The sequence below is a fragment of the Amblyomma americanum genome, chromosome 4 (genome assembly GCF_052857255.1).
Source record: "Amblyomma americanum isolate KBUSLIRL-KWMA chromosome 4, ASM5285725v1, whole genome shotgun sequence".
Lineage (NCBI taxonomy): Eukaryota > Metazoa > Arthropoda > Arachnida > Ixodida > Ixodidae > Amblyomma > Amblyomma americanum.
This window is the reverse complement of record NC_135500.1, coordinates 114,746,764-114,818,852: the sequence shown is the minus strand read 5'-3', so window position 1 is coordinate 114,818,852 and position 72,089 is coordinate 114,746,764. Positions and strand designations below refer to the sequence as shown.

Below are 72,089 nucleotides of genomic sequence, written 5' to 3'. Positions count from 1 at the left end.
GAGCACTGGTAAGGTTCAGCTGCTGTATACTTTTCGCTCGAGGAATATTGGTAAACTGTCAATCATAATATCAGAGAACCTGCCAAAATGCGTTGCAACCCATTTTTATGCTTCTAGTTATTTCGCTCTTATGATCCGGATCAATGGTCACCACCTGCCCCAGTACACGTACTCCCTTACCACTTCAAGCGCCTCGCTACGAATTATGAAGTTCTCTTCCCTTCCGACACCGTTGAACGTTACTTTGGTGTTCTGTTTGTTAATTTTTAAACCGAACGTTCTGCTCTGCTTGTCTAACTCGATTATGCTTTGCAGACAACCTCATGGGTGACAGAGCCCGGCAATGTCATACACGAATCGCAGATTACTAAGGTATTAGGTATTAACTCTTATCCCCAACTGTTCCCATTTCATGCCTCGCGAAACCTCCTTTAAAGAGGCGGTGAATGGCAATGGCGAGATCGTCTCTCCGTGCGCGACACCCTTCCGTATTATGATTTTATTGCTCACTTTACGGAGGACTATCGTGCTAACCCATAACCTATAGGACAGTGGTAAACGTGAGTTCCTTTGCGCTATGCAGCTAGGGCAGCGCACCTCGCTGCTTGCTCTGCTGGACGCGCCACCAGTGGCGGAAATTAGGAAGGGGGGAGGGAGGGGTGGTCTTGACCCGCCCTTCGTTATGCGCGGAGGGGAGGCACACCATACGAGTACACCCCCCCCCCACCCTCCGGACATCCGTCTTGCGACTACCCGGTCGGAATCGATTTATACAAGTAGCAGCACACGCAGCACAGTGGAGCCGTAGAGGGAGGAGGTAACTTCGTATCCACAGAATAGCTCAATAAAATTGGATGTCAAAAAACAATGCTCTCAAAACTACAATCTGCCAACAATCAAAGGACATTGTCTTGAATAAGTGTGATTGCATTTACCTCAAAGGCACTGCTTTTCTATAATTGAGTCATTTTGTGATTGAGAGTAGTCCTGGGTTTCGAGGGCCGGCGCTACGCAAAACTTTCTCAGGGATATTTCCTTGGTCCGTCCTGGCGACGACTTCGGTGAAAATTGTGTATGCATTGTGAAAAAAACAACAGAAGTGGGAGGAGGGCGGTAGATTCTCTGTGTAAACTGGTGAAAAATGCAGCGAGATACGGACTCACCAACTCGTCCACCAGCCCAGCAGCAAGTGGAACAGCGAGTGCACAATGTAAAAGGATTGGGACAGGAGCTTCCATGAAAGCGGCCCAGCCTTACAGATGAGCTATACTTCCTTGGCTACAATCGACAGACAAATTAGTAAACATAGTAATGGAAAGGCTTCGAAGATCTTCAAGCGGGAAAGGTAGACATCTTAATATTTTGGCGAGTGTGCCAATGATTTGTGGTTTACGTTTGAAGCTACTTTGAATGAACCTCTCCAGTTTTTCACCATCAAGTTCTTTTTCAAGAACAACCACTTATTATCGCTTTACAACTCAAGGCCCCAAAAACAAATATTAAATTATTGATCTGAACACAAGAACACTAAACAAAGCTATTCAAATATCTTGCATTCGCTCGAGCCTACAGAACTCGTATCATCATTGTATCCAAGATATTGTACTGTTACTGAAGTTGGAGAAAAGTGTTTCGGAACATAAGTAAACACTTTTTATTTCACCTTGAGGTGGTCAAAGTCAAAATACAGACGATGGCGGGTTTAGTAGAACTATTTATTGGCTTTCATTTTTGAAGTTTTAATTGAGGTAGTTTTTGTTCAAAGCGAGAAAAAGATTTTTAAAGTCGAGCTCTCACGCTGCAAGTTGCATCATCTTTTAATGCTTCGTCGAGTAACACAGCACCTGTCATGACACATTTATGACCACATGACCACTTTAGTTTACCCTCACTCACTGTAGTGCATGTATAGGGCTGGAGCTAAGGAAGGTATCGCATGACATTCGGCGGGTGGTATGCAATATGCGAGTTTGTTTTTGCTTTTGAAGTTCAAACGAACCCGCTATGGCAAAAGGCAGCCAAGAGCAGCAAAACTATGACTTTCAGTGTGTTGTCTCGCTTCAGCCACAAGAAAGGAACGACCACCTGGCACTATCGTAACACCAGTCCTTTTAATGTCCGAATAAGATTATGGAAAGCATGTGCCCCGGAGCGCACGTGATGGTACGAAGTCCTCACCATGGCTTCTGGTAACGCGAGACACGCTGGCGCTGGCACGGTCCGATCGAGTGGAGCTGCCTTGCTCTCGTGTGGTCAAACATACTGTGACCGTGGCACCGGCATGCAGTCGCCCCCTCCTTGAATTCTGTATACTCTTTTTCTTGCTTACCAGGCAACGCTGCCAAAACTAGCACGCCTTTTTGCAAATGTCAAGTCCATGCCCAAAATGTAGTTAACCATAAAAGCACAGTGACCCCATGCGTATTTTGTGCTGTAAATCTTAATTACCGTGAGTTACTGCCTCCTGCCCTTCGTTTTACCTCTTGCCACATTTTTGTCCTGCGGCTCATCGAGACTTCGAGAAGTAAAAATGACATGTGCTGATATGATATGCATCTCATAGGGCGAATCGCATATGCACCATCCGTGCCTAAAAAGTAGTCCTCACTCAGTGATAATTATATCCAGAAGTACTGAACACTAAGCGCCTTACTGCTTTTAGCGCGGTTTTCAATGATACCAGTTAATTTTATACCGCTTTGTTTTCATTCAAACACTCAGAGAGGCTTTGAGAAGAACAGATATGTGGTGGACTAAAATGGTTTTGCGAACACACTACATCCGCAGCGTTGCCTGTTATGTCTGTCATGTCTCTGACAACATTGACTTAGTGTGGTATGAACAAACTGAACAACAATCTCACTGGTGCAAGTGCCAACCCGGCAGCACAAAGAAAATCTTTTCCCACGATTATCTGTTCGCGTACACAATGTTCTGAGGGCTGTGCTGTGCTTTGTGTTGAAGAGGCGCAAAGAGACGACGCAGCTCGTGGCAGACGAGCTCTACTTCATAAATTTTATTCTCGCTTTAAACAAAAAACCTCAATTAAAACTTCAGAAATGAAATGCAATAAATTGTTCTACTAAACTTGCCATGGCTGGTAGTATTTTTATTTGGACCACCTCAGAGTGAAATGAACGAGTTTTTATGGTCCCAAATGCACTTTTCTGCAAATTCAGCATTTTATTTCACTTGGACTCATTCAGTTGCATGAGCTGTAACTTTTTTTATGACTAATAGACATCTAGAGAAGCAGGATGGCTATTTCTTAATTTCCAAAAAGGAATTCATATTTATATAAGTGGCAGTGGAATTTTTACATTTTAATTTAAATTTAAAAAAATAATTATACCGTTCAAAAATACAAGATCTGAATCATATCAAAAGCCAGAATCTGCAAAACTCATTAAAACATTTGTCGTGTATCTTCTAAAAATCTTGATTTTCGGTCGATCATAGAGCGATGCCGGTTTCACACGTTTCCTAATTGTTCAAACTGCGCTCACCTCATGATTAAATTTTTTGGCATCTGGCTGATTTCACACATTGCAAAAATTTTACATTAATTTTTTTCAACAAATCGTATATGCTTGGGATTAAATCTGGGATGTTTGGCTTGGAATGACTCCTCATTGACAGAGTCGAGGGATGATGTTTTGGGTGAACTGTGACTTCTTTCACACTTAGCTTTCCTGATTGTGACCAATGTTCCCACAGTGCTCCTATCTCTTGACGTTGTTATTTGCATTTGAATTTTGTTTCTGCTCAGTCATAATACAAGTCAAATTTTTTTACCCAAAAAACCCTGTGTTTCTGGTTAACCACAGCTTTTGCACTGTTACCCTAAAGTCATCACGGTAAGGAGACACATAGTACCTTGGTTGTGACAGTGACCAGTGCGACTGACTGTAAGTGCCAGAGAGAATAATAAATATTGCAGTCAAAGTAACAAAAATAAATAGTGAGAGCAGGAGCTTTGTATAGCCTGCCCTCATTGAGTGTACCCACCCTATCACATTTGCTAAAGCTCCCCCCCGGCTGCATGTGGCTTAGGCCGTCGTGCTTTTTACTAACATTGGACATCAGGTCAGTGCAGGCATTATCAACTGAAGGCCTTAACCCTCGTTGAGGTGGAGTTCCAAGTGTGGGCTCACTGAGCAAGAAAGTGCACTACAAATAATTCATCATAATGCTGATTTTTTGTGTGGTGTACAAAACTGAAGTAACCCAGCACTGCAACGTCAAAGTAAACTAGCTACGGGGTGGCACTAAGATGGGGTAAAACCCCTTGTGCAGTCATTTCACTGCTGACGGCGGCCCAGCCATATGCATATGTTCTTTAGTGTGGCAAGCACACCAAAAGAAGGCCGCTGATTGCCATTTGATGCTGATTTATCGTGATCAGGCTGGTCACTATCTCCATTATTTTGCAACCTCTAGTTGGATATAACCCGAGAACGAGGCTCCAAATGCCCGTTAAAGAATGCCCTCCAACCAATGGGTCCGATCGATTCTCAGTGTTCTGGTTATTCTCCTTAGACCTGCTAGTGTAGCATCGCCATGGGGCGGCAGATGAAGAGGGATGAACCAGAGCTTAAATCAGACTAACCGGGACATCAGAAGAAGCGGTCAGTGCCATTGGTTAAAGGGCCTTTTTGAGAGGCATCTGCTGCTTTGTTCTTGAGTTGTTTCTGACTGTAGCATGCTCTGATGGAACTCATGTCACTTTTGTGTTTTCATGGCACACATGCTCACGCACCATATTATATTTGCAATGCAGGAAGCCCCCAGTTAGCTGTCATCTAAAATGATTAAATTAAATTCTATGTAGCTATTGCAAGGAGGTTATGGTATATAGAGGCATCGGAAAATGCTCTTCTCGGGGCAGTGCCATTGCTACATTATATAGCCCTAGTTAAGTTTTTGGTGCACACATCTAGTAGCCTCAGAGCATGAAATGGTTTTCACCTACTTATAGCGGTTGATGCCATTTTGTGATGGAACCTTAATTTGGCACAATGTTGTGTCACATGAACCTATCTGCCTTACTTTTTCAGGAAACAAAGAATTGTGAGAACTAATTTTTTGGGCCGGTTTATTTTTCTTGATTTCATGCGAACAGTTGAGCACAGATTGTTTCATAAATTTTGTAACTACAAAACATCAGTTCCTTTAAGTTACTGTATTACAAAATCTCTCGTCCTTCTATGCCTCTTTATGTGTTGTATTAAGTGCGTGTGTATTTTTATCTGCTGCACAGGTATCTCCTGCTTTCTGGCCCTCCAGGATAAGAAATAGGTGGACTTGTGAGCAGTTTCCCTGTAACCTTCCACAGTCTCTGACTTTGGGACCTCCTTCTGTATTCCAATGCTTTTCTCTAACCTTGTACCATAAACATGTAATAAACGAGCCTTGAACATTGAACCTTATTTAAAATAAAGGCCATTTGGGGTGTGCTTTATTTCAGTTGTGAAAACTCTTCTGGTATTGCACTGTCTAAACCAAAAACACGCAACTATACTACACATTATACATGCCTGCTTCTTGTGTACACATTGCACCACTACTCTGCATGATTAGAAGGCCAGCCATTGCATTCTGGAAAGAAATATTAACCCATAGCAGTAAAGCTGTATGCTGCTGTGGAAGTAAGTTATGCTGTCTGGAAAAAACACTCGTTCTCAAAAATGTATCAATACTCCTAGACAGCCTAACGTTGCACTGGTATTGTTGGCATAAATTTACGTTGCTGTGGGAGTAAGAATTAACTCCTTTGTACTAAAATATAGTATTCCTGAAAAGGTGTAACTATAATCTTTGGCAGCATAAACTTATACTGCCTTTCAAGACGTAACTTTACACTAGAGAGAGTGTAACATTCGTACTGTTTGTCGCGGACTAAAACATTGTCTTTCTGAAAAGATGCAACTATAGTCTTGGGCAACAAAAAACTTACACTGCCTTTCAAGGTGTAACTTTATGCTAGAGAGAGTAAAGTTTACACTCTCGTAGACTAAAAGTCTTCCTGAAAGGTGCAACTATAGTCTTCAGCAGCGTAAACTTGCACTGCCTTTCAACATGTACATTTACACTAGAGAAAGTGTAACGTTTATGCTGTTTGTTGAGGACTAAAACTTAGTCTGGAGCAAATACCGTAATATTACCCTCCTAAAGGTGTTAGCTCAGCGACAAGTGGTTTACCCCCAAAAAAGACTAAAATCACACTCCTTTAAATTTAGAGTATAGTAAACCAAAGATATAACGCTCTTTCCGTCAACGTCTTCTAGACGATGGCGGCCTATTTTGTCCCACATCTGACAACAAAGCAAGCTTGGATCACTCTCCTTACTGAGACCGATATAAGCACTTTCGTGATAGCAATAGTCAGCGTTATCGTTTCGCGTGTCACAATGCAGCAAGCAGGCGACGTCCATTTCTGATAGGGGGACGCGATTACCAGCCGCTGAGGTTCTTTGCAAGTTGCGCTCTCACTCCAGCTGCTGTTGCCAGAAGCAGTCCGTTCTCGCCGTCTAGGAAACTGCATTTCAGCGACATCTGACACGGGATAAGAACTAAACGCTCAAGTGTTTTTGATCCAAGTGGCGTTGGCAGAGCTCGTCGTTTATAAGTGTTCGAATGAGCGAAAGCACTCACGCTTCGATGTCTACGATTTAACTTTCCGGTGCTTCGGACGTTGATCAGGTGAGTGGTCTGCGCCTGACTCACTTTGCCTCGCGATGTTTTCTACCTGTCGTGCGTGGAATATCTGCCGAAAGTAGTGTTAGTCACTGAACGGCTCAAGTCGTATCGAGCCGGACGCTTCAGTACCGATTTGGCAGCCGCTTCATTGGCGAGCTGGTACAATAATGGGCGTGTCATGCGGCGGCTTCATATTCCTGTATTGAGCCGCAGATTCTGCGTTGACCGAACGTCTGAAGTTGATGGGATTAAACAGGGAGCATACGGTGACTGTGTTACTTTGTTGCTTCACGCTCGCGTTATTCCGATACGTTTGTGGACAAAGTCGGGGAAAGGAATTACCCCTAAGTGGGTAGACTTAGTCACTAGTACGTCTGACAGCGCGGTAGCGTACCCGCTCTCCATAGAGACCCATGCTGTATAGGCAACCATAGTGTCTCCCGTTCTTATAGACCCTCTTGCTTGTGCTGGTTCACTTACCAATGCCTGGCACAAGTTTCCACTAGCAACTGTGTTTGATCTCTTGCAGATTCGAACTCAGTCTGTACTGCTATAGTGCGACCATTAGGGGGCCCACAACCTTAGCACAAGAATACCTCAAACCTTCACCGAGTGTGACAGAGGCACAACGCCTGAATAACTCCTCAACGTGCTCTTCTATCGCATAGTATTAAAACTGGTCCTGAGGAAAGAATAGACGCAGTAATCGTCTCAATTATAGGTGCGCACTTCAGTTTCGCTGTGAGGAAAGTGATGAATGCAGAATGTGAAAGGAGGAAGAGGCTCCTTCATTGTGGGCCCCGGATTAATTCCGAACACGTAAATCTGCACTGGCTTCGCACAGAGCACGGACTTGCTCTGCACTTAACTCGCACAGAAACGCGGCCGCCGTTGCTGAGGTGGGAACCCGAATCCTCGTGCCGATGCTCTGAATGCTTTGAGCAGTGACAGCCCAATGCTCACTCCCCAAGGCACTGATACGCTGCTTTTTACAAACGCAGACATCCTCCAGCATTATCGGCTCGAGCAGTGTATACCCTCCAGCGCACCGGAAATTCTCCTGGGCGACGCCGTCCGTTGGCGCAAAATATAAACAGGAACCTTCCGAAACCCATGGATATCTCACACTTCCCCAAACGTACTGCACTTGCATGCAATCACTGCTCAGAACCGGCAATATTCCGTCAGATGTTCTGGACATGCACACAACACAACGCTGAAAATTCAGCTACTGTAGATGCGTGGGAGTCCCTGCTGCGTGCTCCCGAGCTGACCTAACAGCGCCAACTCATTTCGAGCGTGTTTAGGGCCCCAGAGTCATAAGAGATCCCTGCCGACCTCCTCTACTGCACCGCAACCAGACTTCTGGCTCGTTCCCCTATGTTTGGGAGTAAATAAAGGGTTTATCAGCATGATCAGCCACCGCCGCCGGTTATCAATGCGAACGCATTACTAGGGTATTAGGCATTTGACGTGTCCGCAAAAAGTGGATTAAAAAAAAAGCAAATTGGTCTGATGATATGACGTCATCAGCTAGTGTATAGTAGTCACGACTGAATGTGCATGAGAATTGATATCAAAATAGTGTCAGATCACGGTCATGTGAGACATTGTAATTTAGTCGCGATTCCGAAGTCATTACCGCGGTCATAATCAATGTTATCAGGACCAGATTTGTTGTCTAAAGGAGGAATTGAGTGATGGTTACCAAACGGGCCATAGAGTTGTAGAGTCATGGGTCACAAAAAGTGCCGTCTCATGTGTCACAGAATGGGTCACAAAAAGCGTAAGGTTGTGTTGAGGTGTTCACCGAGATCTGAGAGCTACTGTGCCCTTTCTTTTCCTTCAAAACGTGTCCTTTGCTCAAAACACATGCTTTCGCATTCCTCCTCGTAAGCAGGCTTAAGTGCCGTCAGTTTTTTGGTCAACAGAAGGGATACACGTGACCCACCCCGGTTCAATGCATACCTGATGCTCCGCTCGCTGATTTGAGCTTCTGATGTTATGAGGTGCATTATACGTGTCAAGACAATTGGCCAAGTCCGCTGAAACACGAGTATCACGCGTGCGAGCACTAACGCGTGTTTGCGTCGTGTCGAACGGCGCTCACTTCCCGTCGTTCGGCCAGTCACGCTGTAGACCAGCTAAAAGCGCTAACGCCAGCGCGGGAGTGGAGTTGCGGACGCAGGAGGGCGCCTACGCGCTTTAATTTGCGGTCGCTTGGTGACGTGAAACAAATACTGATTTGTTGCCTCTACAAACGCCGCATAATGCACTGAGCAAGCTTGATTTTGATTATTATTATTATAGCTTCGCTTTTATCGCATAGACAAGAAAGCCGCGTAAGATTACAAAAACACATGACCACTCACGTGCGCTCCGCGTCATCAGTCCCATCAAACGAGGAATTGCAAAATAGCCGCTATTGTTCCGCGCCAACTTCTTCAGTATGCATATAAACCAACTAGCCCAACTTTCGGCTCTCCTTAGCAGCTATTAACCGAGGCATATGACGCTGAAATCAATAAAGGTGATAACAAAGACGCGGCCGCTGATTAACACGGGCCCAAGGCCTGTTCGCGTCCAGTGCAGAAAACGGACCGGCTACTTGTGGTAGCGAATGAACGGAAGCAAAAACCGGCGTTACTTTGGTATCGGCCGCCGTTTCACCAAAGGCGTTCGAAGCGGTCGCCCTGCTCGTGGCGCCGTCGGCAGAGGACGCTTTTTTCAGAGCTCCAGCGACTACGTCCGAAGCTAAGTGTTTTTTGGTACTTGCGCTAGTAGTACATGCTGTAGGGGCGACAGCTTGAAAACATGTCAAGGGTAGGAAGGCTGGCGGAAGTGTGTATGGCGAAGGTTCTTGTGTAAGAATTTTGGCAGACTTTTAAGTTGCGTAGTGCCGAAGGTTTCTGTGTAGGAATTTTGGCGGGCATTTACGTTGCGTAGTGCCAAAGGTTTCTGGGTAGGAATTTTGGCGGGCTTTGACTTTGCGTAGTCGGTAGGACGACGGGTCAGCAAGCTCGGAAAGTCAAGGTGGACGAGGACACGGAGTTAGTGCTGTGCCAGGAGTGCTACCGTTGCTGCTATTTAGACGAGAACAAATTCAGGAGCTTAGGCGAGGCAGATGGGGCTAGCTTCGCGTTCGTGATATGTTATCGTTTTGAGGAGGGCGTTCAGACTTTGAAAAGGGAATGACCAGCTAGGACACCCTGGCGTCCGTCGTCTCATAGTCTCTATTGTGTGTATGAATTTTTTGTGCCAGGGTGTCTTACAATTTCAGGATGGGACGTGAGGGAGATCAGGAGGGATGAAACGAATCACAGGATTCCGGAATGCGTCATAGGCTGTTGAGAAGGCGATTGGAGGCAAGGAAACGACGACGCGAAGGTTCCATACTATTGTCTCAGTGCAAGAGGGAAACCAAGAAAGGACAGCGAGCCTCATGTTCGGAGCCGGAAACCTTTGAAGCGTGGACCTTGGTCATCAATTTCTCCAAAACGACTCCAAACACTAGCTTAATGTTTGTGGTCGTGTGCTGTAACCTCTTTGGTACAAGCTGTGATAAAAATGTTACTATGAAAATACCAAAAATATGAAACAGTAACTAAAATTACCATGCACAATAAATGCTCTTTGAGTGTTTTACTTGTGATGCATGTGGCAAACAAAGTAGAGCAACACACGTCCAACGTCCAAGCAACTCCCTTCAACAGTAGAATGATTCGCCGGTAGGAGTGAAGAATGCGATATTTTTTATTCACAACAACATAGACAGATTAGCCTGAGCCATAGTGATGTGGCCCGCCCTTGTGTTTCTGGGCTCGCTCTAAATGACGCGACGCGCTACACAACAGTGACACCAATTCAGTACGGCTGGTATTAAAACTTCGCGCAAAAAGAGCAAACCCAAACAGAAACGAGTAGAATTGGGACTGGTAACAACTTCCGATGCTTTTAATAAATAAAGCTATCGTTTATAAGCAAAAGCGTATGCAAGAGCCATCAGTACAAAGTACTCATAACCACAGTAAAATACCAAAGAACAATCGACAGCATTAAAAAAAACTAGCGGCCTTAGCTTCGCTGCTTGAGAAGGCAGGTTCGTTTTCTGCTGATTTTTTTTTAAATCCAAGCTATATATGTCTTTTCTTTCTTGTAATCCGCCTGTTCACGCAGTAAATTTGCAGCAAGTAATCACGCTTGCTGTTCTTCAAAGGCCAAATTGACCGAAACAGTTACTGCGTGACTACACTATATCACATATCAACAGTGGGCCGTAGAGCCTCTAGATCTATTGATACCTATAATTTAGATCCGTTATACAGGGCGTCCCAGCTAGCTTTAGCCATGGTTTAAATAAATATCGCGGCACTCTAAGACGGCGCTACCAAATGCATGTTGCTGGCTATTGTATAGAGCAACTCACACTATTTTTGTATTGGATTTAACTGCGTAATTAGTCGAAATGAATTACCAAACTTCACGATCAACGAAGATAGCCGAAAAATTCCACTGAGAAAGTTGTAGAACCGTTCACGAGACGTCCATCTGAACAGTTTCTAACTCGTCATCTACTACGTATCGGCTTTTTTCCACTCTCTGCCGACGCCCGCGAAATACAAAAATACCACGTGACATACCCACTTGCACGCCACGATTGCAGTGCTCTCAAACGTTCCGTCCAACAAACGAACAGATTATTTAGCTGGGGGTGCTGCTGATTAAGGGGACAGGGCCGCGACGAAAGCGCTGGCTGAGCGACTACGGAGCGCAAGCGATAAGGACTGCGTCCGCTTGAGGCTATCACCACGCGCCGCGAGGGAGGCATACCGCCTTTTATTTATTTATTTATTTATTTATTTATTTATTTATTTATTTATTTATTTATTTATTTATTTATTTATTTATTTATTTATTTATTCATGTATTTATTTATACATACTACAGCCCCTTTATGGGGCTAGTGCAGGAGTGGGTTAGACAAAAAGAAGTCATACAAAAAACAAGCAAACAATAACATTTAAAAATTCACGAGAAATAAGCCAGATGGCACAAATTAAACTCAAAATTACAGAAACACTGAGATACAGTACAGAAACGAGAATGACTCAATACACTGTAACAACAAGAAAGTGCATAAAATCAGGTGTAGTTAACTTTTAACAGCAAATCGTTTAATGGCAGTGACCTAGTTGTTCCGGGAATTCAGTTCCAGAATTCGAATGAAGGTGCAACACATCGGGCTAAATGATCTGTTAGTTCCTCTACGGAACATTTGACAGCACTGCAATCGCGGCGCGCAAGCGGCCATGTCACGTGGTATTTTTTTTTGTATCTCGCTGGCATTTGCAGTGAGAAAAAAAAAGCTGATACGCACTAGATGGAGAGTAAAAAACTCTTCAAACGGAAGTTTTGCGGATCGTTCGAAAACTTTCTCATTGACCTTTTTCGCCTACCTCCGTTGCTGGCGAAGCTGGTTAATTAATATTGACTAATTACGCAATTAAGCACAATACAAAAAAATAGTGTGACTGGCTCCATAAAAAAGCCAGCAGCATGCATTTGGTCGTGTCCACACCATTTGCATAAAATTTGGGGCCACACGTTTGACGCAGAATGTTCGAACTGGAATCAAATGACTTGGAATGTTCCGGAGAATAAAATTGACATGAAGGCCAAAATATGTATGGGATTCGCACCGATGACCTTTCCGCCCCCAAAGCGTTCGTTTCGAGGACCTTCAGACGGTCGTTACGACCGAACCGCTGGTCCCGGGAGGTTCCGGGTGGTGTCAAACGATTCGTCGTATTGTGATGCACACGTTTGTAATTTTTTTTAATGATATAACGAGGAAATCTACCGGATATAGCGAAGGTGGCTGTAAATTGCAGTAGTAGCGCAAAATCCATTAGGATCGCGCTGCTCGTGCCTTAGAAGGGATGCTTCAGAAAAGGAAACATCCGCGGTTGTTTAGATTTGGTCTTCTCCACGTGTGCCGAGCACGGCGATGTAAACACTTGAAGCTCCCGTAGCTAACGCTCCGAAGTCCAACACTGATTCAGTGTTGGCGGAGAATTTTTCTTTGATATTTCGCGGGCTTTTGTAAGAGGAGACGCGGGTCTTGAAACGAAGATTTTTATTATCAAAGAGATTGCTATGAAATTAGGAGTGTTCGTGTGTTTCTTACTGTTTCCAAAAATATATTTAGTTTAAATATATCTCAATTAGTTGCCATACTGTAGGACAGCGTTTTTCGCCAATCGCCTGCGCCACCAGCATCGAAACCTTCGCTCAGAGCCTCGTGAAGGTGAGCGACACCCGAAGACGAATTCTTGGCCAAGCCCAACCACTCTCGGGCCGCACGGCCCCTTTATCACCCGAGCCAGCCCGCCGCTTCCGTTAGGCCTCGCTCCGCCTAGAGCTTGTCCTACTGCGCCGTGACCTCCCCTCGAAGCCCCACCAGAGAAGCTCCACCATGCACTGAGAGAGCTCAGTGGTTAGCGCGCTCGGCTACTGATCCGGAGTTCCCGGGTTCAAACCCGACCGCAGCGGCTGCGTTTTATGGAGGAAAAACGCTAAGGCGACGTGTGCTGTGCGATTTCAGTGCACGTTAAAGATCCCCAGGGGGTCGAAATTATTCCGGAGCCCTCCACTACGGCGCCTTTTTCTTCTTTCACTCCCTCCTTTCTCCCTTTCCTTACGGCACGGTTCAGGTGTCCAACGATATATGAGACAGACACGGCGCCATTTCCTTTCCCCAAAAATCAATTATAACATTATGCACTGAGAGACCCTCGATCCACGGGATTACGACCCCCATAACTGGACTCATATTTTCATTGTTCCAGAACGACGCCAAGAGCTGTCTAGAATTCCCGATAGCCCGAGAACGCCGTCACAAAAAGCCGTGAATGCCGGCATGAACGTCAGCGCGTGAGCCGGCTCGCCACCCGCTGTCTCCGCGTCCCACCTCAAAAAACCCACCGCACCCCACCACCGCTCATGGGCCTACAGATCAGCTGGCAAGACAACCCCACCCCATGCGGATCCCAGGGACGAGCAGCTACAGCCCGTAAGGGCGGAGGTAAGCCTCCTCTCCTCCCTAATCCATCCCACACAAACCGCCTCGCCCCCGTCACAAAGCCCCTCATCACACCCAGTCCTCCCTAGGCAACCCACCTGTGAATCCGATCACCCACCCGCCAAAAAGAAACGCACACCGGAATCCCCCCAAGTCACCCAAGACGACCACAGGAAACTAGAAGAAAACTCAACGCAAAATTGCAAGAAATGGAGGCGCGCCTTGGGGCAATATTTACCATCACCATAGATCAAATCACTCACCGATTTGAACACCAGATTGAACAACTGTACAACAGAATGATGCAGGTGCTGGAAACGCGTTTAGCAGCTTCACACCCCTCAATCGCCACCCCCCCCCCACTCCAGCATGGCGGGGAAGATGCTTAATTATACCCAATTACCTCTCCTCCAATGGAACTGTCGCGGCTTCCGTGGAAAGCGAGCGCCTCTTCAACTTATCGTCCCCAAACTCACCCTCGCGCCCGAATCCTCCTAATACAGGACCCCCAACACACCCGCAACACTCCCCAGTCATGTATCGGTTCACACCGGCAATAGGCATACCCCGCGCGCATCTACGCTCTTACGGCGCTCGCTCCCATTTCAAACACATAACATAATATCGGGCGTGCCTCGCATCATCACCGAGATTGTACACCGCAGAAACATAATCCTACCTATTTTTATAGCCAACATATACCGCCCCTCTCCTCATCCAATGTCCTCACTGGAGACGCTCCTGCTAGAACTTCGTATACTCGCAGGGAACCGTCCTCTGATCATTGGGGGGACTTCAATTGTGCACACACTGATTGGGACTACAGAGCCACCTCGAGCAGGGGGCAACGCCTCTGGTCCTTGGTGCGGGACCTGCGACTCATTGTGCACAATAATTTACACAATCCCACGAGAATCGGCAATAGCATCTGCATGGACACCAGTCAAGCCGCCACCTCGTGGTCATGACCTGGGACAGGACACACTATACACTAGACAGCGAACACTACATTATATCTGTCGCTGTCCCGTTTAAACAGTCCCGCAAGAAATACCTTACACTCAAGCTAACAAATTGGGATGCCATCCGCAAACTGTGAATGGACACCCACCTGCCGCCATCACAGACATCGGCCAATGGGTGAGTTCACTCATGACCGATGTCGCCACACACACCCAACACACTGAAACAACACAGGACACCCCCACAATAGGCTTCCGACTCGCCCACCTCTGGGGGGCTTACCACAGCCTCCTACAGCGCTGGTAAAAGAACAAATTCAACAGCCGTCCTGAAAAAGCCGCTGGCGGCGCTGCAGACACAGATCAACCAACATGCAGAGGACCTCTGCCCCTCCAGCTGGGGACAAATCTGTGACAGCATCGCCGGTACTGTCTACCAAGCGAGCCTGGTATCTCCGCGATTTCATCGACCCGATGCAGTCTAAAACAGCTACACAGCATCACGTGGCAGGGCTCATAGACAACACTCACTTATTCCCAGACGCCCCCCTGGACAACCTCAAGCAAACACATACATCGCCTAGCATATCGAACCCCCTTCCTCCCTACACAGGCCAACCAAACTGTACCCTCGATTCCGAGATTACGGCAGCGGAAGCCACACCCTTCTTGCTCTCCGTAACCTGTATGATCAATTTATCACCGATATTATGGAGTACTTCCTCAAATGCTGGGCAAAGGGCACCCCCCCTCCTTAAGTCTTAGCATCACGCCAAGGTTATGTTTATCCCCCCCAAAAAAACTACTAACACTAGCCAACTTCCGCCTAATCTCTCACGTTGTGTCTCGGGAAACTTTTCGAGCACGTCATGCTGACGAGAGTCACTCAACACATGACGGACAACGACCTCTACCCCCAAAGTGTGGTGGGCTTCCGTCCCCATTTGTCTGCACAGGATTCCACGCTGCAGCTCACAACCGACATATTTGACCCGGCCGTTCCAGGTCACACAAAGGCCATCCTGGCTTTGTATCTATCTACAGCCTTTAATCGTTTTAACCATCAGGCAAACATGGCAGCCCTTTCCTCGCTTCATATAGATGTACGTACGTACACCTATATCGGAGCTTTTCTTACCAACCGCGCGGTTGAGGTACACTTTGGCCCACATACATCACCTCCTTACTCCCTCAGGGAGTCGGAACCGCTCAGGGCTCCGTCCTCTCCCCTTTCCTTTTGAGCGCGACCATGATCTCCCTCGCCAATAAACTCGCGACAGTACCACACCTCCGGCACACCTGCTATGCCGATGACATCACGGTGTGGACCACCCACGGCAGTGATGGTGACAGAGGACACACTACAAACTGCCGCCACATTCACACAAGAACACGCTCGAAGCATCGGACTCTCGTGCTCTCCACAGAAGTCCGAGCTCCTCATCCTCCGTCCCACCACCCGTCACTGTCCCACCACGCTCATAACCGTTGCTCTGGATGATCGCCCCATTCCGGAGGTGGACGCTCTCGGGGTCCTGGGCCTTCATATCCAAAACAGCGGTAGAAGCAGCCTTACCATAAAGAACTTGAGCAGGTGACAGGTGCGATCACGCACCTCATCCGGCAGCACAACCTATGTGTCTCATTCACGCCTTTATCCTGAGCCGATTCATATACACGCTCCCGTACCTCAGAGTTAGGGGTGAGGAGGTCTCCAACCTGGAGGTGATGCTTCGCACCGCGTTCAAGACGGCCTTCCACCTACCCCTCCACACTTCCACAGAAAAACTACTCCAGCTGGGTATTTACGATACTGCTGGGCAGCTTGTGTAGGCCCATAGACAGACCAAGTATATCCGATAAACGCAGACTCCCACCGGACGCTACATATTCTAAACACTCTCGGCATTCACGCCCCGGCTAACGACCCCATGTTTCCCTGCATCGCACGCTCTATCCACTACAACCTCCTCGTCAAACCCCTGCCGAGAAACACCCATCCGCCACACTACGTGCCCCGCCGGCGAGTCAGGGCAAAGACTGCCCACAAATATTACGGCTCCGAGGAGTATGCCGTGCGGGTAGACGCCACATGCTCGGGCTAGGAAGCGGCGGCAGCCCTGGTGAGTCTTACCCTTCAATCCCTTGCTATTCTCTCTCTCCCTTCGGTTTTCTCCTCAGGTGTGGCTGAGAAGGCAGCCACCGCTCTTGCAGTTGCCCACACGGAAGCACGTTTTATTCTCATAAATTCGAAAACTGCACTCCTAAATTTCGCATGCGGGCGAGTTCATCTCCCTGCATACTGACCTCGCCCGGTGCCAACCCGCCCCGCCAAGTGGAGCTGCTCTGGGTGCCTGCGCATTCGGGGAACCCCGTTAATGAGGCCACCAATAGCTTAGCCCGAGGCCTGATATGCCGGACACAGGCGGCCCCCGCGTCGTAGTTCTCCTGGGAGCGCATGCACATATTCAGTGAGCTGACTAAGGCTCACCGAGCCGAGAGACCGCCCTAGCCGCCACCACACCACTCACCTGATAATTACCATCACACCCTATGGCGCCGCCTCCAGACACGAACCCTCTCATCCCCTTATACTAGGTCCCGCTACCACCAAAGGCTCACCAACCCCTCTTGCACCCTCTGCAACCACCCCACCGCCACCCTCGCCCACATTCTATTCCAATGGCCGGTGGGTCCTCCCCCGCGGAGCCTGAAGCACCTCAATAGCTGTGAGGACTCGGAGCCCCTGTTACGCTCTGAGAACCCGGTCCGGCAGAAGACTGCCATGGACCGGGCTGCCGACGTCAAGTACCGTACGAACATAAAAATTTGAGTGTAGTGGGTCGTATGGGGGCCCGTGTGCTCCAAACACCATTGTCATAATAAAATTTTTTACTACTACTACTACTGCCATACTGTAGGAAAATAACTGAAGCCTAATTAAATTCTTACGGGTCGTTAAGACACTTTCTTCATGTATTGGTTTCGATTGAAATGGTGTTATATACAAGGACCTGAATTTGGAGCTTTGCCAATTATATTATTGTTGAAGTATACCAGCATATAAAAATGTTAATTATCTCTAAGTACCATATTTATCAGGTATAGTTAGGTGGATTATGGGTCACAAATATTGAAAGGTTCAACTCAGACGCAAAATACCAGCATAGCTACGCAGTTTAGTTCTTGTTGAATTCAACGGTATAAGATTAAGAGAAATTGCACCATAAAAACATGATAAAAGCTCCAGCAAGTCTATTCATGTTGCCAAAAACATGAAGCCCTTATGAAGTGCGCGCTCCAGCCATTCGGGGGTATTTGTAGAGGTCTAAAAACTGCGAAATGCTGATATAGTAAAAATATTTCACACTAGTGAGCAATATCAGGTAGTGGGGAAGGAGCTTAGCTTTCAAACAAAACCAATATGGCGGCCTTTGGGGTCGCGGTCGTGGGAAGTGACGGGCGTGAAGTCCTGCCGCATTCGCTCCGAAATCGTCGTTTCCGGGCTAAGTAGACGCGAAGTATATAGATATTTTAATACTTGAAGGTAGAATTTATACCTCGAAACCTTTGAGGCGGGTACTTTAGAGTACACTGAACCCAAATAGGACATTTTTGCAAAATCGAAGTTTTCGCATTTTTTTATCATTTCAGGACCAGCGTCTCCCTTAAGTGCTAGAAAAAAAGAACCACGTATAAGTCACGTTGGTAGAAAAAACACGATAGGTTGTTTCGTAACTCCTTCTACAACTCAAAGAAACTCAAGTGACTCTGAAGTGAATAACAAATTTTGGCGTAATTTATATAAACTAAATAACTAATTAGGTGCAATTTCAAAAATAATCCGACGAGGGCCACCCGATAGGGAACAGTATGACGTTGGTTTCACCCAGCTCCCGTGCGCAACTTTTTTTAAATCCTTCATTCAAGTTCTGTGAAATACCGTGTACATCGGAGGATTAGTGGCAAGCAATGGCCCACTTTGAACAACCTATTAAGCAGGCGCTGGTCATACTCTGTAAACATTAGACAACTAGGGCCATTGTTGGCTGTGTAAAGGATTGGCGCTGCCAATATGGCTGGCACAATAGAGAACCATGGATCATTACTGGAAATATAAGAGTCGCACTGCCAATATCAAGAAAATAGTGGTCAACCAGGGCCGCTGATGGAAATTTACGAGGCGGTAATGCTGGTATTGGGGAAACAGAGGACGAGAAGGACCATTATTGGAACCGCCAGATAGCGGCACTGCCAATATGGGATACACACACGAAAGGTAGGGTCATCATTGGAACTCTCAGAGAGTGGTATAGCGTATATTAAGAACACAGTGGCGACGCTGGTCCTTTACGGAACCGGCCTTTGCCAAACATATTAACAATGTTGGGCCGATGCCTTGTGCTGTCTAGCAGGTAGCTTGAAAAAGACGATCTTAGCTCCTGGCGACACCTGCATTTTCTTGACTATTGAAAGCGTCGCTGCTTGGGCCTGCACTGTACAAGTCGCTGTAGAAGATCTCCGGAAAAACGTTCCACTAGGCCAGGTACAATTTTTTGCCGTTTACTTAACACAAATATTCGTTTCAGAGACGCGTTCCCAGAATACGAACACGTTATACAATTTATTTATAGTAACCCCATTAACTTGTTGCGGTCGATACTTCAGGGTTTCCCCTTCAGCCCACTCTTGTTTTGTATCTACATTAAGTTCTTGTTAAGGCAGTGAAGTTGCAAGCAGCTGAAGTAATGTGCTAGTGTATGCTGACGATGTTCCCGTTTGTACGGTCGATCAAGTGAGCATTACCGAGACTGTCAAATGCACCCGTGAATTTTGCCAAATCACCGGCAGTGGGGTAAATTGGTCAAAATGCCTTGGATTCTGGCATTGCCGCTGGCCATCAAAGTCTGAAATTTTTGCGAATGTGTCTTGGGTGAGGACCCCTGTCAAGTACTTTGGTGTCCCCCTTGATGCTTTCCGTGAAAGGGAGCGATACGACACTTTGCAGGCTAGAGCGATATGGGAGAGAGCAGCAAAGTGGACGTCACTGATCCTTTCCTGCGCACGGTCTGCCAAGTGAGACTTGGCCGCGTGCAGCTACGCTTTGTTATGTCCACCAAATTGTTTCGGGGAGGCCACGAAGGGTCACTGGTTAAAGCGTCTTATACCCCTGTCACACGGGACTTCTCGGCCTTTGCCGTAAAGTTGTCTTATTGCACTAAAGGAGGAAAACCGAAAAGGAGCAGCGACGCTGCTACACGGCAAATCCAAAGGAGCTAGAACGCAGCCTCCGTGAATGCCAAAAATCACCGCTGTGTGTGAAGCGGCGCTAGTAACATAATGAAATTAAAGCAGACGGTAGCACTTCAGCTAAGAGTGCTTTCGTTTATGTTGGAAAAAGTAGCTATCACGATAATAAACGAGCGTTCTGACGGTGAGAAACAGATATTTTGAAACAAAGTTTCTTTTTTTTTTCATCGTTCTCGGTCCGACCACGGTAGGCGCACTTTTCCGTTCGGCTCCTCGTCGTGTTCGAGAAGCGTGCTTTGTTGCTTGTGTCTTTTTGCACACAAGAAAACTCAAAACACGCACACAACAAAGAGCAAACGAAGAAAAAAACAGCAAAGCGAGATGCGCAAGCACGCGTGTGTCGATGCGGCTGCTGAAAAGCGTTCAAGTCCTTTCTTAGCAGTGTGGATGTCATTAGTCATAACCTCCTGTACGGTTAAGTGCACTGTAACGCAAAATTAACCATCAAATAAGATAAATTAGATATTTTTTACTGTTTCAAAACTAAAAATTGCGTCAATTTTTTATTCTTTGAGCTCGCTAGCTGGCGCTGCCGTCTGGGTTGCTCCTTTAAGCAACTTTAAGGCCGCTGACGGCCGCCTTTATTGCTACGGACCTTTATCTCAAAGGTCTCGACGCATTGCCGTGTAGATGCGCGTCACGCGCCTTTGGGGCAAAGGACCTTAATTTCTAAGGTCTTACAAGTGCCCGTGTGACAGGGGTATTAGAGTGAACGCCTAGTGAACGGATTGTGGTCTGCATGAGTTAGTAACGTGCCCCATAAATGAAGTGCCCACTTGTGCTAATTGGTGCATTACGGAATGAGCAAACCACCGTCGTCCCGCTCTTCCGCTCTTTCGAGGACTTCATCGACAAAGTCCCGTCAAAGCTGGGAATCGGATTATCGGCAGGCGAGAGCAGGCAACCGTGCACCGTCGAGCCTCCGAGCGGACTTAGCGTCTGGCTTGACCTGCTCATATCGAGTCAAGCCAACGCGCAGTCGCCGAATCTGCGTAGCACCGCCTATACCCGAAGGTTGTCTTGACCAGCTCCTGTCGGAGTCGCGTATTCTAGTCGTGCGCTAGACAATCCGTTCGTTTCAACAACCGTATGATGTGTTTAGTGGTAAAAGCAGGTTTCTGTTGCGTTAATTCCCGTGCAGCGCCGCGAGGCTTACGAAGCCGAAGAATAAACGAAAAAGAGTGAAATATGTAGGTGGTACTTTTCACTGCACTCTCTCGAGCCATGTTTAGTTCAGCAGTGAAGGCTAGCGGATGCTATATTTGTCTCGTAAGCTAACGGGGTAACTCCGAACAAGAAATTATCCCCATTTCCTGCTCCCTCGAGCCGTCCGCTTGCAGCAGGCACGCGTCAGCAGGCTTCGTCAGGCGGCTGGCCAGGGAGGGCCTTGAGGTACTCGTCGAACGTCTCCCGTATGGCGCGCACACGGTCCAGGGTCCTGGAGGCTCCGTTGCACGCGCCGTCGTAGTCGGCGAGGTCCACGCCGAAGACCACCCAGCCGTGCACGAGCTCGGGAAACGTCTCGCGAAGGGTGCACATCTGCGACAGCGGCAAGTTTAGTAGTAGCACGAGCGTTCACTGGCGGAAAAAAAGGATAATGTAGACGTATGGCGGCTGCTGCAACTGCCTCGCCCGGAGCCTGTACGGCGGCCGAAGGTAAATGAAAGAAAGATAAAAGAGTAGTTGCAGGCAATAAGAAAGGAGGCCAAGAAACTTAAAAGCCGAAAGAAAAGGGCTATATACAGTGTACACATAGATAGTTAGGTACATCACAGACATGCGCTGTGTCTGCGGGGCAGAAAGTTGCAAAGTGCCTTAGCAAGACCAACACCAAAGCGGAGGAATAGGCTGAAGAATACTGAGATGTGCACAGATCAAGCGCTGTGTTGTATTAACACTTGGTCATAATAATTTTTGTTCTCCCTTCCTATGCAAAACCCCTCATAGTAGCGGAGTATTCAGGGAAGCTACGCTGCGCAGTCCTCTCAATGGGCCGCGTGAAGTGATGTAAGTGCGAAAGTTTTGTTTCGTCTGGATGTATTCACCGGCAAGCGAGATGTTCAGAGACGACCACCGATCAGATGTAGACACGGAGCCTAGAAACAAGCATAAACTTCCGTGAGCCACGGCTTTTCTCAGTCCCCGAAGGTTTGCTACGCAGACAGATGCGTATCTGGCCGTTGATTCTTGTGTGCCGCAGCTTGCTGCGGAATTCATCTGTCCGCCTGAGGCTGCGCGCACCAAACTTCGTCCGCGCGCGCTTCTGCTAAGTTTCCACTCACGGTTCGCGGTGGATGCCAGGTGAGTCTAAGCTGAGGAAGCGCAGAGCCGTGCGTTTGTTTCACTGTGTTAGGAGTATAGCCCTATTTCGACGAAAAAGCCGCTCCGCATGTGTGTGTGTGCGTGTGTGCTAAGTCTCCAAATTCCGAAAGCACGCTCCAGGTACAAAAAGACGACATAAAGCCTGCATCCTGTATTCACCGTTATCATTGACCATCATTTAAAATTCGATCATGATGTATAGCTGAAACGTGCAAGAAAATTTCGTATGGCTTACGTGCACTAATTAAAGCCCGAAGCTATTTCCCAATCGAAACTTTATTATCCCTTTACTACGCATTCATCCACAGCCACTTAATCTACGGTATCTCATCTTGGGGAAACGCCTATCAGATTTATATCTGGCCATTAATAAAACTGCAAAAGCAAGCCATGCGCATCATAACCTGTACCCCTCGAATGTCACCCTCACGCATTTTGTTCACAGAGTTAAACGTTCTACCTATCTCGGCCCTTTATTTTTACAACATTGGTATCCGATTCTTTGAGATTCTTCATCATCAGTTCCCACTAAGCATATCTTCTCCCGGCACGATCATAAGCAACATCGTCACACGTTTTGCGCTAAGTAATAACTTTTTTACTTCCTAAGGTCAGAACTAATTACGGGAAACAATGCTTTCATTTTTTATCTATATCAATTTGGAATTCTTTGCAACTTAGACTCCAAACAAACTAATACGCTTTCTTTGTTCAAGGTCAAATTAAAGCTTTTACTTCTTAATAAGTGATTTTTTCCTTCTTTTTGGTTCTTGATCCTATGTATCAGGGCATCTGTGAGTGTTTTATTGTACATTCTCCTGCATTATATTGTTTGTATTTAAATATTTTGGTACTCATATTACACTATGCATCTATCTATTCATTCTCTGTGCCACTAATTAATGTGTTGTATATTTTCTATTTTGTTGCTTATTGAAATTTATTGTCATAAGAGGTCCCGTCTGCGGTCTTCTACCATGGGACCTCTCGCTGTATACGCTTGTAACTTTCTTTGGATTCAATAATAAACTTTCAACTTCAACCTTCCAACCCCCCACCTACATCCTCAGAGGTTTCCTCTCACCAGAAGCGCACGCAGCACCATCCATCCACCTACACATTGCTGGCGCTTCCTCCCTCCAGAAGACGACGAAGCACCGTAACAAGAAAGCGGCGGCGAAATGAAGCCTGCATCCACCATCCACTCATCTACACAATGCTAACGCTTCAATCTGCCAGAAGGCGATGCAACACCTAAACAACGGCTAAATCAGGCCTGCCTCCGCCATGCACCCAAATACACATTGCAGACGCTTCCATCCACCAAAAGGCGATGCAACACCTAAACGACGGCTAAATCAAGCCTGCCTCCGCCATCCACCCAAATACACATTGCAGACGCTTCCATCTACCAGAAGGCGATGCAACACCTAAACGACGGCTAAATCAAGCCTGCCTCCGCAATCCACCCAAATACACATTGCAGACGCTTCCATCCACCAGAAGGCAATGCAACACCTAAACGACGGCTAAATCAAGCCTGCCTCCGCCGTTCACCCAAATACACATTGTAGACGCTTCCATCCACCAGAAGGCGATGCAACACCTAAACGACGGCTAAATCAGGCCTGCCTCCGCCTTGCACCCAAATACACATTTCAGATGCTTCCATCCACCAGAAGGCGATGCAACACCTAAATGAAGGCTAAATCAAGCCTGCCTCCGCCATCCACCAAAATACGCATTGCAGACGCTTCCATCTACCAGAAGGCGATGCAACACCTAAATGAAGGCTAAATCAAGCCTGCCTCCGCCATCCACCAAAATACGCATTGCAGACGCTTCCAACCACCAGAAGGCGATGCAGCACCAAAACGAAAAAGCGACGGCGAAATCAATTCTGCATCCACCACCCACTCACCTACACACTGCTGACGCTTCCGCCCGCCAAAATGCGATGCAGCACCTAAACGAAAAAGCGACGATGAAATCAAGCCTGCATTGACCCACCTACACAATTCTGACACTTCCGTCCGCCAGAAGGCGATATAGCACCTAAACAGTAAATCGATGACGAAATCAAGCCTGCATCCACTATCGAGCCACCTACACACTGCTGACGCTTCCACCCAGCAGAAGCCGCTGCAGCACCTGAACAAAAAGCGACGGCGAAATCAGTCTTGCATCCGACATCCACTCACCTACATACTCCTAAGGCTTCTGCCCGCCAGAAGGCGACGCAGCACCTAAACGAAAAAGCGACGGCGAAATCAATTCTGCATCCATCATTCACCCACCTACACATTGCTGACGCTTCCGCCCACTAGAAGGCAATGCAGCGCCAAAACAAAAAAGCGACAGCGAAATGAAGCCTACGTCCACCATCCACCCACTTACACATTGCTGACACATCTTCACACCAGAATGTGTTGAGCACCTAAACGAAAAAGCGACGGCGAAATAAAGCCTGCATCCACCATCCAAAACCTACACGTTGTTTATGCTTCCGCCCACTAGAAGGCGATGCCGCACCAAAACGAAAAAGCGACGGCGAAATGACGCCTACGTCCACTATTCACCCACTTACACATTGCTGACACTTCCTCCCACCAGAATTTGTTGCAACATCTAAACGAAAATGCGACAGCGAAATCGCAGGACACAATGTCGCCGTACCTTGAAGTGGAAGGTCTCCTTCGTGTCGAACAGGTAAAGCCGTCCCATCGTTGGTGAGTAGAAGCGGCCAATTATTGTGTTGTTTCCGTACTTGACGTCGAGCGGGTAGTTGCTTTTACTACAAACCTGCACATAGCAAAAAGAAAACAAGATATGATGGCTAATGGCAGCACTCAAACATTTTTCATGCATTAATAACCTTTGGCCCACGTTACATGTTAACAGCCACAATCCGCTTTGTGCGGACGCATCTGAGGACGCCAGTGGCTGAATGTGGTGTACAAGTTAACAGAGGGCCGCTATACACTGTGACCACTCCGAGATAACCCCCAAAATTACAATTTTTGTAAGCCAGTACAAAGGCAGTAGACTAGCACTCTTTAAGAAGATAACTCGCTCTATGGGCTTAACCGATCTGTCGGCGTATGACCATGTTGTTATTGCATATGCATATGGGGGATGTTCACGATTGAAAGCCAACAAAAGTCCTAAGTTCGTGGTTGTTGTGTTGGGTTTTACGGCGCATAAGCAACTAAGGCTATCAATCCCCAAAACAGGGTTATCAACGTCTATCCGCTGCATAAAAGACCACAAGTCTTCAGTGAGATACAGGCTCTTTAAAACATTCCAAGCTTTGAGAAACCTAATGACTCGCGACCAATCTACAATTTCCTATTCTCCTAAGAGCAAGCTTGGGTGGAAAAGAACGGGTTGTAAAATCTTGTTAAAGCATTTTTTATTGGTTAGCCATGTTTAGTGCAAGCAGAATTCACATATGGTTAGCTTTGCTCAAGTGTACGCATACTTCTGGTGGAAATTTTCCTTCTTTCAGTAGCAGAAGTTCTGTGCAAGGTGTGTATGTCCAACCAGTCAGCCGTTGCACTGTGCATTACAGAAATGAGCTTTTGACGACGGTCTTCGCAATAGTGTTGTTGGGATACGGGACAGGGCCGAAGTACAGCCGCTTCTTTTACTACTATACTGCTTACTAGCGCCTATGGTTATCTTGTGTCCTTTCTCGTCTGCGCTCCTTTGACGAAGACTCTCTACGCAACAAAAAGCATCGATGCATATTTCACAGCAAAAGCGCTCCCTTCGATGGTAGTGTTTGCTAGTAGTCCACGTGTGGTGCCTACTGCACAAAAAGCACGCAATGTGCACTTGTCTATTTCAATTCGCGCAGCACCAGCGCAAGCATGCATATGCACCTCTTTCACGGAGACTTCGATGGCGCCACTGTCGCAGGCCGCTCCCTCACGGGTCCTCTCGGGCACCTCGTAAGCCAGCACCGACACGGAGAGCGTCAGTGCTACGGCGCTGAGACGGTGCAAGTACTCCTCCCCTGCCGCGTGGTGGGCCACGTCCAACTGCAGCAGCGAAAATGGTCGAGCACACAACCAAGGTCGAACACATGCACACTGTTCGAGCCGGTTCCTTTCGCGAAGCTAACTTACTATCAGTATGCGCGAACGAATGGAAAGGCGGTGGGAAGATTGATGTGTTGTACTGACGGCACGCTGTTGTCGGTGTGCAAAATACTGCAAAAACCTGTCTCTCTCTCTCTTTCTCTCTGTGTGCGTGCGTGCGTGCGTGTGTGTGTGTGTGTGCGTGCGTGTGTGTGTGTGTGTGTGTGTTCGCGTGCGTGCGTGCGTGTGTGTGCGTGCGTGTGTGTGTGTGTGCGTGTGTGTGCGTGCGTGCGCGTGTGCGTGTGCGTGTGCGTGTGCGTGTGCGTGTGTGTGTGTGTGTGTGTGTGTGTGTGTGTGTGTGTGTGTGTGTGTGTGTGTGTGTGTGTGTGTGTGTGTGTGTGTGTGTGTGTGTGTGTGTGTGTGTGTGTGTGTGTGTGTGTGTGTGTGTGTGTGTGTGTGTGTGTGTGTGTGTGTGTGTGTGTGTGTGTGTGTGAGCACTCAATAGTACCCTTAAATGTTGCCGTGTCCTCATGAAACCTGGCCGGTGGCGGTTAACTTAATGATTAGTCGCACGAGGCTGTTCAGGAGCAGCAACCTATATCGCACATGTCCCACCGGTGGCAGCACCTGCCATCGCAGGGCAGTGGCGCATCGCTTAACCGCTGCACCACTGCGCCAGAAGTGGTTTGAGGACTCCCAGGGACCTATGAATGTTAAGTAGAGAAAGACCAATTCTGCATAAGTGGGCATTACTCCGTTAGCTATCGCGTCATATCCTTGAGGCGGAGCGCTTACCGTGCTACGGAGGTGACTGTCTTCACTAATTTAGAGCGCAGATCAGAAGGGGTGCGGCGCGCGGCGACTGCGTTCACAAAGTGAGCTGGCGGGCTGGCGCCTTCTCACGCGTAAAGAGTCTCTGCCGACTTTTTCACCTACGGAGCAATAAAAAGGAACGCACGCAGTAGGGAAGCGACACACTGTTATTAGACGATGGTACTTCAAGTGCTACATAAGTACAGTTTCTGTATAAAAAAAGATGTAATAGCTTTTGAAGAATGATTATATGGAAAAGCTAATACAACTTCCACCATGCTTCATGACATTCCCGCAGTCGCACATCGAACGCAGTGACGCCTTGTTATCCAAATCGAGGCTGATGTTTTAAGCTGCATTCATCAGTTCTTTTAAGTCTGGGTTCGCAGAAACCACATCTATTGCGCGTAATACAAAATAAATAACGATCGGACTAGTTTTCTTGATCTCTAGTCACAAGCTGCTTCCAAACGTATACAACTTGAGTACCAGGAGAATCAAAAACACATCAGACTGCTGCGCCTTCGATGACCATGCTTGGCAGCTGTTCTCTGCACTTTTATTTTTGTCAACGCCTTATGCAGCATAAAAACTTTCCCGCCACTAGCCATGCCTGCGTGCGAGAAGCTTGCAAAGCCTGTGCCTGGATTAGCTTATGCCAAATCTGTCATTCTCAGCAAGGTGCAATTTTATTAAAACAGGTGAGAAAAGAACGCTCGTAAAGCTCACGTACTGGTCAAAGAGTGTGTTAACGGAATAATTCTAAGCATAGCTTAGTTTGGGTCAGTTGAAACAGCATTCATTTTTCGGATTAGAGCCACGCTGCTCCCGCACCGTCAAAGCAGAGCCTATGCGTTACCGGCATCTGTTTTTTTTTTCCTCACAAAATTTTTAAGATGCGTTACATCCTCTCCTTACCTGCTAATATTGTTTATATGTATGTTTTGCATCCGTGTGCTGCTAATATTGTATAATTTTATTATTTTGGTTATGTAACAATGTAAATTCATTCCTGTTTGGGCCAAGCAGTGGCCTGCAGTATTCTGAAATAAATAAAATAATAAAATACATGCGTAGTGGTCCCATGAGCGCGTAGTTTACGAGCCAAATGATGCTTGTAAAAACGCAGTCTGCCCATTTACGCAACGAACACCTCAGATGATGTAGTCAGCAAGGCAGCGTACTGATTTATTTCGTCCTGCTTTTCTCCAAGGCTGCTAAATTTTCTAGCCTACAACAGTGTCGTGAAAAGAAAATGGCAGCTGTTCAGTTCCGTTACGCCCAAAAACAGTATCTGCATACTCGGCCAATACAGAGCAACAGGAGACTGGCGCTACACTTTTATGTTTTGTTGATTTTCTTTCTGTGAATGGTTCGTCCGGCGCGTTTTCTTAAACAGCTTGTGCACCACCTAACCCAACAACACATTTAACTGCAAACATCCACAATTCTGCACAAAACAATAAGTGAACCCTCACACTCCAATTGACCCGATTTAGCACTGGGCTGTGTTTGGTGTATACCAAAAAACGCAGATGAGTAAAAGACAAAAGCATTGAATGACCTCCACACGACCCGCGAATACAAGATCTATCTGCGAGTTAGCTAGCGTTCAAGTAGCTAGAGAATGACAGGAGCTCATAAGGGTCATCAGGCTTGGTGCCAAAAACTGGTATAAGAGCTGGTATATGATCATATCATCGTCAGCCTGTCTGCGGCCACTACAGTACAACGGCCTCTCCCGTATCTCTCCAATTAACGCTGTCCTGTGCCAGCCGTGGTCACCCGATCCCCGCACAGCTCTTGAAGGGACCTTGAAATGATTTTGATCGGCACATTGTAGTGCTACAGATCCGTAAAGGTGGTCTCTGCGGGTATTTGAGTCAAATTTGGAAGCTCTACGAGTACCCTATAGAGAAATAATTTTAAAAATCGCTGTCGCAGTAGCTCGCAACTGATTAGCGCGACAAACCTCACCGCGCATCCCCTTCCACGATGACGTCATTGCGCAGACGGGGTGAGTTTAAAGGCTGGCCTTCTGCCCACTGACGTCATCGGGGAAGGGGACGCGTGGTGAGGTGTGTCGCCATAATCGGTTGCGAGCTACTGCGACAAATATTTTTTAAATTATTTCTAAATTATAGAGTCCGCGCAGAGCTTTCAAATCTGGCTCGAATACCCACAATGGCCACCTCTAGAGATCTCTTGCACTAGAATAGCCCGATTGAAATCATTTCAGGGTCCCTTTAATCTCATCCTCCTACCTAACCTTCTGCCGGCCCCTGTTACGCTTGCCTTCGCTTGGAATCCATTCCGTTACCTCTAAGGACCATCAGTTATCTTAGGTTAACATTACAGGTCCAACTCATGCCCATTTCTTCCTCTTGATTTCCACTGTGATGTCATTAATTCGCGTTTGTTCCCTGACCCAATCTGGTCTTTTTCTGTCTCTTAATGTTATACCTATCATTTTCTATACCACAGCTAACAGCTAGCTGCACTGTCCTCAATGAAGTTGAGGACAGCCTCCACGTTTCAGCCCCATAGGTAAATAGGTACAACATTTACCGCATAGGTATAACATAGGTATAGCAGCTGTTATGTAGGTTTTTCTTGAGGGATATCAGAAAACTGCCAATCATAACCTAAGAGTACCTGCCTGGTATATCACGCAAGCTGAAATCCGTAGCAAGATTGAAATACAGCTCTTATTCCCGCTAGGCTCTATACTTAAAATGACTCCGTTCCCATCTCTCCTGTCCAACCTTCCCTTTCCCATACGCCAAACTGGAGCACTGCCTCAAGGAGTGTCCGGTGGCACTATTCACACCAATCCTCGCTAACCCCGATCCTGGAGTGCTTGGCTAGTGTTGACGCAAACGGAGCACTAGCTGTCCTAAGTGCTCCAAACAGTGGGGATTTTGAACTCTTCATATGTGTTTAGTGAAGCGATCAGGTTTACTCTTTATATGCCAGACTGTGAAATTCTTGAGGTTTAAATAATTACACGCATACGTCCAAACTTCTCCACGACGTCATGTTGCATAAATTATGTTAACTAACTAAATTATATAAATTATTTAACTAAGAGGCTTGCCGCCGTAGCTAATTAGAGGTCTTTGGCGTTCTGGCACTTAGCTTGAAGTCGCGGGTTGAATCGCGGCCGCAACTACCGCATTTCGATGAAAGCGAAATGCAGAAGCGTTTCCGCGCTGTGTGATTTGCGTGCACAATAAAAAGCATCAGGTGGTCCAAATCTCACGTAGATGTTTACCTCGAAGTTCTTCCCCTCCGAGGTCCCCTCACAGCCTACATGCAGCTTTGGGAGGTTAAACCACAGATCTAAAGGCTTACTTTGAACAATCGACGGGTTTTTGTGTGCGCTCGCTGCTGGACTAATATGACGGTAATGATTCCGTGAGAATGATTACAACCATCACTGTAATCAGTACAGTTAAGTCTACAGGGAAACAAAGGTACGCCATTGCTTTGGAGTAGCCCTCTAATGCACCTGTCTCACCCACGCAATGTCAGTAATTTTTTGACCAACTGTTCTCGCGCTTTGGGAGAAGCAGAGGCAAACGTTTTCGATCGCGCAGCGAAGACGCCTTGCTTCGGCGGGCACCACTCACGATGGCCGGCAGGTGGCTTCCCTCCAGTGCTCGCAGGGTGGTGGGCGGAACGACCACCTTTTCGCTGTCCTCGGACACCATCCAACACCCTCTAAATACTTTCTTCAGGCCTCTCCAGGCCCTCCTTTCCACACGCGCTACGTCACGCCAAGTGTCCGGTCAGGCTGCTCACCAAGCGCGGCTCCGCTCCGCTCGGTTGTCTCCCTCGATGTGCTCGCGCTTGCCCGGGCAAGCACAGACACGAACGCAGTCTTGCAGTGAGCGTCTAGCTGCTGCTTGAGTCTTTCAGCCTGGCGTTGGGTGCATTTCCGTTCGCTCCTCGCACGGCTGTGTCTGTTTCGTGTGGCCGTTTCTTGTGTGGCGTGCGTACCTGTGCTAGCGCACGAATGGGAAACTGATTGCCTGCCGTGTAGCGAGTGCAACTTCGTGAAACATGGGCCGGTGCTGTGTTCCCGGGTGCCGCGGGAACTACCAGAATGGTCCCAAAGTACGTGTTTATTGCTTCCCAAGAGACGAAGTACGAAGAAAAGCCTGGTTGCGAGCCATTCCACGGAAGGATTTCACACCTACAGAGCATTCGAGGGTAAGACTCTGAAATATTGCTTAATAGGCGCTGGTAATTATCTTAGTTGTGAGCTGTCGCTCCCGGAAAGGCATGCTGTCTTTGTAGGCAATGATATCACTTCTTACACTTATGTATGAATTGTCCAGGAAGCATTTAGTTCTGTGGATGTGCATAAGGCTTGTGTAAAAGCTGTGTAAATATGTAAAAGCTGTTCACTATTCAGACTCTTTTTACTTAGTGTTTTAGGCAATGGAGAGTCATGGCGAATGGCCTTGCTTCATTTTCTCGTGCAGGTGTGTGAACTGCACTTCCACGCAGGCGACTTCATTACGACGTTGTCACACCAAGATGAACTGACAGGGAAAATAATAGAGGTGAAGCGTGACAGGCTACAGTTGAAGATTGATGCTGCGCCTTCTGTTTTTCCAAACTGCCCAAAATACTTGTCCTCAACGCCTGGACGGAGTGAATCGCCAGAGACGAAAAAAGCAAGAAGGGAAAACGCTGCTTTGCAGGAGGCTATGAGGAAGTCACTTCAGTCTAATGAGCTTGAACAGAAAAGAAACAAAGTTTCATCTTACGAGGAGTTCAAATCTAAGTTGCCTGGAATCTGCAACACGAAATTCTGGACCGTTTCTGTCGATGAGCAGTGCGTTAGGTTCCTTCTCATCGAGAATGATCCTTCACCTAATGTGAAATGCGCCTTGGTAGTTCTCCCTGATCTGTCACTTTCTGTTTTCTTGAATGGAGTGAAGCTTCTGTCGCTTCCTTCAGGCAGGATTCTGCCAGCTCAAGTATGCGACACCTCCAGCCTGTCCTTGCTGCTAGAAGAACTCGAGATAGGCTTGCATAATATACCTGAGGTGACGAAAGAGTCGAAACATACTAAAGTATTGCAGTTTGTCGGTTCACTGCTTGCAGACCTCATTGAGGACAGTGATACGACGAAAGAACAGTCTTCTTTGCTGAAATTTCTGGTTGAGCAGATAGAGCTTCTCCTCGCGAAACAGCATGTGTATAGCGCAGAGCTGCTGGTATTCGCCAGTATTTTGAATTCAATTTCTCCTCACGCATATCACTTCACAAGAGCTGCATCAAGAATCATTCTGCCCCATCCTTCCACACTGCGCCGTGTTTGCTCAAATTACAAAGCTGACCCTCTTGTGGAGCAAAATCAACCGCACTGTCTCTCCTACATCCGAGAACGAGTCAAATCAATGAAAGACCACGAGAAGACAGTGACCCTGATGATCGATGAGATCCACATAAAACCATACTTCGACTACAAAGGGGGCACAATAGTAGGATCGTCGGTTCATTCAACGGAACCAGCAACAACAGCCCATGTGTTCATGGTACAATCACTCCTTTCTGCAAACAAGGACGTCATTCACATATTACCTGTGAGCAAACTGAGCGCAGAAATTTTGCACGAGCATGCTAAGAACATAATCATTAATGTTGAGAAAATGGGGCTCAAAATTATCGCTGTGATAACGGACAACAATGCTCTGAACCGCAAGATGATGTCGTTATTTGCTACAAGTCCTCAGGTGAGCATTGTCTATCCCCATCCAGCCGATAACGCTCGCCCTCTTTTCTACGTGGTCGATCCTGTGCATCTCTTGAAGTGCATTAGGAACAATTGGATTAACCAGAAAAACCCTGGAACATGCCTCTATTTCCCTGAAATGGACTTGAGTGGAGCAATGCCCGAAGGGCCTCCTCGTATGAAAGCTGCTTCTTTCGCAGCTGTGCGGCAGCTTTATTCTTCAGAGAAGACGTCGCTTGTGAAGGCTGCTTACAGACTGAACGCAAAAGCCGTGAATCCAACCTCAATGGAGCGGCAAAATGTAAAGCTCGCTCTCGACGTCATTAATCAGTTTGTTTCAAATGCCCTCAGGACACATGGTTCCGCGTTCAAGATTCCTCAAGCTGAGTCGACTGCTCTTTTCATTGACGTTATCCTCACATGGTGGCAAATAGTCAATGTTAAGACCCCTTGCAAAGGCCAGAGGCTAAGGGACAGCATGCAAGACCCTGTAAGGTCTGTTGATGACACACAGTTAGCTTTCCTGAGCGGCGTTGTGGACTGGTTGGACGCTTGGGCAAGAATAAACATCACCAGTGGCTCGCTGACGAAAGAGACTCACAGTGCTTTGCGACTGACATGCTATTCTCTGGTAGAACTCTCGCGCTACTGCTTAGAAGAACTTCACTTCAAGTACGTACTGCTGGGCAAATTTCAGACGGATGCGCTAGAAGACCGGTTCGGCCGTTACCGCCAGCTGGCAGGATCACAGTACCACATTTCCGTGCGTCAGCTCTACGAATGTGAGAAGAAGCTTCGTCTTCAAAAACTTTTGACATTTCCACGCGAGGAAACAGAGTTTGAAGACGTAAGTGAGGATCTTGTCCCATGCAACTTTTCTGTGGCTGTCAGCGACGACGATATTACACACGCCCACTCTGACATGGATGCTATTGTCTACATTGCAGGATACGCTGCTCATGCTGCTTTAAAGAAGCTTTCATGTTCTGCTTGCTTCAGCACATTGGTGATTGAAAATCGAGAGATCGAAGCGGAAAATACTGCCATGATAGCTAACCTGTCGAGAGGAGGGCTGAAGTTTCCCCAGCCATGCACAGTTCACATGGTACTGATGACTAAACTAGTTGCAGAGAAGTTGTCTTTTGGAGCAACCGCGGAAGATTTTCTCTCCTGTAGAAATCAACGTGGTGTCGTGATTTCACAGACGATTTCCCTCCTGGACGAACACGACATTGAGACATGTGAAAATGGCCACACTGCACAAACTCTCCTGCGCTTGGTAGTACGCGTTGCAACCAACGTTGTTCTAAACAACTTTTGCAAACTAAGAAATGATGCCATACAAGACAATGCGCAGCAGAAGGCCGCAGCCCGGAAAGCAGCAACGCTTAAGAAGAAGTAAGTTTTATTCCCAAGCAATAAAAATGCTTTGCGCACACTTCATTGCTGGTGTCTCGTCGTTTTTTATTGTAAGGGTCAGATTAGCTGTACAAATACTCAACAGCGCAACATTATTGTGAGTGTCATTATTGCTGTGTGTGAAAGCTTTAAGCAAAACACAATACAGAATAAAACTAACACAATGCGCAGTAGACGGTGTTTTTTTTTTCAATGTTCACGAACTTCTACTTTAACAACTAGATATACGCATGTGCGGTCTGTGCGGATGGATTTTACCGCACGGCAGACATCATGTACGTGATAGAACCTAATAATTAGATGATTAATTGAAATTAACTAATCAATTTTTTATTATAATGACCAATAATGCGAAATTGGCGGCCGTATGCTAAATTGTTTATTATAAAAAACTGTATTAGCAGCTCGAACTTTCTTGACAATAAGGTGTTCTGCAATAAAAAAAATATATAAAGCAGATAAAATGATAGCCTAAGGCGCGCACAAACTAGCGAATTTCTTTTCTGCAGCAACGACAAAAATGAAAATGAAGGAATCACTTATAAGGCAGCTACGTACGGCAGTACCCGAATAGTGCAGACGGGCGCGGCGCGCTGAAATCGCGGAGCGCGGGGCCTGCACGGTCCCTTGGCGTGACGTCACGCGGCCGGTGGAGAGGCCTTAGCATTGAGAGGGTGTTGCACCATCGCGTGCGTGGTCAGGATCATGACGTCGACGGGGAGGGATCTGCGCAACACCGCTCAACGGGATAAGCACCGAAATTTCGAACGCGATGAAACACTGCTTGTACGCAATTTTACGGCAAAACCCTTTTACGGGAGCCCATCTCCAGTGGCCGTGTAACTGAAGCACGTTGCAGCCCATGTAACTAAAGTTGCATCTGTCGTATAAACTCGCAAGCCAAGCCAAGATAGATAAACAATACTTGGCTTGGCGCCTAAGCTGATCGGTGCGAAGCCAAGGCTTCAGGTAACCACATGATTTCAGATCATCCAGACGTGGCCCTTATCACGTTTACACCTGACGGCATCGCAAAATTTATCTTTTCATTGGAACTCATGTCATCTGCCGGCGTTGAAGGCATCAACGCAAAGGTTTTGAAAAACATTAAACACGCAACTAGCAAAATTCTAGCACACATTTTTCAGGAGTCTCTGTCAACCGGCACGGTCCCTCAAGACCGGAAAGGGGAGAACATCGTTCCAGTCCCAACAAAGGACCAGGTAACACATATCGTTTCAGCTCTCTCATAAGTGTGTGTTCAAAAATCATAGAACATGTTATTTACTCCCCCGTCATAAACTTCCTAACACCCATCAGGTTTTTTCAACTTAACCAGACGGTTTTCAGAAAGGCCTGTTTGCAACACACAACTGGCATTGTTTGTGAACATTAGTTCCAACTTAGACTTAAATTGTGTAACAAAAGTAAAAACAGCTCTAATTTTTACACAAGCCACACAGAAAGACCAGACAGGACGGGCGCTGTGTCCAGCTATGTTTATTGAAAGCCACATGTTGCATATGTATATAGCCCGAAGAAGGTGAACGCGATAAATACGTAATAATGGGTAGTTTTTCTGAGTGTGCGTGTGTTTTTTGTTGATGGTTTTTTTCCTTACCATGTAAGAAATGCGCATGCGTTCACCTTTTTCGGGCTATATATATGGAACATGTGGCTTTCAATAAACATAGTTGGACTCAGCGCCCGTCCTGTCTGGTCTTTTGTGTGGTTTGTGTAAAAATTAGCGCTGTTTTTACTTTTGTTGCACAATGTCACACCAATTACCCCGCAAGAGGTACTGTTAATAGACTTAAATATTGCCGTTCATGCACTCTTTTTATATTTCGCAAAAACTTTCGAGAAAAACTAAAAACTTCTGCATTTCATTGGATCAACTTTTTTCTCACTAACCACTTGCAGTTCATGTTAACGATTACTCTTTCAGCTTCGCCCCTGTCGTCTCTGGTGCATACCACAAGGCACAGTACTAGACACACATCTTTTTCTCACATATATTAATTACCTACCCAACTGCACCTCTTATGATGTCCGTCTTTTAGCCGAATATTGCGTATTTACTGCCCCATATAGTATAACGCTACTGACAATTCAGCTTTCAGGCCGATCTGGCAATAGTCTAGGAATGGTGTCGAAATTGGCTTAATGTTAACGTTAACAAAACAGCTCGGATTACGTTCATCAGACGTCAGTACTATATTTTCCGCAACTGCTAATTGACCGGGTCAGCTGTCTCTTCAGTCTCCTCTTACAAATATTTAGGCGTCCACATTTCCAGCGATCTCAAATAGTTTTCTCACATTATAAATGTTACTAGCGATGCTAACTGCACTCTTGGCTACCTTGGACGTAACATAACTCATACGCCTTCTCACGTAAAACAACTATCATACGTAACCCTTTGGAAGCCAAGCCAAAACTGGAATTGACATGCACATTATGATACCTGCATTACCATAGCCTAATCGCTACCATCCAATCAATTAAAAACCGTGCTTCCAGATTTATTTTCTCTCCTTACTTCTGCGCTACAGTGTTAATAATCTAAAAATTAAAGCTGGTCTTCCAAGCCTACAAGTGGGCCGGAAAATACCTACACTCTGTCTGCTTCAGAAATGTTATCATGCCTTATCACCTAGCAGTACATTCATTGTGCCAATTCATTGGACCACCAGCCGTGTCACCTACACCATGGCCGTTTATCCGTCGCATGCCCCAATAGCGAGACATCTCAACTCCTTTTTCGTAAGCACTGCCATCGACTGGCATGATCATCCCGCAGACAGCATCTTTCACTATAACCAACTTTGAAACCACCATGGAACGACTTTTCTGTTAATTCATGTCTAGCCCCCCTCATGTAAAACCCCGCCCTCGTGGGGTCTTTGAGGTATAGAAAACAAAAAAGCCAAGCCACGAGAAAGAAAAGAGAGGAAGAGGAGACGAAAGGAGAAGAAAATTAAGAATGATAGAAGCCAAGAGAGAGAATCGAAAAAAAAAGATCAGGAAGGAGGAGTAGGAAAAACTTCAAAGTCCAGGAGCCCTCTGGCCGCTCCCTCCAGCGGGACCCGCGCGATCAGTGGCTCTATTCGATTTACCGCGCTCGGGCAGCCCGCTGGCTGCCGGAAAGTTCGCCCCTGACAGCAAAGCGTCTCACGGTCACATGGGCTGGCGGCCACTGGAACCAGCAGGCCGGCAATCACGCCGGCAAGCCAGTCACGGATCACGGAGGGCAGATGCCCTCATAGCTTCGCGTTCTGCTGCGTCTCATTGCTACGCGCGCGTACGGCAGAAATAGGCTGCTTGAGATCGAAAACGAAGACCTGAAGTTAACGAGGGCTGCCACAGACTGCAGAACAAACAGATCATCGTGCTCGCACCCGTACACATCGGTGACGACAATGCGAGCGTGTGCCTTCGGTGCACAGTGTGCTGTGTAAGCTTCGAGAAATCCTCAAAAGCATGTGAGCGTGGACACCTTAGTCACCGACTCAAAGTCAGCCTACGGAAGATTCCGCAGGGGGGTAATCTCTTCCGCGGTCCGAGCCATTCTATCCAAGTGAAGAGCCATAGAGCTCGTGTGGGTCCCGACTCACTCGCAGGTAGCAGGCAACATCATCGCCGACTACTATGCCCGAGAAATGTCAATCCGGGCCCAGCACGAGCCGGAAGAGCTACCGCACCCGGTTACCAGCTTTCGGAACATTACCCGGATGTACAGCGAGGAAAGGTGCAGACTGCCCGAAACGAACCCCAAACTCACCACGCAACAACAGACGATCCTGCGTCGAGCACAGGCGGGATCGCTAGCGCATCCAGTACTGTTGAACCGCATGTACCCTGAACACGATGCGCTCTGTCCTTTTTTGCAAAAGAGAAAAGGGCACCCTGACGCACGTCTTGGCAGAGTGCACAAAACTCAAGACCTCCCCCTCCTCCCCTTCCCGCCAACACCCCCAATCCCCAACCCCTTGAGCGATGGGAGACCTTGTTATCCAGCCCCGCCCTACCGATTCAGCTCGCACTGACGCACAGGGGCCAGGAGCTGCTGAGAACATATGGGTCCCGTAACTAGGGAACCACCTCGTCTGGTGCCTGCGTCCACCACCGATTTATTTCGGGCCCAATAAATGTTGTTTCATCATCATCAAGTAAGTATGACTGACGTATGACTGCGGACGATCGACCCTGCATGGTGATCGACTCTGTTGTGGTCGTTGAGATTTTTACGTTCGTGTACTGCTTCTTGCGGGCTGTAATCAGCAAAGAATCGGGATACGTTCCGTTCAACTGTAGTCTGTCGGCCGCCGGCTTTTGCTGCCGGGAAGGAATGCACTCATAATATCGACAAAAGCGATCAGCTGACTGAATGTTCATCTAAAACAAGCGGGTAACCTGTACAAATTTAGCTGCGCATCGTATCTGTAATGCTACAGCTTTACCGCAGAGGACTGGCACTCGAATGAAAGGCGCTACAATCCGGCCTTGCGTGTCGGCGCCTCACGTACCGCGTGTGCATGCATGATGATCCGCGCTGTGAAATTCTTTTTCCTCTTTAATGAGCCAAATGTGAGGAGATTTATGAGTACGGTTCTCCTCGATATTTTAAGCATTTGTGGCAGAAGGACCGAGCATCAACTCGTACAACAGATGGCGACGACAGAATCAGCACTAGCTAGATCGGCTGTCATAATTATGTGATATTACTATGTGGCCACATATAAGCACGCGCAGAGATGCATCGAGCAGTGTGCTCGTGAAGGCTTTTAATAAAGGACATGTTTCAATCAATCAAGCGTTTCTCAAACCATATCCGCCTATTCATTCCGCAGAACCAAATGAAGACCATACGCTCTAGTATCGCGCTCAACTAACACCTCGCTAAACACGTTCAGCACAGGCATGTATGCGCGCTTCTGAGCGCGTATTTGGAGCGGGAATCTGCGGCCGCTCTCGCGAAAGGCCTCGAACACCATCGCAATATCACCTGGGGGCAAAAATTAAGAGCCGAAATATTTGATGAATCAGAACTATGCCACCGTAATATGAAGCGAGCCTTTGTGCTTGCTAGGTGGTGAGACGATCGAACTGCGATCACACGCACGTACACAAAACAAATAGACAAGCAGCGAGAACTACCGCAAAAGGCACCATTGCAGGCGACACACACGATATGCACCGTGGTCCAGTCAAACCAAGCGCCTGCATCGCGCAAAACATCGCGCGAAGAACCGCGGTCCTTCTGGTCCATATAAAAATGGTCGCCTGCGCTTACCGCTACCGTACCAACTCTCCGTCGTCTGCTAGTTGCCCGAGTGCTGCCAGCACAAAATCGTCCTGGCGAGTACGGCTGCCCGTTGGCAGCCCGAAACCGCCCAGAGAAAAACTAACGCATTATGGGCAGCCACCGGAAGCGAGTAAAGCGCCACTGCCCAGCTATGGCAGGTGTGGCCATAGTTGGGGCTTGTGAGACCAAGGTTGCTATTCCCTAGCAATCACTCGCGAGCAATCATTAACAGACAGGCAGACGGGTCGTTGCTTAAACGTCCGCCTTGTGGAAACCAACAAATTTTGTACATTGGTGAGGTATCAAACCTACCTATTCATTGCGACATTCATTGTCGACAAAGAAATCACACATGTAACCTTTTGTTCCAAGAAACATCAGTCATTTTCACACATATCGATCAGACTGAAAGAGAAATAGTAAAGGCTTACCATATTGGTAAGGCTGGTTTTTGTGTCAGCAAACCGTCATTATCACTTGACAAACGTGAAATAAAATTTTTTGCTGGTGCCTTTGCAGAGCTGCAGGTCTTCATCAGTATTGATAAGATCGGTTGTTTTCTTTGTATTTGAAGGAAGGGTATAAATGCATGCAAGTGTGTAATAAACTTTAATCGAAAGTCAGCGCTCGTGTTGTCTGGCTCTTTGGACTCATTTTCCGTGCTGTTGCACTATGCATTAATAGAAGTGCCACCTGCCACGGTGGCCAGTTCGCTCACAACCGCTTTGAACGTGGTGATGTCACGAAAAGCCGGTGACATTGACGCGACACAGTGATCGAAACTGTCGATATCTTAATCTGTCTTATGGAGGGGTAGCCGCGGAAGACAGTTGGCGTCAGCGTGCCGTCGACAACTCTTGCTGCCGGAGAGCCCAAGGTGCAAAACGTCCGCACGGGTCACGAAGATTAACGAGCTAGCAGAGGTTATAATGGTTGGCGACGATGCTGAACTGCCATCCGTTTACAGAGGGACCGACTCGCATACGCAACAACGCGCTCTTTGTTTTCACAGCGCTGAACGAGGACAGCTCCGATTTCCAAGACCACTTGTATCTGTATGAATCTCTGTGGGAACGGATGTATCGAAGTGGCAAAGGACAGGGTGCGACGTGAGAAGGAATTCTAGCTGGCGGAAGGCACTCAGGGGCCTACTCGAAAGCTACATCTTTCTTAAAGAGACCTGTCAGGGGGGTATACGATATCCGCAAAGCGCTGATTGAAGCAGAGCAAGTACAAGCATAATCCCAACAATCCCCGCAACCCTTTGACCGCCTGGGGTGGCTTGAACGACTCGACAGCTGCAGTCATGGCGATCAGGTCTGATGCCGTTTTTGTCAACGAAGTGTCCAAGCACTAACGCTTGACACGCACCAAGGCGGCACTTTTTAGAGTTAAGGAGAAGTCCAGCTTTGCGCATGCAGCCCAGGTGGACAGCTAAACGGTCGTTGCGCTTTCTAAACGTCTTTCTAAAAATGATTACATCGTCTAGGTGCCACACGCATATTTCCCATTTCAAACCACGGAGTATAGTGTGCCTAAATCTCTCGAAGGTGGCAGGCACGTTGCAAAGACCGAACGGCATCTTAAATTTATAAATGCCGTCAGGTGTAAAAACCTCAGTTTTCTCTTTGTTCACGGGATGCATGGGGATTTGCCAATAACTTGGTCGGAGGTCTACAGAAGACAAGTAGGAGGCCGAAGAAAGGCAGTCGATGGCATAATTGATTTGAGGAAGAGGGTATGCATCTTTTCTAGTGACGGCATTCAGACGACGGCAATCAACGCAAAAACACCACGATTCTTCTTCCGGAGAATTACTGGAGCCAGCGACTCGACGACTTTTGGATAACACCTTTGGTTAACATCTCCTTCATTTGTTCGTTGATCCTCTTACGTTGAAACGGTGACACTTAGCAGAACTTTTGTCGGATCGGATGTGAGGCGCCATTGGCAACTCTGTGAAGGGTCGGAGACTAGGGAACGGAAGGTGGGCCGCCGGGCTGTGAAAAGTCAAACGCGGAGGAGCGTCACAGGAGGATGGCCAGCAGAGCACGGCGCTCATGCGTGGAGAGCGAATTGTCGATCATGCGAAGGAACTGTGATTAGTCGGAAAACTCTGCTGCTGTCGCATGCCAGGTGTCGGTAACCACGGCAACGAATACTGGCGAGTCGGGGCTGCATGGCGCATGCTTCAATCCTTCAAGCAGAACTACAGATTATGTCGAACAATTCACTGTCCACAGTTCAATGCGAACTTCTGTGACAGAGACCATGACATGAGGAGCCAAGACATTTTTCTTCATGCGAGTCAAATGATTTGGCTCCATACTCGCATCGAATATGTCGAGAGTGCTATCGCTGCATAATACCGGTATACATACAGCTGAAGAAAAAAGCACGACAGTATCACGGGAAACACAGACCACTCTCTCACCACCGCAGTTGTCTTCCACAAGGCCAAGGGTGATACATTTGCCCACAGTGAGCTCACCGGTGTGGCAGTCGACGTTAGCGCCAGGTATCTCCAAAAACCCGAGGCCAAGAATGACGTCGTGCGTCGATCGGGTGAGTACCGCCATTTCCGTGCTGGACACTGCCCCATCAAAAGAAACTTTAACACTGCAAACTGCAACCTCAGGCAATGGTTCCCCGCTCACACCACCGAACTGGGCATTTTGTCCCACCGGAACAGACACTTTGCCCACGAGGAGTCACTTAAAAGCAGCACTCATAACAGAAACAGTAGCTCCGGTATCCACTATCGTAGGCACACCATCAACTAGCACGTGCACTTGGTTCCGTAGCATGACTACAGGTGGAGGTATTTCTTCCGGTGGCAGACTTCCAGCGACATTACCCCCATCGGTCGCGCCGACTATAGGTTCCGGTGGTGGCGAGTAAACTATAGAGGAAACCAAGTTTTGCCCAAGCCAACCACAATCTTGTCGCGCATTCCTCTGCTCTCGCCTATTTCTTCTCCTTCCCCGGTGAACACCCTCTGGGTGGTTCCAGCAGCAACCACCTTCCGTTTGCAGACTTATGCTCCGTTATATTTCCTCCTTCAACGGTTCCATACGGAGGGTCGTTCTCTTGGAAACCACACAGTGCTTGCGCATTCCTCACACTCGTCATACCCTCCTCCTTCCTTCCACAATAACGGCCCTCCTCGCGATACCCCCCTCCTCCCAAGGTAACCATTCTCCCAGTGGTTTCTGTGGCAGCCACCCACCAATTACGCCGAATACTGCTACTGCCACTAGCTACGCCGACATGAAACCCAGGTACGGCTGCTTAACAGCTACCGCTGTAAAGGAAGAGAAAGAAGGAAAGAAGAGAATGAGGGGAGAAGGAAAAGCACGAGAAAATGGATGGACGCCATGGCTCTCTCATACCGAATGTTTTACCTGAGCCGTAGCCTAGTTTAGCTAGAACTACAAACGTCTGTCAGACGGGCATGTCAATATATGGCCGTTGGAGAAAGGTTAATTTTACATCATCAGCTTTTATAGCCAGACATCATCTCCCCCGTGAGATCACGTGGTCGTCGTCGGTACGAAATGCAGTGGCGTCATGTCGCAAGGTCACGTCGCAATGTCGCAGTGTCTATGCAATCGGTCATCCACCCGAAGAGTCACAACCCATTACACACACATTACACCCATTACACATGAAAGCTGCTTGCACTCTTTTTACGGCTTCTAAATATTAACTTCGAAAGGACAAACATTAGGTCTTGAGCGTTCAAACGGCGGCATACCTATTAATGTTGGCCACTAATTTCCCTCTATCAGAACGATTAAAATGCACTCACTGGACACACCGAAAACTAAAGCTTATCACATCGCGGCAGGACAATACTTAAGCGATTGTGAATCTTGTCGCCAGCAGGCATTGTTTCTTATGAAAAATAACCTTAAAAATAAAATTAAAATTATGATCAGTGACAAAAGAGAAAAACGCGACAGAAATGTCTTGTTTGTTCATGTACTCACTCAAAAGGGCTCTAAGGAAACAAGGTTTCCTTATCGCTCACCTTAGTTCTACCTTGAGGATGTCGTGTAGCAGACTGTTTTTCGGCACTGCCGTAGTACAGCCGAAGAAGATGTAGGCTCCGCTGGAGTTATTAACATCCGTCTGCGCCTGCTGAAGCAGTCTGAAGGCCTGTTAGGGAATATGAAGTAATGTAACTGCATGCTGCTATTGTGTGCCGCGCATACCACACAAAGAACAGTACGTCTCTGCTTTTTTTTTCTTTGACAACTAGCTTTAAAATACCGGAAAGACGAAGTTCAGCTGGTTTTAAAAGTTTAAGGGCACACTGAACATATGAAATGGTGGAGCCCGCTGTATCGGCTATTTGTATACAACTCTTAATGTATGAGAGTATTCTTTTTCACTTTTTCTAACCTCCTAAAAACACTGCTCTTACTGTTTTTGCTTGCTTGTCGAGAGCCAGGCTTAAGTACAGAGCGAGGATAATGCACACATAGTACACCGCTAAAGTTGTCACATCAAAGCGGAAGCAAATGCAAGACCCCTTACGGCGTCACAACCACGCCAGGATATTCTCGGTTCCTAATACGAAATATTATCATTATCAGGTGCATGATATAGCAAGTCATTTTAACGTGGTAGCGTTAGAGCGCACATTGAGCGAAAAGCCCAGTGATTTGAGAATGAAGCTGTCATTGGTCCATGGCGATGTGACGTCACAACCACAAGACATAGCGCGGGTAATTCAAACAGCCCACAACAATCGCAAATTACAACAGCGATGACGTCAATACAGAATTCCTCATTCGTCAACAGGATCGTGTTATCAATGCATCACCATTACGTAGTGCCGTTAAAGAAACAACAGCAACTGCGCTGGAAAGAAAAATGGTCCAGCGGGAACTCGAACCCCTTTCCCTTGAGCTGAGACCCGGACGCCCGATTTCTCGACCACAGAAGAGCTTGCGTTGCGGGCGACAAAAAAAAAAAGGCCTTGTAGAATACACTACATAGCGGGCAACAATATCTAGGTAAATAAGATTATCGATTAGCATCACCAATTCTTGTCGCCACTGGATAAAATCTATGCGTACGAGTAAACGAAATCCGCCTGACGTGTCGTAGAACCTGCAGCATTCGGCGGTCTGTGCCGCAGCGCCATGACATAGTGCGCGAGATCACCTCACGCTCTCATCACCGCAACTTTACAGATTGGTTAGAAAATACAGAAAAAAAAGAATGTAAGCATAGTTGCCCCTGCCAACATCCATTTCAAAGGGGATGCTTCTAAGTTCTAGCACATCCATCCATCGATTTATGCATACATCCATACATGCGTCTCTCATAGCATCAGTCGCTTTGGGACGTTAAAACCCCATAAAACCATACATACATACATACATACATACATACATACATACATACATACATACATACATACATACATACATACATACATACATACATACATACATACATACATACATACATACATACATACATACATACATACATACATACATACATACATACATACATACATACAGTAGCCAGCAAAATTTTACAGGACGTGGGTGTGCGGAAAAAGTTCATTCCAGCGCAGGCACGCAAGCCAATTGGCTGAAATGTGTGAAGGTACTCGGGGCCAACATGCTCCTTCCTCTGGTAACGGTATCAGGCTACTTGGTAGCGAGGTAAAGCTATAATAAACGTTTTTGAAGAAATCACGTCCCGCAAACTTTTGCTGCCGATAGAACATACATACATACATACATACATACATACATACATACATACATACATACATACATACATACATACATACATACATACATACATACATACATACATACATACATACATACATACATACATACATACATACATACATACATACATACATACATACATACATACATACATACATACATACATACATACATACATACATACATACATACATACATACAGTAGCCAGCAAAATTTTACAGGACGTGGGTGTGCGGAAAAAGTTCATTCCAGCGCAGGCACGCAAGCCAATTGGCTGAAATGTGTGAAGGTACTCGGGGCCAACATGCTCCTTCCTCTGGTAACGGTATCAGGCTACTTGGTAGCGAGGTAAAGCTATAATAAACGTTTTTGAAGAAATCACGTCCCGCAAACTTTTGCTGCCGATAGAACATACATACATACATACATACATACATACATACATACATACATACATACATACATACATACATACATACATACATACATACATACATACATACATACATACATACATACATACATACATACATACATACATACATACATACATACATACATACATACATACATACATACATACATACATACATACATACATACATACATACATACATACATACATACGTACATACATACATACATACATACATTCATACATACATACATACATACATACATACAGTAGCCAGCAAAATTTTACAGGACGTGGGTGTGCGGAAAAAGTTCATTCCAGCGCAGGCACGCAAGCCAATTGGCTGAAATGTGTGAAGGTACTCGGGGCCAACATGCTCCTTCCTCTGGTAACGGTATCAGGCTACTTGGTAGCGAGGTAAAGCTATAATAAACGTTTTTGAAGAAATCACGTCCCGCAAACTTTTGCTGCCGATAGGACATACATACATACATACATACATACATACATACATACATACATACATACATACATACATACATACATACATACATACATACATACATACATACATACATACATACATACATACATACATACATACATACATACATACATACATACATACATACATACATACATACATACATACATACATACATACATACATACATACATACATACATGCCTGGAGGAGGGGCGCACCACGTGACTCTCCTTGGTTACATAAACTAACGAGGGAGGGCGCCGTCGTCGCAGCGACATGTGCACCACGAACGGCGTGACCGCTGCGCACACCCGGGAGAGCACTCTCTTCGGCTGGGGGTCGGCACACACGAACTGCTGGCATGCGCTCCGCTCTTCGCCAGAGGGGCGAGGAAGTAGCTCCCGCATCTCGTCCCGTCCGGCTTCGGAATTTCCCCTTGCCCTAGTGTGGGCGAACATTCGCTCGCAAGTTTGCTGGTGAGTCGGACGACCTCGAATTCTTAGCGTATTTTGTTGCTGGCTGGCGTTATTGTGGTTGTAGCAATAAATGCAGGTTTGTGTCAGCCGGAGTGTCGTTCCTTTGTTCCCTCAGAGCAAGGCCCACCGTGGTCGGCGAGGGCTCAGTAGCGTACGCGATCATGGAGGGGGGACGGGCGGTTTTGAACTGTGTCAGCTGGGATTAAGCGGCGAGAACGAATTTATCTCCCCTATTACAACCCCACATCTAGCGCTCAATGTGAGGCCTGCTCTTGAAACATTGGACGATTGTCTGTTGGGTTCGAGGAAGTGTCTTTGTCTGGGATTGGAAAGTGCTAGGCCTAGCGTGAATTTTGATGGCTAGGACCAGTGGCAGGCTTTCTTAAGTGTGAGGTGTATTGCACTGTACCATGTTTAAACTTGTCGACATGTTCAGTACATTTTTCTTCAAATCTGCTCTGAAGTATCTTCAGCCCGAAAACCACTTGGTCTGCGTCGAGCGAGCGCGATGTCTAGTGTCCACGGAATTGCTGTGCCCGAAGCGAGTACAGAAGCCGCGTGGGTGGTCCGAGTTTTCTGTACATATTTTTTCTCTGCTTTCTCTGTTTCTACTCTGGGAGTCGCGGCCCCGCGAGCCGGGTGGCCTGGGGCCACAGGTGCCGCTACGAGCTCGCTGGTATTACAGCTTGGGATCGGGCGCTCCGACACCGTCCGACACGGTGGGCGCCAACCGCTTAAAAGTTGCTTCGTGCAGTTGGTTGGGTAGGACCACCCCACCGAGCTGATGTCTCCTCGCGGCTGCGCGCACGTAACCCTTTCCGTGTCTTTGCTTTGTTGTTATCAGAGTGGTAGTTAGGCCTATGGTTTTTCAGAGCTGCCTGCACCACGTCAGGAGAAGCACGACCACCGGACTGTGGTGTTGAGAGGAGGTGCAATTTGCTGCCCACTTAATTTTGTAACCTCGCACGAACTGCGCAGTCTCCTTCAATTCAAGAAAGGTCTTTTTTAACTCGAAATTTGCGTTTGCCCGACACGTTTTGCTACTGAGTTCAGCGGGGTAACGTATTTAATCCCCCCTTATAAAACCCCACAATATATAAGTACGTACATACATTCTTTCCAGCCGTTTGTAGCCGTGTGGCTGCGCTTGCGTAGATGCCAATGAGTAATTACTCCCTTATTACATGCACACATACATACATTCCCTGTAGCCGTGTGGCTGCGCTTGGGTATATGCCCATGATTAATCACTCCCTTATTACATACATGCATTATTTGTAGCCGTGTGCCTGCGCTTGGGTAGATGCCAATGAGTAATTACTCTCTTATTACATGCATATATACATGCATTCTTTGTAGCCATGTGGCTGCGCTTGAGTAGATGCCAATGAGTAATTACTCTTATTACATGCATACATACATGCATTCTTTTTAGTCATGTGGCTGCGCTTGGGTAGATGCCAATGAGTAATTACTCCCTTATTGCATGCATACATTCTTTATAGTCGTTTGTAGCCGTGTGGCTCCGCTTGGGTAGATGTCAATTAGTAATTACTGCATATATACGTGCATGCATACACGCACATACGTACATACATACACACACACACACACATACATACATACATACATACATACATACATACATACATACATACATACATACATACATACATACATACATACATACATACATACATACATACATACATACATACATACATACATACATACATACATACATACATACATACATACATACGTACGTACGTACGTACGTACGTACGTACGTACGTACATACATACATACATACATACATACATACATACATACATACATACATACATACATACATACATACATCCGCTGTTGCATTCAGTTCTCACTGCAGACAGTCTGTAGACAATCTATGAACGGCTGAACGTAATTTTATTCAGAGCCTGATCCTTGGCAGCTTACCTTGAGCAAGGCGAAGGTGGAACGCAGGTCTCTGGGGCCGCTGACGGAGCGTTCGTCCACGTCCAGGACTGCGTGGTGGCGGACGCCCTTGCTCCAGTAACCGACAAACTCTCCTATCCCCGCCGCGCTGCCAAGCTGGCGCAGCGCTTCCCTGGACTTCCTGCATGCACAGCCCGTATATACAGGGACTAAGCATGACAGCCCAGGCATCGGTGCGTCTGCCCAATCATAGGGAGCCAGCAAGCAGCTCATTTGCTTTAATGCTGAATGTCTTGTGCGGCTGGATCGCCAACATATTTTTTTTTACGTGAGGAAAATCCTAGCTCAATGCGAAAAGATAGGTGAAGCACACTGCCAGTGTGGACTGAAAACAACTGCAATGCCCACCGCAAGAGGTAACGCCCGCGCAGCCAACTAAGCCACGGGAGCCAAACGAATAAGTATGGGCAGATCGCTGCATTGGTATTAGCCTCATTCATCTGACAATTGCAGGCATCTTCGTCGACATTTTTGCACCGTGCCCAGCTTGCTGATAGCTACAGACCCAACGCAAGTAGCAGTCTATGGCCGCCTACAATGGTTCCAGATAGTCCAAGTATCAGAGACCTTCTCAGTAGGCGAGAAGGCATGGAAGAAGGCCCTGTGTTCCCTGGAGTCCTTCTGAGGCAGGTAAGAGGACTATGTAACGTTGTAGGCAATTTTGGCACCGTGGTACAGGTGCCACGCAAATACCTCGGTCCAGATTCATATTCTGTGCTCTTTTCCATCCCTTTAAAAAGAGGGACTGATAAGTGCTGAAGCGATACATGGGCCGTGATGGAGGGTTCCGGAATAATTTGGTCTCTATGGGTTCTTTAACGTGCGCTTACAACGCACAGCGTACGGGAATTTTTACATTTCACCTGCATCAAAATGCGGCCGCCACACCCTGGTTCGAGCCTGCAACCATAGGATCAGCAGCCGAAAGCCACAGCCAGCTGGTGCGGGAGAATTTTTGACATCGATAAACGCATTTATGAACATGCGCATAGGTTAGCGGTGCCGTCGTTAATAGAAAGTTTCACCACAGCGTAATCCGCTACCTCATGCATATTGCTGCCACTAGCTGTGAAGAATGCATGTGCAGATGGCTCCAAGAGGCCATTTGCGGGCCACCTATTTGCTGGCGCACCTGACACATCGAGCCCATCTGTGCATGCACTGTGAGCGCTGGGGGTGTATGCATGGGGCCCGTAGTACCTTTCGCCTCTACTCGCAAACATTGTCAAGCGAGCACGTTTGAATGAGTGTTCACGTGATGGGCAATCAGTGATTGTTATGGTTGTCGTGGCTATACCGTTTTTAATGGTTCTGCCGTGGAGCGCATCGCACGGTCAAGCCCTGAAAGAAAAACGAAAGGCAAATACTTGTCCACACAATACCACGCTAACACTAGACACTATGACCATCTAATGGCATCACCGCCGCACTGCGCCAACGCGCCATCAAGGTTCCAGTTGGAGCTTCGTTGTTGCGATCATCTCTCTGTCGTAGTTCTGGCTGAATCCAAGCGCCTCCGAGAGACAAAGAGTCGATATAGTGGCACGTGGTAGGATTGTAGCGCATTCTGTCACCCCATGCCACCACGATGATGTTGCAGCGATGCTGTTCATCAATGACGGTTGTACAAGAAGTGCATCGTCTAGCATTTTGCACCGTGAAATTGGCAGCGCTTTGACTCTGACTTCTTCACTCAGCGAGGCGAAAAGTCACGGAGACTTTTACTGTTTGTATACTTAGCGAGCGTACCCACAGGAACGGCATCACTACGAGAATCGCAGTGCTGCGCACAATAAATATGTGCAACGTTTTCCTTCCTTCCCGTACGAAGAGGCGCTGTGGCCCGAACAGCCGGAACGAGTAGAGACCACGACGGACCCCTGACGGAACAGGTCTTAACTAAGGCTTGTCGCCGTCGAGAGCCAGAACCCATTAGCGTTATTTTGCCGCAGAATCTTACTCGAAACCTGTTCCGTTAAGAAAGATTAACGTGTCATATCATCATCACCAGCCTGACGGCGCCCATTGCAGGGCAACTGCATCTCCCATGCCTCTCCAATTAACCCTGTCCTGTGCTAGCTGCGGCCACCGCATACCCGCAATCATTTCCTTTACCTTGTTAGAAATTAACAGCAGCACCAAGCCGAAAAGTGTACAGTCTTTGCCACTGTCCTCTGGTATTCCTCCGCAGTGCAATATAGTCTGGTAGTGAACCTCTATTCTGATACATCTACATGAGCGATAACGCGTAGAAATGTTACGGATGTATCTTTCAGGATATTGTAACTTACTGGACTGATTGAAATGGACAGAAATACTGTTTATGCTAAAAAAAACATGCTTCATTTCTTTTTGCACTTCATTGACTCACACTCCGATTAGCCCAAAGCAATGCGGGTCAAGCCCCTAGTGGCCAGGCGATAGTATTCTTAACTCTATGCGGCTACAGGCGCCGCATTCAAGAAGGGGCCATGCCTTGCGGGTGTACCTGTGCGTGATGGCCACGCCGTAAGCGCTCTTGCGGGCCACCCTTGCGAATTCCAGGAACGTGCGGAAGGAGCGCGTATGGTTGTGGCCGTCCCACAGGTCCACCTTCCCGTCGCCGTCGGCCACGAAGGTGGACTGGAAGATGACGTACTCGCAGAGGCCGTCTTCGCGCAGCAGCAGGTTGGCGTGCTTCAGGAGGTCCAGGGACAGGCCCACCGTGCAGGCGAACGGCATCCGGGACAACTGTGGTGGCGCTGCAGTGATTGTGCCAGTGAATCAAGTACATCATTATCTTGATTACGTCCACTGCCGGCAAAGGGACTCTCCTAAGGGCTAATTAGCACTGTCCTGCACCAGCTGCGGCCACCTTATCCTTGCAAACTTTCCTATCTCGTGCGAGAACGTTCTTGCAGGCTAGTTGGCACATGTTTTACGAATTCCTAGCGCAACAAGACGAGGGCACAAGAAACAAAGTGGACAGGACCGCAGAGCTTCTCATTTTTCCATTTTCTCATCTTCCCAGGTGACCTTGAGGGACCATCCATTCCACTAATATTTCCTGCCTTTTCCCACTGCACTGCTTGATTTTTCTTGTATACCAACTTGTGTTCTGTAAATCACTGTACACTCTTCCGGCCTTTTAACGTTACTCTTACCCTTTTTTTTCCATAGCTTCCCACGTTGTCTTCAGTTTAATCTGAAGCCCTTTGGTAGTCTCAAAGGTTGTTTCCTATATATAGTTTGCATCGCCGTCTTAGTGGCCGCCATCTTTTGGTCCAGAAAGCAAGCGGCGAAAGTAGCCACCAAAGCGAAAGCCTGGCTGTTCGTTTTCCTAATCCGCTTATCGCCAATTATGGCAGCGCAGCAGAGACTAGGCAGGAAAGGGGAGGTGGTGCTTCGTCTCCTTACCAAGGGCGGTGGACTGTTCGCTGTTCGGGCTTGAGCTGAGAAGGGACGAATGGTAGTGGCAGGAGTGCTGAAGAGGCCACTCCCCACTGCGCTGGGACAAAGTTTTCTCTCTTGCACCCAAAGATGGCGCCCGTGACGTCATGTTAAAACTATAGTTGGGTAATAGCAACTGTTACACTTTTCATGATTACAGAATCCTGGCTTATGGGTCGCATTTAGATGCAGGCGTAATGCAAAGACGAACATGTGCTGTGTGATGTCATCACACGTTAAGGAATCCCAGGTGGTCGAAATTCATCCTGAACCCCCAAATACACCTTTCGTAGTAGAGCTAACGTCCCTAACGTGTATACGTACAGGTTGTTTAATACTTTGAGGGAAATTAGGAGCGCGTGACCGCCGCGCTTCGAGAACCGCTGCCGCTGATTGCCGGGTGAGTGGACGGCACCTAGCGCATGCGCGTAAAGGGCAGCCGGCGGCGCTTATTGCGCCTTCGCCACCCATTCTCACCGGCCTCTAGCCTATTTGTATCGGCAATATCTTGGCCACTATCGGGATACCTCACTGGTGCAGCTCGAGGCCAGTTCTGAACATCCGCTATTAAACGATCAGTGCCATCTGCCCTTTCTTTTAAATTTAACGCCAAAGAGTTAGTACCCCCCCCCCCCCCATCGAAAAACTTATCCGGCGCCGCCGGCGCCGACAGTTTGAAGCCTCGCAGACGGAGCGGCCGGAGGAACCAGTCACTTCGGCAATATAGATTGCTTACTAGATCACGTGACCTTCTGACGTCATCAAACCTGCTTACAGGATTGTGAGCAAACTGACCACCGTGCTCTGTGGCAGTTAGATCGCTCGCGAGAGGTTGCTCGGCAAGAGCAACCTAGGTCTCACAAGCCCCACTGGTGACAACACCTGCCATCGTAGAGCAGTGGCTCACCGCTTAAGGGGCAACTGAAGAGGTTTAGAATTCGATTAGTTTAAACGAGCCGAATGCGTAAAACTCATGCGAAATCTTTTTGCGCTAGCATCTGGTGACGTAATCGCCGGCTAAAGCGGCGTCGGCGTTGAGGCTTCGCTACAGAGCACAGCGACCGGCAGAGGCCGCAATGATGACGTCACGTACGACAGCGCTAAGTTCCGAGCGAAGAAGCTTTTGTTTCAAGGAATAAAACAAATACCGTCGAAAGTGAAGCTCACGAAGCATTGTTTGGGGGCATCGGAAGATGCACGGCAACATGTAAATGAATGCAGCGGATCACTGAAATTTCGGCAACAATGACGTCACCACGATTTTCTGCGCACTTCTCCAACGTAGTGAGGAGAGGCCTGAACATCATCACGGTTTTAAGCGGTGATTACGTCACCATTTTAAATGCTAGCGCAAAGCCACTTTGCATGCTTTACCTAGAAGCTTCATAGATTCGAATTCTTGAATAACCTCGAATTCTCAAAAAACCATTTCACTTTCCCTTTAACCGCTGCTCAACTGCGCCAAGAGCAGTATGAGGACTCCCAGCGATCTATGAATGCCGGAAGCCGAGAATTAGCGATTCTGCATGAATGGGCATTATCCAATTAACGCTATCGCTATCGCGTCATGCCTTTAAAGCGGAGCTTGTGTGTCCCCTGCTGTTGTTCCATTCTTCCTACTTTTAGTAATGTGCAAAAAAAAAAAGGACAAGGAAGGAAAGATTATGAAAAAACCACCGGGGACACTCAAGACTCCTTACGTGCTATGAGTGCGAAGGCATTGTGCACTGCTGTTGTTTCCGTTGGTGCGTTTGTGGTTGATTATGTCTGTTCGCGTTGGTCACCAAACCGCACACCATTCGGAGCACCATGGGTGAATGCCCATTATGCAGAATTGGTCATGCTCTACTTAACATTCATAGATAGCGGCGATCAAGTCCGCGTACCATTACCAGTGCAGCGTTGCATGGCTGCGCCACTGGACTGGCGGGTGGCTGTTCCTGTCACAGCCACCCGTAGGGATTGTGCGACCCATGGTGCTCTTCCCGAGCAACCTCTCGCGCAGCTGGCGCGACAGTCCTCTCAACTTACCCGAGCTTACCCGAGTTACTTCGTGGAAAAGAAGTGCGGGCACTTTCTGTACACGCCACGCATGAGGCAAGCAATGCTTAAGCATTAATAAAACAAGCCCAGTCGATTCCAACGCCGTTGCGGCGCATGCTGGGCGACCTAGATGGCAAACTGTTGCTTGGTATGGTACATGGGGTTCAACGTCCTGAGGCCAGTCAGGCTACGAGGGACGCCGTAGTGGAATGCTCCGGATTAGTTTAATCCGCCTGGGGATCTTTAACGAGAGTTGGCATCGCATAGTACATGGGCGCCTTTTGTGACTGGTCACCACTAAAAAGGGGGCCGCGACAGCCGGTATTGAACCGGTAACTCCGGCTCAGTAGCCTAGCGCCCTAGCCGCTGAGCCACCACGGCGGGTTACATCGTTGTTTAGGAAGTGTGTCCCAAATATTACGGCAAGGCGATCGGAAGGGTTCAAGTTTTTTTAAGGTGATAGCCTTTAATGGCTCATACTAGCGATGACCATCCGTCCGTTACATCGTCACCTAGGCTACGCGACCTTGTGATGTCACGTGACATTGGTCACGTGACCTTAAGGTTATGAGTCGCAAACCTCTTTCGCCTTCTCGGGTTCGAACCCGACCGCGGCGGCTGTGTTTTTATGGAGGAAAAACGCTAAAGCGCCCGTGTTCTGTGCGATGTCAGTGCACGTTAAAGATCCCCAGGTGGTCGAAATTATTCCGGAGCCCTCCACTACGGCACCTCTTCTTCCTTTCTTCTTTCATTCCCTCCTTTATCCCATCCCTTACGGCGCGGTTCAGGTGTCCAACGATATATGAGACAGATACTGCGCCATTTCCTTTCCCCCCAAAAAAATTATTATTAATAATATTATTCTCGCAGTTAAGAGATATCTAAGTGCCTCCAACGAATTTTTTGAATATCTCTCACACACACACGTGTCCAGTTACTGACGACGTGAATACATTAGTGATCAAAGCAGCTGCTGAGCGCGGTAGCAGCTCTGCGATATAAGCAGCTGCGGTCGTACTTTCGTCGCCTGTGTCAGACAATGTTGCTGCACAACCACTGTTTCACGTTTGCTTCGATTTTGATGTTTTACAGCAACTACGAGGTGTCACAGCCTTTGCAGCACGGTGGCGTACTTATTTATATACAAGGTCACTGCCTTCAGGAGCTGCTAATATATGATTGAGCTTTGTCCTGATCGAGCCGCGATGGTCACGGGCGTAGCCAAGAATCCGTGAGTCTTTGACTGTGCGCACGGAAATGTGCTCAGGGATCCGTCCCTTACACATTTTTACGTCACCCTGCGTGACACATGAGAGTATGCGAAAAAGCTACCAAAAATATGGACACGATCGCTATGCGTCTAACTACAAATTATCGTGCATCTTGACAAATTTTCCCTTTCCGACTCACACTGTCAACACTGCCCTTGGAGAAATTACTGGCGGTGCACCAAGTAGGAAAGAAAGTCAAGCATGTGCAAATAATTATTTATCCGGACTGTAATTACTTCAAATTGCTGCGCTCTACCAATCGCAACTCGGGTTCCTGATCGCAGGGTGACCGCGCTCTGTCGGGCAACGAAGCCAAAGGCGCACGGATGAACGGATATCGTCGCTCACCGAATACTGATGGAGCCAAACGCGGCAACTTGGCAAGCACGCCCCGAGAACGGCAAAGCGTAACCAGCCCTTCTCACCATCGTCGTCGTCGTCGTTGAAGGCGTGGTGGTGGACCTTTGCCCCAACACTCATGACGGGCTTGTAGGTACCCGCGCGTGGCCTTGTGGCATTCCTGCCTGTGCAAGAGAGCGAAGCAAGGGAAACACAGAGACCAACGAGCACATTTGATATACCAAGAAGGCTACAAGATAGCAAAAGCCCTAGATAAAATGGCGCTGAAGTATCCCTCCTCATTTAACGGCACCAGCGTAGGCTCCAGTGCCGTGCTACTTTGTGCCAGCTGACCTGGTCATCTCAGCTGGTAGACCGACTGCCCTGGACAAGTAAGTCGGGACTCCATTTCGGACCAGGACAAACTTTCCTTTAGCTACGAAGATTATAGATAGGTGGTAAACTTCCCCTCTGTAGCTGTGTGGCTGCGCTACAGAACGGTCCAATGAGGGGTTCGACAACAAGCCTCACACCAGGTTGCAGCACTGCAAGAGACGCCGGGCAGAAAAGTTCAATGCGTCGTTGTCCAGCGAGACATCAGAAGTCTCCGGCAGGCATTTAGCCTGGTGTGTGACTTAGTTTGTGTTCTGTGCCTGGTGTGAACTTTGGAATTTTCTGTTGGCGAGTTTGGTGTTTTGCACTGCGTAGTATAGTGCTGGAAACTAAAGACTGCAGTGTGGTGCTGGCAACTAGAACTTAGGTCACGTCGTCATAAACCAATTAGCCGTGTAGTTGGCTGACACGGTTGTGCTCCTAGCCACGTAACTGCCAAGTGTTCATTGAATACTCTTTGCAGTATCCCTTGATGATCGTCTCATGACGTTTACGCGACATGAAGCATTTAAGCTGGCGTAGATTTCTTACCTGTTACTTGCCGGATGATCACGAAGAGGCCACCGGCGACCAGAAAAGTGCCGATAAAGATTGCTGTCCCAAACTTGACATAGTGAAGCCACGTACGCTTGGAACTGAGGAAAAAAGAAAGGGTGAGTCCAATGGCACTTGCCTCAGATTACCCACGATGCGCCATGTGTCAGCACAACGTTGGTACGGCATGTTCTTTTCGGTACTTACTTTGCTCCTGTAATTAGTCGAAATAGTAAGCTGAATAAGGGAGCAATTTTATCACGAAGCTTTGGCAAACTCTCTTAAAAATACAAGTGGCTTAAGCGAGCCAGAACGATCAATATTGAAGAACACGTCCATTCCCATCAAGGACAGGCGCGCGTTCTCCCCATTAGCTGATCATTAGCCGATGGACCGGCGAAGGAACTAGAAAACGCCGAAGCCGTGGCTTCAGCGTATTACTCTACCGGTTAAAAATAAAACACCTTTCTTATTTCAAGGGGCTCCTTAAAATGCATAATACACAGCCGCCGCGGTGGCTCACTGGTTATGGTGCTCGGCTGCTGACCCGAAAGACGCGGGTTCCATCCTAGCCGCGGCGGTCGCGTTTCGATGGAGGCGAAATGCTAGAGGCCCGTGTACTGTGCTATGTCAGCGCACGTGAAAAGAACCCAAGGCGGTCGAAATTATCCGCAGCCCTTCACTACGGCGTCCCCTCATAGCCTGAGTCGCTTTAGGGTGCTATATCCAATAAAATTGAGAATGCGCAGGCGCTCACCCCGACGCGAAGGCCTCCCGTCGCTGACAGAAAACGCAGACTCTGAAAGAGAAGGAATTTAATTTGGATGCGCAAAGCAGGGACAAAATGCATTCTGATGGTGGAGTGGGTCACGATTGGCCTAGGAAACACAACAAGCGAGATACGCCGTGTACTATAACGTTGGACTCGATCGCAAACATGGAGTATGAAGAAAACTAATCTTCCCTTTTAATTCCAACCATGCCACCACTTAAAAAATAGTAAGAAGTGTGCATTGATATAGACCGGTCAGAAGTGTTTGAGGCGTTAAACACCCAAGGAGAAGCGTTTAACTGGACCCACGTTTAAGTATGCCCTGTGCCATGTATGGCATACGTGTATTGAGCCTAAAATTCTGGCATGCTTTGCAACAGACGTAGCGATTCTGCCGCATTGCACTAGGTGCAGGCATCTAATTAATGACGGTGAATAAAAGCCACTCCCGGCGTCGGCAAATACTTACGAGCCAGGATAGCGATTTGCGAAGCATCCGCTGAAATATAACGAACGAACAAAGTAAGAATGGCGCTGATCGCGTGCGTTAGGTTTCCGCAAAGTTAAAAATCTCGGGTGACGTATTGCCGCACGGGATGAATGTCACACGCTTTGCAACAACGTTATGCGCTCGCGTTTTGCCGTGTGGGATGAATGTCACACAACGTTAAGCGAGCTCAGCGTAAGAACGCATGCAAACAGACTGGGTTAATCTGGATGCAGGGTTTGAACACGGGGCTAGGCTCAAGGTTTCGATGGCAGAGCTGGTATTTTTGCCGCTTCTTCCTTCGTGCACCAACGTATTCACACAATATCCCTGCTCAAAAGCACTGTTTGAAAAGAGCTGGCTGGATTGAAGAACTCACTCATGTTTCACCGCGGTTGTTGCTGTTCGGCCGATAACTGCAAACCTTGGAATGTCAATGGCGCACAGCTCCGAAGTCTTCGTTTTCTGCTTCCTCGATCTCCTCTCGGGTCACGCGGGTTTCCGTCGGCAGCCGCTTAAATGTGGGCTCGTCGGAGACTCAACGAAGAAGAAAAGCAGTGAGAGAGATTTTATAGGCAACAACAACAACGACAGACAAAAACCTTAACGCGGCCCCTAACACCTGCCATAAAGTGCAATCCGCTTAAACTAATGGAACGTAAATCAATTGAGTGGAGCCTAGGATAGCTTTTGAGAGAAGGAAAGACAGAAAGCACTCCATTTCCCATCGCGAACCATACAGAATGTCGACAGAGCTCAGAAATTGCTGATCTCTACGACATGCTACGGGCCTGCCGGAAAAACAAGGCCATACCCCCCTTCTCTTCCCCAACTCGTAACCCGTGGGAGGCCGCCCTGCTCTACGCAGGCCCTGTGGGCCAGAAATGTCTCATAAACAGGACCACCGTATAGCAACTGCGACCAAAGTAATGTTCAACAGCCTAGCAAGGGAACAGCAGTTTACAACTGGTAGCGAGGAGCTAGAAGTGGTAAAGGAATACGTCTACTTAGGGCAGGTAGTGACCGCTGATCCGGATCATGGGAGGGAAATAACTAGAAGTATAAGAATGGGGTGGATGCGCATATGAAAGGTTCTCTCAGATCATGAATGACAGTTTACCAATATCCCTCAAGAGGAAAGTGTACAACAGCTGTATCTTGGCGGTAGCCACCTACGGGGCAAAAACGTGGAGGCTAAGGAAAAAGGGTTCAGCTTAAGTTAAGGACAACGCAGCGAGCCATGGAAAGAAAAATGATAGGTGCAACGTGCAGAGACCGGAAGCGGGCAGAGTGGGTGAGGTAACAAACGTGGGTTAATGACATCCTAGTCGAAATTAAGAGGAAGAAATGGGCTTGGGCAGCGCACCTGATGCGAAGGCAAGACAACCGCTGGTCCTTAGGGCAACGGAGTGGATTCCAAGAGAAGGCAAGCGCAGCAGAGGGCGGCATAAAAGTAGGTGGCCGGATGAAATTAAGAAGATTGCGGGATAGGAGGCCACAGCTGGCAGAGGACAGGACTGTTCGGAGAGATATGAGACACGTCTTTGTACTGCAGTGCGGGTAGCACCACTTGCTGAGCGTGTTGGTAAATCATGCTTACAATTGTACAGCCCAAAGACAAACACGGAGAGGTAAGGAAACACCACAAAGCGCTTGTCCGTGTTTGTCTTTGCGCTGTGTAATTGTAAGTGGGTGTAGTCAGGCTGATGATGATGATGGCATGGATAACACTTTTGCCCTACAGTGGGCGTGGTCGGGCTGATGGCGATGATTAACTTTCAACTTTGCCTTGATCCCTGGCTGTGAATCGCTCATTAACTTTTGTCTCGTACAGGGCGAAAGTACTGAGGTTTCATACGGACGGGGGAACAGATTTTTGAGATATAGGTGTTCTACTGTTAACACATCATAAGGCATGGAAGATGCACTTCCCAGCACCCATGAGCACAGGTAATCTGTGAATTCAGCCGCATACTCACCTCCCGCTGGGCTTCAGCAACAGTGCCATTTTGTTCATAAGTACAGACGTTCAGTGCGATAAATTTAATGAAACGAAGGCAGAGAGGTCGGCCAGAAAGATTGAGATCTGGCCTGTTACTCTGCACTAGGGAAGGGAATGAGGAGGAGAAGAAAGAGGGTCGCGATGGGTGACGATGTGGTGAGAAGGGAGATGAGAGTATGGCATCATAACCATTTGATGGCATCATAATCACGAGTCGAGGCCCGTGTCACTCAAAAAACGCGAAAACGCCTGCATTGCCGGGGCTGCTTGCCAACGCTGCGGCCAAGCGCCTAGCGGTAAGTCCTCAGAGAGTGGCCTGCTGTCTACTCTTCAAGGAAGGAGCCAACGCTAGTCTAGAGCGCATATACCGGACAAACTACTAGCACATGCTCCACAGTCTCGGACATGCCACAGTCCGGGGTGTCCGCTCGCCCAATTAAATGTAAGTACTTTCTCGTGATTATTGCTACAGTGCATCGGTTCGCATTAGTTGTGTCCCACGGATGGAGCAGCTGCTCCCACTGACGGGTTCAGACCATTCTAGCGGTTCCATGTTCCATTCCGTCAATCACCACGTGACAAGCCCTACTATCGCTCGACTGTGCCGATCCAATCCGGCAATCAGAGTGTAACACGCTGTACCCCCCTCTCTTTCTCCCCCACCCGTCACCCATCACCTCCCATTCTCTCTTCTTTTTGCCTTCCTTCTCCTCTGAAAGTGGAGAGGGTTTTCCCGCTTTCCACTTTGCTACCTTCCAACTGATGTTTCATACGAACGGGGGAACAGATTTTTGAGATATAGGTGTTCTACTGTTAACACATCATAAGGCATGGGAGATGCACTTCCCAGCACCCAAGAGCACAGGTAATCTGTGAATTCAGCCGCATACTCACCTCCCGCTGGGCTTCAGCAACAGTGCCATTTTGTTCATTCAGTGAAACCGCCTACCGAAGAAGAAACGGGCAACTAACGAGCGATCTGAAGACTCTGAAGGCTCGCCTAGCTTTGCACACAAAGCACGCATAAAGGCCTGCGTGGCTTGTTGATACCTGCAGCCATTCCCGTGTTCTGACTGGCTCACCAAAAGGAGGACAAAGGATGTCCATCTGCCATTTATTTCTTACGCCTCGAACCATGGACTTCATGGCTGCTAGCAGTCATATGAAAACTTTGTCCCCCGCTTTGCCGAAACCCCGATGTTACCCTTACCTGTATTTTCTTATGTTTATTAGCTTCAGTAACAGCAAAATTGCGACCCCAAATACCAGGACCTCCGAGATGAGAAACGCTACAAGTATGAAGGCCTGCACGTTCAGCTGGTGGAGGTCATCGTCTACCAATTGTAGCAAACGGGGATCAGGAATTCCTAGCGAGTGTTAATGCACGGAGCATGAAGACAAACTTTATCTAGCCCAAACGTTTGCTTGTTTCCTTCAGCGCATTCCATGATCACAAATATTCGCAGATCCATGCAAGCGTTTTCACAAAGGCGTAGTTTGGGTTGAGGAGTAGCACTCTTTTTCCGAACTACTAGTTTCATGCTTCATGGCAAACTTGCCGCTTCAGGATCTTAAACTTCGCCTACCGCACGCCGCACTCGCTTTTTTAGGCAGTCCATGAAATCCATTTTGCCTGTCTCTTCTCACCCCTTGTGACGCCCTTTAGAAAGCTATATTAGGGTGCGTCAGCGTGCTAAATTCCACAAGGCGATAGCCCGTTCTAACTTGTGCTTCACCTGTGCGACAGCTACTTCTATAAAGGACACGGGTCTTTTGCTGCGGTAGTTTAATGCCGCAATGCCCCTGTCGAAGGCGTCGACGAAGCGAAAAGTTGAAGATGAGATCTCAGCCTCGATGGGAAGAGTCCTTTTTCTTCCCTGAATCGCGAGACAAGGCGCTATGTTTAATCTGCTGCTAAACGGTGTCTGTGGCGAAATGTTATAACATGAGACTCCACTTCATGTCCCGTCACCATGGCATGTATGGTACACCAACTCGAAACATCCCCGACGACAAAGTGGCTCAACTGAATGCGTCACTCGAAAGACAAAAAGTATGGTGGAGCTGCCATAAAAAAAAAAACGTAAACCAATAAGCTCCTGCCTGTCTGACAAAGAGTATGGTGGAGCTGCCATAAAAAAAAAACGTAAACCAATGAGCTCCTGCCTGTACCACTAAAGTATCACAGGCTTAACCCAATCGTAATATAAATGAAAAGGCCCGAAGGCAATGTTGGGCTTTTGCCACCCGAAGGTGGGAAAATAAAAAATGGGGTAATGCTACTAAGCGACCCACAGCCGGGGAAGCGGGCCCGGGGAGACTCCCCTGATCTCCCCTGGGACGTAGCGGAGGGGGTAGGACATAGGTTGTGGGAATGGGACTGAGGGAAGGGTTATGGGTAATGTGATGGGAATGGGGACAGCGAGATGTTGACCCTCATTTTATCATCGCTCGACTCCTGTCTGGCCAGGACAGGGAGGGCGTCGATGTTCTCCAATGGTGCGGCTCCACTCACGGGATGCCCGACCACCCAACGACGCTGTCTGACAGCAGGACCATTTTCAAAAGCCTAAAACATGGCTGCGGTCAATGTGGCTTGAACCATACGCACCTTATACCCTATTTACACGGGCAGCCCTAACCGTGGTTAAGCTTAACGGCAGTAAGGTAGTGTGCTTTATTCTGCTGCGCTCAGTTGTTACCGCCCGTTTTGTTGTAATCCGAACATTGCGCTCTTGAGAGCGTTAATCGCATGCTTTGCTCCGCCGCTACGTTCCCCGTTGTGCGCCTTTGAAAGAGTTGGTTTGGTCCGGAATAAGCCGGTGTCACTTATGCCGACTGGGCCGTGCGGGACCATGGCTCGCGGACACCATTCCTTGGAAGGCGGGGTCTTCAAGACGAAACGGCTGTGGTCACGAATCGCAACACACGTCGCTCGAGTGAATAAGACCATATTTGCTACCCCCTGCGCTTCATTGATAGCCTTGGCAGCAACTCTGGCAGTTCAGGTTTCCACTTAAAGCACACAAATATCTGAATGATCCTTCCTAAACCGGACATGGCATAAAACTTCGATTCCTAATTGCGGCGGTGACGCAGATGGCAGTCAGGTGATATAATTACGAAAAGGCAGCAGAGGTGTAATGCACCAACAGTTCTGATTGGCCACTGATACTTCTTTTGCTCTGGGGGGAAAGCAAAGCTGACTTTTATTTTACAATAACGGTAGAACACTATACGATGCAAACGCACTACACAGGCAATGCAAAAGCCATTGATCCCAGTTGCCGGTTTATGAACTGCGACATATATCGCACGGTGAGAAGAAAGCATCTCGGTACTGCTGCGCACAGTTGAAATGATTCGATCTATTCGAAAGGGATCGGAAAGCAAATGAACTTTTGCAAGCTTCACAAGGCACATGTTTTGAACTGGCGTAAAAGGCAACGAGCAGTCGTAGTTAATGCCTTTCTTCGTCATACTGCTGGAACACACAGCCTTCTTTGTGCTAACTAAAGGAAGTGGTATTTTTACTGGTCAGCTCATTACTCAACTATAAGACGAATTACGTATCGTTGCGGTTTCTACCGTTGCTCGCGATGAACCCGGCATTCCGTCCTTCACTCTCACATTTACACGAAATAGAACTGGCTGTAAGACGTATATAGAAAGCTACAGACTCTTGTTTCTAACCAACCTAACGCTGAGGACAGAACTTTGCACCTGCTGCAATACGTGTTATCTGTAAAAAATTCATTCATCCAACATACAAAGATGGAAAGCTGACTAGAGCCCGACCATATATATACCTCAGGGGGTCTCAGACTCATAATGTTATGTGGGACGCATTGAGAAAAATTCGCCTCACACAGGCCAGGCGTCGCAAATACCTGAAAAAGGGGAGAGTAACTGACAACGGTGACTTTTTGTAAACAGTGCGCATTTTTTTAGTATCTTAAATAAGAGAATCAACAAAGATAATTGGCCTTACAATGTAGTGGTTTTATTTCTGAACCGCAGTAATTAACCCTCATTTCTAAGCACGCTGCCGGCTTGAGGTTTGACAACGCTTAGCAGCGGCAAGGGAATGTACTATCCGGCGTTAGGTCTAGAGCGGAGATAATTTTAATAATGGCTCTAAAGTGGTAGTTTGTCAACCTTGAATGCAGCGCAGACTTGATAACTGTCAGTAAGTAGAACAGGCGCTCGCACAGGTATGTTCTCCCGGACATGACAATGATTCTTGTCGCTTGGTACCACAGGGTTTCAAAAATTGTCTCATTCAAAAAAGTGCAAACCTCCGGGACACCTACGTCTTCAAACAGCAGTTGCAATTTGACGTTTTCTTGAAGTTCAATAAGCTCCATTTGCAACTCAGGCTCAAAATCGTCGACTCGCACACCACATATTGGGAAGAGAAAATTTGTAACCGCTTGGAGTAGCGGCGGATGATTCGAAACCGTGTTTCAAATTCTTCCTCCAGATTCCGGATCAAATACGCGAAAACCTCGCAGGATTCTTGAGCAACGTCAGCCAGTAACTTGCGAGGTAAATGGCCCAGCTTATTCGCTTCAATCTGGTGCTGCCAGTGTTCTCACTTGAAGTGAAATGCGCACCTGTCGTCGCTCATTTCGTTATGACTTTTTTCTCTTTCTTCAAGTTTTCCGTTCAAGATGTTCAGGTGATCCATATGTCTGAGAAATGCTAGGAAACGAAGCCACTGCTCATTTGACTACTCAACAACTGGCATAATTTTCTTCTTCAAGAAGTTGTCATTTCCTCTCTCAGGTCAGAAAGTCTCTTCAACACGTTTCCGCGGCTAAAGCAGCGCACGTCTGCGTGGTATAAGATATGGAGTCTACCTCTTGTAAAAGAGAGGTGAACTGGCGGTGGCTGAGCGCTCTTTAACGACCACAGTTCACTGCCCCGACCGATTTCATAATCAATCTCTTGCTTCCGAGTGCTTCTTTGTGCAATATGGACTACACCGCCACAAACTGCTCAGTGACCCGCAACCTTCTTTCGTAAACGCGTCCTACAAGACCACTCTTGCTTCCGACCATTGATAACACACCGTTAGTTGCCACACACAGAGTCGACTTCTAATACAAGCCGGTGCGTTAAACATTTCATTCAATCATCGAAATGATGTTCGCTACTATAGTAGTGCTTTTCATCAAAACCAAGTGAGTAGTTCTGTCACGTTGAGATTGTTGTCTGTCTGCGCCCCTAGTGAAGGTCACACTGAGCGGTATCTGTAATCTCGGTGCTTTCATCAATGGCAAGAAAAAGGGCTTCGAATTCCCCGACGTCAATTCAAGTTTTCAATATCAGGGCATATCTCCAATTGTCTGCGCAACAGCATTGAGCGAAAAGCTTATTTTTACGCGAGAGCGTATACAGCTCGTTCGGTCGAAAAGCCGTCAACGCCGTAGTACTAGCAGTTGTAGTCGGCACCGCGCGTCGGAAATATTCGGGGGCAGCGTAAAAATCAGGAGGCACGCGCACCCAAGCGTCTAGGCCGGGAATCGAACCATGGCCTTTGGCATTCGAGACGGGGACGCTCCACTCTGCCACGACTGGAATTTTTTTTCTCTATTGCATGGAAATAGTGCCGAAAATAAAGTCTAAGCATGCTTACGCCAGAAAACACTAGGTCACCATACCCCTGCACGTCCCCACCTTCCCAAACATCAAAAGTCTGGGAGGCACACACATGCATCCAGACAGGGGAGCCAGCTAGGCGGCTCTTGCAGGGCAGCATATACTCCCCGCACCAAAGCGCATTGCGCACGAAACAAAGATTTCGACGACCGTTGTGATTCGGCGTGGCGGTCCATCATGCGGCTATTCCAGAGACTAAATAGTCCCATCAACATAAATAGATCACATGGCAAAACACAGCGTTTCTCCACAGGCCACAATGGATACTCTAGGGTGTGATTTCAATGTCCTTCTTAAGTGTTCGCTGTAATATGTCCCAGAAGCACATAGCATCATTGCAGAGAATAAAAAAAATTGTCAATGGTATCTGGTGTATTGCACAGACGGCAATTCACCGTCCATGGCCCAAACATCTCCTCAGCATGAAGCCATGCCTTCACAGGCAGCGTGGATGTGTGCAGTTTAAAGAAGCCTTGAATGTTTTTGCGGCAGAAGAAATACACATTCGCCTAACACGTTTTAAAACACTTGTGTCAAGGAACTCCAGAAAAGGTTGTCGATACAACGGTACAGGGAAAAAATACTGTGCAAGTGGCTGAGTCATCTGCCTTCTGGAGAGGCTGTACAGGTAGTCTAAAGAAAAGCGCACAATGAGGAAAATGAAGGTGTCAGCAACTTCCTTAAGGAATCCCCATAAAGGCCCCTCAGGAGTGCGTCCAGTCGGTGCGAAAAGGAAAGGCAAATGAGCGAGAGACGCAAAGATAGGGATACCTATCTACCAGAGATCGCGTTTGTGTTGCCTTCGGCCGTCAACCGCTCGACTGGTTACACGCCATCATCTCTCAATCTGGGGAGAGAGGTGCTCAACCCGATGGACCGTATCCTCGAGGGAAGACGTGCCAGTCGTTTTCTCAGCACACGCTGAGTACGCGACGCAGCTGCATGCAATGCCGTAAGGCTCGCCGTAATCTGAGCGCTGCCAAAGCGCAGCAGAGAGCGCAGTACGACCGCTCGCATCGGGAAGGTCACTTCGAAGTGGGCGACCTGGTGCTTCGGCGCCAGCACGTGCTCAGCGACGCCAGCAGACAGCTTGCGGCTTCGTTGTCATCCCGTGTGCAGCCTGCATACATTTATTATTGTGTAAACAGTTTTTGTAAACATCACTTCTGCCCCTATCCTTTCTTCCTGTCCCCTCACCTCTTTCATTTCATATCTCCATTCTGCCTGCTATCATTTACTTCCGCTGCCCTAGCTCAGGTGCTTCAGTATCGATGGCAGATGCCGGGGCTAGCAAAAATCTTTTCCATCCTTGTTTATTATTATTTTTAATAAAACCACTTACTACTTGGCGCCGAAGTGGACCGGGCCCGTATCGAGAGCGAGAAAACTCTCGGCGCTCGTGTACAGGCTCGAGGACATGCGGTCAAAGCCGACTGGCGGTCCAGTACACGTATGCGACCTCAAACGCAACGTATCACGTGGAGATGAGTGGGCCGAGGACAAAATCAGGCCTCAGTCGCAGCCGGACAGCGAGCGCTGCAGAGATCTGCCGACGGGCCCCGTGTCGCGCTATAACTTGCGTCGTAGGCATAACTACAATCTGCCTGTACGGCATACAGAGCGACGGCGCTCGCCGGCAGACAGCCTGGACGTTGCATGGGCATGGGAGGGATTTGCACTGGCGTCGTCCATTCCATGCATGTTTGTGCAGCCCCACGTTGGGCGCCTAGATATGGGGTCAACGTGACGTCGCCGAGCCGGGCGCGCGCGCGCGTTGTTACGTCGGAGTATGCAACGCTAAGGCCAGCCTACCTCAAGAGACAATGCTTCACGTGGTTCTATGCGGTCTTTTGACGTCATAGACATCGCTAGGCTCTTGCGACCGAAACAGGTGAGAGAATAAATTACATAAATTATTTAGCGGCCATAGGAGTCATGTATATTAATGTCTTGCGCATCATTACAGAAAACATATATGCAATGCAAAATTTGGGACTCTGCTTCTTTGAGCCACCAATCGTTCAGCGACATCTGTTAAAACAACTAAAGTTAGTTTTGATAACTATGCGCAGCACATTATAAATAATGAACAGCCACGTGGATTGCGCGAATAAGCGGGAAACAATTTATAATCAGTTTTTTTTTTCTCTCATGCTGTTTCAGATTTAATAGCGGAACGACGGTTGTGACATAAGAATTTGAGATCACGTGAGGTATTAAAAAACTGCAGTGTGGGTCGCTGCTTTCCTAATTTTAATTTAGTGTAGTTTTAATTCACACCAACTTACGCAAGCCTAGCCACGTGTTGAATCACGAAAAATGCACCACCAGCGACTCTATTAGCGGCAAGCGCCGTACAACGCCGCCAATGACAGCGCTCCAGCTTCTGCCAGGGTCGCGGTGGGCTCCGAACTTTTGACAAAAGCTGCACGTGTGCCGCCGACATTAGCAACGCCTTGCCGTCGTAGGCTCGAACACTGGTGCAAGCTGCCTTGCACCTGCTAGTATGGCACTATAGGTAGCTGAACAATTGAACCCGACGTCATAACCGGCATTCGCACACGCGGCGACCGCTGCGTATGTCACAGCCCGAGAAGTTTCGGAATGAAGTGTCTTTCCTCACTGCTACATGCTTGCGTGTTACAATGCGATAGGTCAAAGCTACTGGTTGCAGGGTCTTTTTTGAGGGGCATTTTCCGCTTCGGTTTCGAGTTGTTCTCGCAGCCAGAGATGGCGGCACCGTGCTTTTACGCACGCGCTCGCATGGTCAATCTTATTTTGTCCACGCCTGCACGGTGCATTTTCTCCCGCTCGCGGCGCCGTTCGTCGAAGCGCTGGTGCGTCATCTGCCCTGTTCGTGACACCGCACTTGCGTGTCTTCGGTTTAGCTGCGCTTACAACAGCGAATGCATACAATGCACATTACGCTGTTACCGTAACAGGCTCTCACCGTAAAAAAAATGGTGGTGGTTTACCTCTGGTTAAACCGGGAGTGACGCGATAGCTACAGCTGGCCGAGTGGAACTCGCTCAGTTGAATTGCAAAGTCAGTCTTCCGCCGCTCCGTTTGTCTGGGAGAGAGAGAGAGAAAAACTTTATTGTTGGAGAGGAAGTCGGGGCACGCCCCTGGGTGTCCGCACGAACCCACTGCACTCAAGTGTTTATGTCCATAAGGTCCATAACACTGGCAGCCCGGCCAGTGGCGATTGTCTGCGCGGCCGGGTCCTCCGAGCGAAGCAGGGTCTCGCAGTCCTCCCAGGTCTTGAGGTCCTCTAGGCCGCGCGGGGGAGGGTCCGCCGGGCAGAGGGAGAGGATGTGGAGGGAAGAGGCGAAGGTTCTCGGCCCAAGGTGCAGGCAGGAGTGGGGAAGTAGGGATGATAGTGGGCTAGGGTCAGGGGTGAGGGGAGTGTGTGTGTCTGTAGTTTGCGCCAGAGTGTTGCGTGTTTGTTATCTAGGGAGGGTTGGGGGGGGGGGGGGGGGGTAGAGCTGGCGCGAGGCTCTGTAGGCCTGCGTCATCACCCTGAACGAGTGAATTCGCTCCCTCGCGAATCGCCGATCCGAGGCCACCTGAACCCGGTTTAAAGACCCTCGGGCTAAAAGGTTGGCGGCCTCGTTTCCGGGATTACCGGAGTGCGCAGGCACCCATATAAGCTCTACATGGCGGGGTGGGGGTGCATCGGGCGAGCCCAGTATGCCAAAAGCAGGGACGTGGACTCGGCCTCGCGCAAAATTTAGAATTGCAGTTTTAGAGTCTGTTAAAATGTACTGGGATTCCGTGCGGGTGATGGCAGTTGCGATGGCGGCTTCCTCTGCAGCCTCTGGGGTGGTGTCTGGAGGGAGAGGTAGTGTGAGGAGGGCGGATGAAGAGGAGTCCACCACGGCTGCGGTTGCTTCGTCACCCGTGCAGGCGGCGTCCACCCATACGGCGTCCGGCCGTACACTCGGTGGAGTGCCTTCGCACGGGCTCTGCGGCGCTGCTCATGGTGGGAGCGGTGCATATTTTTTGGCAGTGGCTTGATGACCAGCTCTCGGTGAAGGGATCGAGGAATGGGGAGGAGGGTTGGGTCGTTGGCCGGTATTCTGATTCCGAGGGAGTCCAGGATATACCGGCCTGTGGAGGTTTGTGTAAGCCTTATGTATTGGGCCTGTCGATGGGTCTCCACGAGTTCCCCGATCGTGTTGTGGAGGCCCAGGCCTAGTAATCTGTCTGTGGGGTGTTGAGGGTGTTGCATTTGGGTTGCAAGCCCCAAGGGTAGCGTTGGCCTGGCGGCCTGGGGCAAAGCTGGAAACATCCGAAGGTCCCGGCAAAGGATAAGTCGACTGGCAACAGAACAACTTGTTTATTCTGGCATCTCAAAAGAGCAGCCGGTCAGGGCGACCACGTTACTCGAAGGAAGGAATCGAAGTCTCCCTCGGCGTCCGGGGCAGCGGCGTTTTATACCATCGGAGTCGAGGGCAAGAGGGAACGGCTTGGGAAGAGTCATCCGATACGGCGTCGCTTCGACATGTCCAGACGTGACGAGCGCGTCCGCCAGGCCGGCGCCGGTCAGACCTCCTCGCCTCCCAGTTGGGGAGCTCCTCTCCCCGGCTGCCGCGCTTTGACAAGCGTGGGCAAAACATGCACACACACACACACGCACGCACGACGACACGTGGCACTGAAACCTGCCTGGACGCGCTTGGCGGGAGGCGTTGCGGCCGCGATGAACGAAGCCGCGGCGTCCGTTGCATCCGCGCCGGCTATACCGCGCGTTGTAGGCGAGACGTAACAGACCGCCCCGCCGGGAGAAGGAGATCCCGATGGTCAGGGGACTGCATCCGCTGTCCAGAGGGATGTCGCTCGATGATGCTCGTAAACGAAACCGGTCGTCCCTCGACGTTGCTTGAGCGCAGCGCACAGAGAAGGCCTCGTTCTCAGGTTCAGGATCACACAGGGCACTGCAAAGTCACTTCAGGAGAGTTGCCATTTTTGTGCTCGTTCCCAGCAAGCGTTAGAACTACGCCGAAACGCAACCGCTCAGTCAGCAAGCACGAGACAACCCTCACTAAGCTCTGCCAGGCTCTTTCCCCTTTTATACTACTGCCTAGTTCCTTACAGTAGTCAAGCAGCACTCAGAACGCGTCCACAATTGGAAAATTGCACTAGAAAGCACATAATCACTTTGAAACACTAAACAAAAGCAATATGTTAAAAATCCTGCCTCAGGAAGAAAACATCAGTAACCAACAACTTTGAGGCGGATTCCTACGTTAGGGGCTTCGACTTAAGCCATCGGCGTTACCGTTGAGACTCCCCTTTTTGTAACGCACCTCAAAGGAATATTGTTGCAAAGCGAGGCTCCAGCGCAGGAGGCGGCCATTTTTGGGAGAGATGGTCTGCAGCCATTGGAGAGGGCAATGATCCGTCTCAATGATAAACCTCGAGCCGGCTAGGTAGCATGACAATTTCTGAACGGCCCACACGAGACACGCACACTCTTTCTCGGTGGCGCTGTACGCCTGCTCACGACAGGTCAGCTTACGACTAGCATACAGGACGGGGTGTTCCACTTCTCCATTGTCCCTTTGGCACAGTACAACGCCCATGCCTCGCTCACTAGCATCGCACTGAACAACGAACCCTTTTGTGTAGTCTGGCGATCGTAGCACAGGCTGGCTTGTTAGGGCGCTCTTTAGGGCGCTAAAAGCTCTTTCCTTTGTCTCGCTCCAGACGACTGTTTGGGGCTCTGTTTTTCTTAGAGCATCCGTCAGGGGAGCCGCGATATCGGAGTACCTGGGGATGTACCTCTGATAGTAGCCGGCGACACCTAAGAACGACCGAATATCGGTCTTCGTGCGCGGTTGCGGGAAGTCTCGCACAGCGGCCACCTTTATTTCAGAGGGGCGGCGACGACCCTGTCCAATCACGTGACCGAGGTATACAACCTCGGCCTGTGCTAATTGGCACTTGGGAGCTTTGACTGTCAAGCCCGCTTCGCGCAGGCGGGTAAGCACTGCCCGCAAGTGTGCCATATGCTCAGACTAGGATGCGGAGAATATCGCTACGTCGTCTAAATACGGTAAAGCAAATTCTTCCTGTCCCCGCAACACTTTGTCCATGAGGCTTGAAAAGCAGTATGGCGCGTTCTTCAAACCAAAACTCAAAACTTTAGGACGGAATGTTCCCATTGGTGAAATGAACGCCGCATACCTACTAGCCTCTTCTGTAAGTGGAACCTGCCAATAACCCCTGACAAGATCTAGGGTGGAAATAAACTGAGCGCTACTAACT

The 72,089-nt window shown here is 48.1% G+C and overlaps 1 protein-coding gene and 2 long non-coding RNA genes across 3 annotated transcripts; all 3 read right to left on the bottom strand.

The window, feature by feature from the left end:
- Positions 1-21,255: 21,255 nt before the first annotated feature.
- On the bottom strand, positions 21,256-30,982 carry LOC144129771 (uncharacterized). The gene is made up of 4 exons (XM_077663846.1): positions 30,902-30,982; positions 26,259-26,417; positions 25,051-25,176; positions 21,256-21,591 (listed from the first exon to the last, which is right to left on the bottom strand). The coding sequence occupies exons 1-4, from the start codon at positions 30,980-30,982 to the stop codon at positions 21,403-21,405; spliced, it is 555 nt and encodes a 184-aa protein (XP_077519972.1). The 3' UTR covers positions 21,256-21,402.
- Positions 30,983-35,117: 4,135 nt separating this feature from the next.
- LOC144130316 (uncharacterized) lies at positions 35,118-48,935 on the bottom strand. Its single transcript, XR_013314065.1, has 3 exons — positions 48,847-48,935; positions 43,779-43,906; positions 35,118-35,163 (listed from the first exon to the last, which is right to left on the bottom strand). It is a non-coding gene; the product is annotated as an uncharacterized LOC144130316 (long non-coding RNA).
- An 8,715-nt stretch (positions 48,936-57,650) lies between these two features.
- LOC144130315 (uncharacterized) lies at positions 57,651-58,623 on the bottom strand. Its single transcript, XR_013314064.1, has 3 exons — positions 58,533-58,623; positions 58,136-58,165; positions 57,651-57,693 (listed from the first exon to the last, which is right to left on the bottom strand). It is a non-coding gene; the product is annotated as an uncharacterized LOC144130315 (long non-coding RNA).
- Positions 58,624-72,089: the final 13,466 nt, after the last annotated feature.

What these genes read in the sequence shown, in the direction of transcription:
- LOC144129771 (XM_077663846.1), bottom strand. Translation starts at nt 30,982, where the DNA reads ATGGTGTCCGAGGACAGCGAAAAGGTGGTCGTTCCGCCCACCACCCTG. An exon ending in GAAGCCACCTGCCGGCCATC is followed by an intron (nt 26,418 to 30,901) that starts GTGAGTGGTGCC and finishes TCGCTGCTGCAG; the next exon opens with TTGGACGTGGCCCACCACGC. An exon ending in TCGAAGTCTCCGTGAAAGAG is followed by an intron (nt 25,177 to 26,258) that starts GTGCATATGCAT and finishes TGCTATGTGCAG; the next exon opens with GTTTGTAGTAAAAGCAACTA.